This window comes from Meles meles, chromosome 16 (assembly GCF_922984935.1).
Source record: "Meles meles chromosome 16, mMelMel3.1 paternal haplotype, whole genome shotgun sequence".
Lineage (NCBI taxonomy): Eukaryota > Metazoa > Chordata > Mammalia > Carnivora > Mustelidae > Meles > Meles meles.
In genome coordinates, this window is record NC_060081.1 from 30,895,127 (window position 1) to 30,966,824 (window position 71,698).

General features: G+C 52.1%; 2 long non-coding RNA genes across 2 annotated transcripts; both read right to left on the reverse strand.

Moving 5' to 3' along the window:
• Nucleotides 1-3,775: 3,775 nt before the first annotated feature.
• Nucleotides 3,776-5,474, reverse strand: LOC123927192. The gene is made up of 3 exons (XR_006815380.1): nt 5,329-5,474; nt 4,111-4,217; nt 3,776-4,016 (listed from the first exon to the last, which is right to left on the reverse strand). It is a non-coding gene; the product is annotated as an uncharacterized LOC123927192 (long non-coding RNA).
• A 13,702-nt stretch (nt 5,475-19,176) lies between these two features.
• On the reverse strand, nt 19,177-48,380 carry LOC123927187. Its single transcript, XR_006815375.1, has 3 exons — nt 48,197-48,380; nt 47,097-47,208; nt 19,177-19,347 (listed from the first exon to the last, which is right to left on the reverse strand). It is a non-coding gene; the product is annotated as an uncharacterized LOC123927187 (long non-coding RNA).
• Between the last annotated feature and the right edge of the window lie 23,318 nt (nt 48,381-71,698).

Consider the following 71,698-nt stretch of genomic DNA (forward strand, 5'->3'; position numbering starts at 1 on the left):
CCTCATATCCGTGTGGTGATAAGCACTGAGGTCACAGGCTTGTCCCGGAGTAGCGGGTGTCTGAGACCACAGGGTGGGGCCCAGGAGGGCTGTGGCCACCGCAGGGAGAGAGAGGGACAGCCCCAGCCCATCTCTTGCCATGAGATGCTTGAGTGAAGAGCCCGGGGCTTCACAGAGGGAGGGGCCGCCTGCCAGAGTCCCCGCATTAGCACGGATGGAGCCCATGTGCAGGTTGAGCCCTGGGCCATCCCCACGGCAGAGGGAAGCCAGTCTGAGGGCACACAGCCCAGCAGATGACGCTGAGACCCACGACAGCTGCTGGCCCCTGGGACACATCAAGAACCACCTCACCCCCCCAAATTGCAGTCAGAGAGGAAGGAGAATGCGGAGGTACCCACCTCTTGGCTCAGAGGGTCCCATGGGATGGCTGCAATGGGGACTCTGACCCCACGCAGGTGGGCTCAGTGCTCTGCACCCCTCCCCCCATATCAGGATCCCCGCCTGGTGGGCTGGCATCACGGGAAGCCTTGGGTTCTCTACAGACACAGCCAGCCCCAGTGGCTCTGAGCCCACAGCCACGGGGCAGCTCAGTGCCTGGAAATGTGGGATTTTCCTCCGCTACTTGGCTGACTTGGCTCTGCACTCCGACCTCTCCCCAGGGAGGCCCTAAGACATGCCTACATTCCAGCAGGCTCTGAGGCACTCAGAACAGTAATGGCAGCACGTGGGAAGGTCTTGTCCCTGTTCAGCATGGATGGCATAGTTTCTGGGTGTGTCTGTGTTACCACCGAGGACCGGCCTCTGCCCATCAGGGAAGAGCTTCTTGGGGCCGACTAGTGCCCGGCCCCTGACCTGGCTCTGCAGATACATGGCAGGAAAGCAGACAGACACCAGCACGGTCCCATGTGGGGCCTACAGTCTCGGCTCTCTTGGAAGAGTTTATGCCTGCCCTGGAGAAATGCTGACCAAGGGCCCCTCTAGCCAGACACCGCTAAGGATGACAGCCAGGCCTCGAGGTCCAGGCGGGGAGAGAAATAGTGAAGCCAGATGGTTTCAGATGTAGATTAGTACTAGAAGATATGAAAACAGCAAAAGGGCTGACACCAGGCCTCACCCCGGGGGTGGGCATGGGCCGAGATATGGACGACAAAAGGACAAAAGGCAGCCGTGGCCAGAGTTGGGGAGAATATTCCAGCTCCTGGGGACAAGCTGGACAAGTGTGAGGAATAGACAGGACCAGGTGGGGGGCACGAAGAGACTGGGGAAACGTGCTGGGGCCAGGCCAGATGGTGAGGGTGTGCCTGGGTTTGCCAAGCGCAATGGAGCCAGGTCGGACAGGAACACCAGAAGATTCATGCTTTTTAAATGGTCCCTGGGACTGCTGTGGGCAATGGACTCGGGCAGCGGTGGGGGCGTGAGGTCGTCCCAGCGGAGGGGAAGACAGGAGGAGGAGGAGGAGGAGGAGAAGGAGGACTCTGGGGATGGTGTAGAAGCGGTCATGGCAGGGTGCACCCGGACCAAGCATGGGGGGACGGAGGCATAGAGCCCTCCCCACCGCCCAGCCGGCAGAGATCTCTCCTGCAGCGAGGGTCAGGAGCGGATGTTTTTGATGGCCACTGACAACGTCCACCAGGGTGGAAAATGCACACAGCCTTGGACCCAGCCATTCTGACTCTGGGAATGGATTCTGCGGATACACTCCTGGATGCCCCAGGTCATCCCCACTAGGAAACTCCCACTCCCTGTGCCCTCTCTGGCGGGAGCTGCTATAGCCAAGTACTGAGACCCACAGGGCAAGACACCAGCAGCCACTAAATGCAACAAGGCGTTACTCTATGAACGGCCGTGGAACTTCGATCAATAACTAATCTTAAGTGAAAAAAGCAAATTCACAAGGCATTGCACGTGGTGACCCTGATCATGGGGACGGGGGCGTCCTGCCAGGGCGTGCGTGTGCCGTACCCACACGGGTTTGTCCAGGCAGCACCATGGGGCCACAGCACAGCCGTGGCACCCCCGCCGGTGTGGCAAGTGACAATGCCCTGGGGCACTGGGGTGGGGCTGTGGGATGAGACTCTCTTCCTGTCACTGCAGCCAGAGCTTGGCTGCTCTGGTGACACACAGTCCAATGCGACCATCCAGGGTCGGCCGATGTGAGTGAGGATCTCCGGGAGGCAAACACACCCCCACCTCTGATGCCTTCACAGGGACTGGCACAGGGGAGAGACGGTGGACGTGGGAGAAGGGGGGCTCTAGTCTCATCGCACCTGAGAGCGAGGGGTGGACTGCCTCATGACCACCTCCGCTCATGGTCTTGCGGACACTGCAGCTGTGCATGCCCAGGGGGGCCGGGAAGCACATCGCCCGCCTGCCCACCCCTCAAGCTCTAGGCCACCCAGCATGTCGTGACCCACACGGGCGTGAATCAAAACGCATGAGGCACGTGACTATTTCCACTACTTACAGAGTATAACGGGACTTCAGGCCACCGCCGGCACCGCCTAGAAAAGCCTCACTTCCTCCTTCAGCAAACTGCTGTTTAAATTAGCAATTTCATTAAAAACCAATTCAGAGTCACGTAAACCGTCTAAGGTAGGAAGTAAACACCCCCTTCTCATCCGGCTCCCCACCCCTGCTCCACAGAGGCGTGTCAGCTTCTCTTATACCCTCTGAAAACGCTCCACGGACATATACAAGCACAGACACCAGCCAAGAGAGTCCCCAACAAATACACATCTTGCGAATTTGCTTTTTCACATGACATGAACAACTAGTCAAAATCCCACAGCGGCTCATAAGATCCCACCCCCTCAAACCATGAAGGCCACCTGGCTTCCTGCTCCGTACGAGCTGAGACTATTCTTTTTTTTTTTAAATATTTTATTTATTTATTTGACAGAAAGAGATCACAACAAGGCAGAGAGGCAGGCAGAGAGAGAGAGAGAGAAGGAAGAAGGCTCCCAGCGGAGCAGAGAGCCCAATGCGGGGCTTGATCCCAGGACTCTGGGACCATGACCTGAGCTGAAGGCAGAGGCTTAACCCACCGAGCCACCCAGGTGCCCCGAGCTGAGACTGTTCTTGGCAGATGAACACTGGTCTCGTCTTCAGTTCCAGTGATCAGAACCCGCTGGTGAAGACGGCTGCCTGGGAGCACCTGCGGGGTAAGTTTCTGGAGGTGCTGTGGGACCACGGGCTGTGTCCACAGCACCATAGCCGACGCTGTCAAATGACCTCTGGAATTTTGACCGTAAACCTCCACCAGCCACCTGCACAAGGGCCAACAGCCCCACACCTCCGCATCCCGCACCCCCTTTTCCTCCCTGCCAACCCAGTTAGAGAAAGGGTGCATCACGGTTTTCATCGGCGTCGTGGTGCACGTGAGCACCTTTGGAAGTCGGCTCAAGCAGCTAAAACCCTTCTCCGTGAACCGCGGGTGCCTGAAGCCATTGCTTCTTCAACTACCCCTCCCCGCCGTCTGCACCAATATGAGCCCCTGGTCTCCTCTCATTGATTCTAAAAAGAACTTTACTTATTAAAGCACTGTCCAATATAGTAAAGACATTTTCCCCAAGTGCCTATTTTTTTCTGGAAAACTTGAGCGGTACGCTTTCGACAGTCAGGAACATTAAGTGTCACACAGTCAAATGTCACGGTCTTTCCTCACGTGGCTTCTGGGCACATGGATCTCTCAGATAAACTAGACTTCCAGCGGACGGGGCCAGGCAGCACCCCCAGGGCCCGAAGGGCCACCCCCTCCCCCCCTGTTGCGGGACCCCTCAGGGAGAGAAGGAGCAGGATGGCCACTCTCATCTGGCCACGGCGAGTCCCAAGCCTTCCAGGCGGTGAAGCCGCAGTGGACAAACCAGTCATCTGGAAATGACACACAGGAAGGCGGCAGCAGGAACGGCCAGGTCGTTGCCGCCGGCCATCTCTCGGTCCTTCATATGCTGGCGGATTACTGCGATGACAAGTCATAAGAAGCAACATGCCTTGTGTCTGGTGACATCTTCTTGCCACTGAAAACCAAATAAATTTTTCTTGCAAGGAAGTGAAAAGCCACTCATTTTTTTGTGACTGATTCATGTGACCTAATATGTAAAATGCTCTCACCCCAGAACGCTCCGGGAAGAAGTCCGCTCACCCCGTACGCAGCAACGCCGAGCCCACAGCCTGCTCCCTGGGCAGCCACGGCACCTTCCAGGATTCCTAGAAGCCTTCTGGGCCAAGGAGACAAGTTTTATAGTCAGTGTAATTTTAATACTGATTACACTTCCTTATGCGGAATCGTAGGAAGATGGTCATTTACTCCATATATTGTGACATGCTCGGGCGCCCACCCACCCCCTCCAACTGGCCCAGACAACAAACAGGCTTGCATTTCCATGGCGCTCGGAAACCACATGGCACATTGGAGAGAGAATTGTGTATTTCATGAGAATAATCCTTTTTTTTTCTCATCTAGCTTTCTGTTATGCATGCAGTTTTACATGAGTGAGCCAATATAGTTCAAAACTTGTCACTCACTCATTTATGTTTCTGATACATATTCACGGAAACCTTCCACACGCTCAACTTTGGGCAAAGCCCTTCCTAAAACAAGTCACTCATGGGAGGGGTCTGGAAGGGACCCTCACGACCACCTACACAAAGATTTCACGAGAGGAATGGAAAGGGGTGACCTCGTCCCTTCACTGTATCTGTCCCCTCAAGTTGCTGTCTGGAAACAGAAGGGGATGGCATCGTTACAGCAAGTCCCCCCTGCTCGGTGTCCCTCTGGGGTCTGTCTGGATCTTCAGAAAAGCAGCCACTTGATGTCTGACGGGCTGGCAATGGCGCCATCACCATGGGGCAGTGGGCGTGTGGGGACACGGCGTTGTGTGGACCAGGCACCACAGTGGAAAAGTAGGTTCAAGCTGTCCGATGAAACAGCTGTGACAGCAGCAAAGGCCTTGTCGAGGTTTTCTGGTAATTTCCTGACCAAGACAGTTGACACTCACAGAGGCAGCCCTACAGAGCTCATGGCTGCGGCTGCTTCACGGAAAGAGCCGCGTGGAGCAGAGAAGACCAGCACCTGCATCTCTTCATACACCCAGGACGCGCCTGTGGACAGAGCACGGCACCCGCCTTCCTGTGCATGCCTCTCCCCAACCTGAGCCAGCGCTCCCGGGCCTTTGCACTTAGTGCGAGACACAAACTCTATCTCTCCACACCTGCTCCTTCGGTCCCAGACACACTGACACCATAGGCCGCTGCCAGTCCGAACTTCCTATCCCTCCTGAAACACACACGACCCCCCACCGATGCTGCACAGTCTTACTCCTCATTCACCTTTTGTCAGAAAAGAGAAATTCCGAGGCACTGCGGTCTGCAGGTAAGGGAACATTCACGGGATTTAAAAGAGCAGCTTCACACGTGATGGGAAGTGTGTCTGTGGGTTTTCCTCATGCGGATGTGATGTGGACCCTGGGAACGTCGGGGTCCCCTGATCAGCTTCAAGAGACTCCGTGTGAGGAACACGAAAGCCAAGGCTGCTCTTTTCAGTGACCCCCCTTATTTGTGACCCACACAGGACAGTGTGTGATCTACACAGGAGTGATCCACACAGGAGTGATGCCAGGAGGCCCCCGAACCCCCAAGCCCACTGTCCTCTTTTCTGCTGGCTGACTCTGCCTGGAAGCGGGCACAGCTCCTGTCCGCCTGTCTCCTTGAGGTTCCGCAGAGGCCCGGGGGGAGGGGCACAGAGCTCCTGCGGCTGATCTGAGGCCCCGGCAGACTCTGGCCCTGCCCGTGCCCCGTGAGCCCAGTGTCAGAAGCCAGGACTCACTGAGCTGCTTCCTCTACATTGAAGAGAAAAGCTCACCAGTGATCCCGTATCTCCCTATTTGATGGCCTTCTAGAGAGATCCATGGCCCAAAGCTCTCAGAGAACGAAAGGGTACACCTTCTCGGGGTGCCAGCCACTCTCCCTCTGCTCCCCTTCCACATGCAGGGAGGGGCAGGACGCTGTGTTAACAACATCTCCCCAGGTTCAGGTCCATCTGGAAGTTCAGGACGTCCGTCCTCTGCCAATACGGTCCTTATGGATGTGACCGAATGAAGAGGAGGCCGCACCAGGTTAGGGTGGGCCGCACCAGGTTAGGGTGGGCCGCGCCAGGTTAGGGTGGGCCGTGCCAGGTTAGGGTGGGCCCCAATCCAGTGAGCGGTGCCCCCGTGAGAAGAGGGAAATCTGGAGGCAGTGTCCTCTCAGCCATGGGGAGGAGGTCGCGTGCTGAGGGATGTGGGGGCCCAAGGGAAGGTCACCAGGCCAAGGGGTCGCCAGGGCCTCTGGCTGTCCCTGAAGCTGGAGAGGCAGGAAGGACCCTCCCCCGTGACTTCCAGAGGGAGCACAGCCCCGCCCACACCTTGACTTCCCAGAGTCGAAGAGCCTCCAGAGTCGCAGGACAGACCACATCTGTCATTGAAGCCGCCCAACACACAGTGATGTGTTAGAGCAGCCTGGAGATGCCCATGCACTCAGTCCCAATGTGGCATCCCAGCTCCTCCAGGAAGGTCTCCCGGGCCTACGGCACAGACAGAGCCTCCATCACGGATCCCCCAAGCCTCAGGGCACCATGATCCCTCCAAAACCATCCTCCAGGACTGGCACCTGCAGGCCCGGGGACATCTGGCTATCCTGAAGCCTGTCCAGCATCTCGCACATTGTCCCAGGGAAGCGGCAGTGGGCAAGGACAAACGGGTTTTCCCACAGAGGTAAGTGGAACACGTGCTGGGTCAGGTTCCAGCTATAAATGCCTCTGTGGTCTCCCTCCAGGTGCTGACAGCAGAGCGACCATCATCCCATGACCTCAGGAAAGCAGGCCCTGGCTAGGGGTGGGGCACACTGTGAGCTCCTCCCTCTCCCTCCATGTCTCGAGTTCGCTATTTCCCCAACAGAGAGGAATTAATTGCAATGAGCCTCTTTGAAATGCCCCAAAGATCTATGGCAGACGTAGTCTGCATATACCAAAGGTCACGAGGCTTGGGTACTCATGTGGCAGGTGTTAGGGTCCGTGATCAAAGGAACGAGACTGACACAAAGCGAAAATCAAGCAAAGTTTTATTTCGCGCCATGCATCAGAAACCAAACTGCATCAGAAACCAAACTGCATCAGAAACCAAACTGCATCAGAAACCAAACTGCATCAGAAACCAAACTGCATCAGAAACCAACCTGCATTAGAAACCAACCTGCATTAGAAACCAAACTGACCGGTAGGTGCCCGAGTCTTGCTGGGGACCACCGCCTCCCAGTCGCTGGGGTCCCTCCTGGAGGCTCCCTGCCTCACCCTCACCATACCACAGACCCACTCCCGGTGTGGCTGCACCGTTGGCTCCTGAGAGGCTGCTCCTGATGGCGGCGCTGCCCGAGGTGGCGTGGCTGCTTGCGGCGGCGCTGCTGCTGTTGCTGCTGCTGATGCTCTGGCTCAGGGCGGCGTCACTGGCAGCGGCGCCGGCCAGGGCGGCGCCGCTTGTGGTGGCGCCGCTGCTCTTGCTAAAAAAAAAAAAAAACCTTCCCACTCCAGCCTCACAGACCATCTTTTATAGTGGTGGTGGAGCCCGGCCCACACACAGGTGGCCAATCGGATTTCAACCTACCACAGTTAATATATGCACACCCCTCTGACTGAATAGGGCTATCTGGCCTGGCCCGCCCCTATATCCGGGGTTTTCAAGTAACTTCTTTTTGCTAACCAGGCCCCTACACAGGCAGGCCACTCGTCTGCCCCACAGCCTCGCTGGGGACCAGGACCCAGGACAGCCACAGTCCATGTGACGCATGGTCCCCATTCAGGAATCTAGAATGAGCTCAGATGGCCTGGTGGAGCTGGTGGCTCGACCCACGTGCACACCGGCTGGTTCAGCTAGTCGCCGCCTCTGGGCACAGGGGCTGTTGGGCCCGGGACACACAACAGCGTCAACGGGACCCAAACATCAGAATCAGCGTGTTGCTGTATTCTGTGTTCAACGCACTGCTGTTCCGGTGCTCAGACTCACCCCACTGCACAGGTCTCTCCCCACAAATCCGCAAATGTGGAGGGCGTGGGCACTTGAGGCCATCCCTGCACAAGGAGCCTCCAAACCTTCATCATGTCAGGCTGACACAGGAATGCTGGAGAGTTCCAGCAGAGGCCAAGACGAGGAGGGGGACTGACCCTGCCTTTTCCCCAGCACCCCAGAATCATGCCAGGGATCATTCTCAACGTGGACAGCAGGACACCTGGGCAATTCCAGTCCATTCCCAGACAGCTCAATGTCGCGGGGAACCCTGCCCACTCCTGGCACCCACCTGCCTCTACCAACCTTTATTAACATTCGGATGCTGGGAGGCGAGGGGCATGCTGGGCAGCAGGTGTGGGTGGACACGTGGGGCTCCCCAGGTGGACTTGAACCCACCTCTCGCCCTCATGGGTCAACCCCACACGCGCTGGGGCCCAGTGTCTGTATCTGAGGGATGCACCTAGGTGACCCGACCTCCCGACAGCCTGGCCAGCGCATCAAGGGGACGACACTGACTCATGTTGCGTCCTGCCCTGCACACGGAGCTCACCAGGTATGTGCTCAGGAAGAGCATGTTCCGTGGAGACAAGCCTCCACGTCTCGCCTCCCCAGCCTCCACGTCTCGCCTCCCCAGCCTTCACGTCTCACCTCCCCAGCCTCCCTCCAGCCTCCAGCCTCCTCCCTGCACTTGAAACACAGCTGGGCCGCCTCCTCCTCGTGCTTTCCTGTCTCGCTCTGTGGGTGAGTGCTCTGTCCGGAACCCTACCCTGAGGAGAGGCAGGGGGGAAGGCACCACACTGCATGGCTGGCACGCGCCCCCGTCCGGAAGGGGTGTGGGACTCTGGGAACAAAGCTACTCAGTGCACAGCTGCGTCTTGCCTCAGCCCATACCAGGGCCTCACCTACTGCAGGGACACACAGGACGGGGTCCCAAGTATGGAAGAGGGGGCCTATCATGAACCCCAGGACTCATCCTGAGGGGCACACCATGTCACCATGTGACATTTCACGTGGACCAGCCTTTGTCAAGGGACACCAGTGTGTGGCTGTACCATCCAGTCGTGGCAATAGCCAGACGCAACAGAGCCAGGAGCCCTGTGTTCTCCACACGGTCTGTGTGGAGGTGTCAGCGTGCAGCATGGTCAAGAGTCAGGAAGTCACACAGCGTCTCCCAGATCAACTCGCTCTGGGTAGAAATCCCCACGTTCGCACACATATATGCACATGCACACACACACACATGCATGCAAATGCGCACACACATTCACATGTATGCACACGTGTATGCACACGCAGTAACATACATGCACACAACCACACTTGCATACACACATGCAAACACACAACATGCACGCACACACATGCCCACATGCACCTACATGCGCATACATACACAAGTGCATGCAAATGTATGTACGTGCACTTGCACACATGTGCATACATTCGCATTTATGCAGACGTGTACATATGCACGTCTACGCATGTGCACGCATATGTGCATGTATGCAATTATCTGTGCAGATGCACACACAGGTATGCACACGTGTGTGTACACACAGCCACAGGCACACGTGCAACCACATGCACACCGACACACACACACTTGCCTGCACATGCACACACATATGCACATACATGCATGCACGCACACACACATGCACACGTACAACTGTTCATATTTCTAAATCTGCTAAGAGAATCTTAGCACCATCAGCATTTCAAAGTCCTACATTTTAGAAGACCTGGAAAAAGAGAAAAACAAAATGGCTGCGATGACTGTGGCGTTTTTGGTGAAAAAGTGATCACCTTCAGAATTCACGGGATCAGCTATGCTTCCGCTCTGTGCTCCCCAGGGAAGCTGCAGTTCCCTAGGTTGTCGAGCAGACTAGATTCGTTTCCCAGGACACTAACAGGTGTAATTTGCAGAGTTAAATAAATGTCAGAGATCTCCGACCTCAATCAACCCCGTTGAGACCACAGAGCCCTCACCCCACCCCGCCCCCACCCCACACCTCTCTCTCTGAGAATATGCAGTGAGGCTAGTTGTAGTTTTTAACCAGCCAGGTCACACTGCCTCATGGAGGACGCTGGTGTCTGGGACCTTGGAGGAACCAGTGAGTACGAAGCTGGGGGCAGACAAGGCAAGCGCACCGGCCAGACCAGAGGCCACTCCCCAAAGTCTCCCACCCACATGTCCCTTTCTCAAAGCACGGTGCCCACCCCTCCAGCCACATGGCCATTTTTCCAGTTCCTGTTCAGCCATGTTCCCCCCACCACAGGACCTTGGCATGGGAAACTTGCTTCCCTCTTCGTGTACTTGGTTCCTATTCATCTTTTGGAACTCAGCTAAAGCCGGGCTTTCTGAAGCTCTGCACGAGGAACACGTTGCGCGGATAATTCTGTATTGAGGCATCCTGGTACTGTAGGATGTTGGCCAGCATCCCTGGCCTCCACCCACAGGATGCACACAGGACCCCGCCCCCAGTCTGACTCGAGGAGTTACCAAGTGTCCCCGCCCCAGCCCCTGGAAGAGGCCAGAGCCTCCAGGTTGACCCTGTCTCCTGTCCATCCCAGCCCTGCGGTCTTCATGGTACCCTCGCCAAGCTCAAGTTCTCCCTTCACGGGCGGGGGCTCTTCTGGCCCCGGGCTTCGAGCTCCCAGGACAGGAAGCACCACGTTAGTCCCTGTGAGAGCGACGTCTAACGCGAAGAAGCTCGAAAATGCTGAATGACTGTCTGAGTGTCCATGGAGCCAACACCAGCACCAAACAAGGAGCCAGAAGGACACACACGCCCAGCCCCCGAGAGGCTCGGGAGCCCACTCAAGGCCCCTCCTGGGAACCCTCTGGTGTGGCCGAATCAGCCACGCAGAGCCCCAATCCATCCCGGCCTTCACCTCGGCCCACCCCGAGGCACTGCAAAAACAGCTTTTTATAACTGCAGAAAGAACGCGCAGCAGGAGACCTATTCTCCCACCAAGTTCCAGGTGCACAGCCGCGCCGACTGCAGCGCCTGGTGGCAGAGCCCTGGAACACAGTCGTCCTGCACCACCGCAGCTCCGCTCCCGCAGACGGCACCTCCCCGCTCCCCACTCCAGCCGCCGGCGGCCACCACTGACCACAGCATCCAGCAATCCCACTTCCGGTACTTCTCCAAAATAATGGAAATCGGGATCTCAAAGACATCCACACTCCCAGGTCCACCGCGGCGCTGTTCACTACAGCCAGGACCCAGAAAGAACCCAGAGTCCGCCGATGGATGAACGGCAGGTGCGATGTCAGTCGGCCGGGGTGACACACACTGATGGCGTGATCTGGCCCTACCTCCTGGCACAGCGGTGAAAGAAATCGGCAACAGCCCAACCATCCGACTTGGGAAGCATGAGAAATGTCCATGTGTCCTGCTGCCCCGAACACGTGCCTGCACCCGTCAGCAGGACCTGCAGTGAGACCAGTGACGGTAGCCAACGAGGGGGCTTCTGCTCATCCCCCAACCCCCACCCACGTCCAGGGGCAGGCACAGGACAAGCAGATGTGTGCTGCATGAGTACATGAGTGAGTACAGGAAACATTGCACACTGTAAACTCGACGTGATTCAGTGAACATCTGGGGCCTTCGTCCCTATCCCAAACGCACACTAGTAACTGATCACCTAAAGGAAAACAGGCTGGGCTCATTTCTGGGCCTTACGGAACTCACAATCTCCTCGCTGGGTGCTGGGCACCAAGCAGGTGCCCCAACTCAATCATCACAGACCCCCATCTTCCCGGGCTGGAGGCATGTCTCTGGCTCTGCCGGGTCCCATACACAGCACATTCCCACCCTGCCAACATGCACCCAGTGGCCCACTCGCCACCCAGGAATAAAGCTACTGGAGGGACAGGCTTCCTTGGGAGACATACAACATGAGTTCCAAGAGATAAGCCTAGGGACAAAGGCAAAGGGAATGCGAGTAATTTTCACACACTTAGTTTTTTTTTTTTTTTTTTAAAGATTTATTTATTTATTTGACAGAGAGAGATCACAAGTAGATAGAGAGGCAGGCAGAGAGAGAGAGAGAGGGAAGCAGGCTCCCTGCTGAGCAGAGAGCCCAATGCGGGACTCGATCCCAGGACCCTGAGATCATGACCTGAGCCGAAGTCAGTGGCTTAACCCACTGAGCCACCCAGGCGCCCCACACACTTAGGTTTTTAAATCATCCATAGCACATCTGGGTGGATCCCAACAAGGGACAAGACTGCTTCCCTTGTGGGGACCACGGTCATCTCCACGCTAAGTCCCGGAGCTTCACCCTGATGGAGAGAGACACACACGAAGGCAGACGATGGAACCAGGGCTAGTATTCTTACTGTCTTCAGGGTGTCCAGGGCTGGTTTTTGAAGACATTGCGCAGATGCAGAGAGCCAAGCATACACGCCTCGCCCCTCACGTGAGGTCCAGATAAAACCATCTGCAGCCCAGATGGTGGGACTCTTTCGGGGCAGCACCCTCGAGGGGCAGCACCCGTCCCCTCAGGCTCGCTGGGAACCAACCCGCCAGCAAAGTGCTCCCAATGCCTCCCCTTGCAGGCACAACTGGGACATTCTCTTTTTTCCCCCAAATGCCACGGGCATTCCACTTTTATGCGACTTTCGGACCTATCCCCTCATAGGAAGCCAGCAGACTGCCCCCTGCCTGGCAGGACAGACACCCACGAGGAGACTCAAACATGTTCCTCCCTGGTCGGCTGTCGCGAGGGGGTCCCCTAGAGCCATCGCCCGCCAGCTGACCCCCGGGCAACGGAGGCCCAGGAAACGGAGGCCCCTCACCCCTCCGCTGCCCCTGGGCGGCGGCGCTGCCCAGCCTCCCTCCCCACCCCCCATCTGGAGCTTCCCAAGGACTCAGCCTGAACAGGGCGTGTGGCCCTGAGACCACGTGGGCCGAACAGTGGCCAAGCTCAGTCCAGGCCTCTCTGCAAACTCAAGGTTCTGCAGGCAGGGCAGGCCCTCCTCGTCTCCCGGCCACCCACGCCGGGCCTCACAAGGCAGCACCCCCGCTTCTTTACCGGCATCTACCTACGCTTTCCTTGCTTTTTGTGGATGGGGCCAGTTTCCGGACCAACACCAGCCCTGTATCTAGAGCTGCAGTTCTTGGCCAAAGAAATACCTGCCCCCAGGTGACCCTGGGCCATGTCTGGAGGCGTGTTTGGTTGTCATAACTGGGGAAGGGGCTGCCACTGGCACGGAGTGAGCAGAGACCGAGGACGATGCTGGGCATCCTGCAGAGACACCCTAAACCAGAATTGTCCAGTGCTCGTAGGCTGAGAAAGCCAGTCTTGAGCCAAGACGGGGCCTGTGGCCGCGTGGGTCGGCCAGCAGAAGGCACAGCGGCTGCAGCCCCCTTCCCACGGGGGGGGGGTCCGGCCTCACTCACCCACACGCCAGGTGAGGCACGGTCTGACAGAATGTACAGCCCAGGTGCTCAGGGACCCTGCTGCCTGGGCACCCAGTTCTGGAAATAACGGAGCCTCCAGAGACGTCCAGCTGTTCTCTGCAGGAGGCTGGGAACGTGCAGGTGAGATGCCGTGCTCACCCAAGGGGGACGCTGAGGACCCGCATCTAGACCCCGGGGGGCTGCTGGGACCCACGTCCAGCAGGAGCTCACAGAACCCCGCCCCATGGAGCCAAGCGAGGGCATGTGGTGCCAGGTTCTTTCATGCCCTTGTCGGGTCAACGTGCACCCAGCATCAATTAGCCCGCCTGTCGGATCCCACCCCACTCCCGGCAGTCAGCAACACCGTGGCCTCCTACTCAGTTAATTGCACTGAGAAATGTCCACTTTTCCTTTAACAGATGATGCGATGCTGGCTCAGAAGACGCCGCATACGGTGCACGGGCGCGGGTGAGAGGCCGCGAGACCTGGTAAGGCCGCGGACGGCTCGTTCTCCCTTCCAGCCGAAGCTTTCCTCTGTGCCGCTGGGACAACACATTTGTTTTGCTCCTGAGTCTGGTTTAGGACTTTCTCAAACTCCGCTTAGCCTTCGGATTATCGACTTCACGACCGGCGGTCCCCATCTGCGAGGAGCAGGGTCTTTTCCACCCCTGATGTTCCAGAAAACCAGATTTTTCTTTTTGTAACCTCTCCCGATGGAACAGATTTTGAAAAAATGCAGATGCATCAGAAACCTTACCTGGAAACACCCTTCCGCTTGGAAGCTGAGCTTCCACTTCTCTTCTCATGGCTTCCCTGCCACGCACCCGTCCCCGCCCTCATAGACCGGCTGGTACCGGGAGGGAGGGGAGCAGCACGCTTGTCCTCCACCCGCAAGAACCCCTCGCCACCGAGGCCTCTGAAGGAGCATCTTTCCACGGAAACGCTCAGCCTTCCCTGGGGACTGACCACGACGTCCTAGATAACGGGTCCAGCCCGGGGCTCCTTCACCCGCCTCCCCCTGCCTGGCCCCGGGCAGGTGCTGGACTCCTTCACTGCTCATGCCCTGCACCTGTTTCTGCAGTACGAGATTGGAAACCGGAACCCAGCCTGCTTCCGCTGACTCGGTGTGCTTCTGAGAACCCAGACCTGGGCCAGCTTCTACCTGCTGTGACCCCTGTCCCTGGGACCTGCTTTCTCTCTCAGCTCTGAGCTCTGTGCTCCCTAAAGCATCACTTCCAGGGGCCAGACAGGAGGAGCTTCGGGCCCAGGCATCTGGAAGCTGAACCCCCTCACGGCCTGGTCCGATCACAGGCCCGCCCCCATGCCATGTCCATGTCCCAGAAAGACAGGTGCTGCTGGACCAGGCAGCGTCCCACATGGGCACCTGAGCTATGCGGACCCTCCACAGGGCACGTGGGCTGGGAGAGGCCACCCTCAGACACGCGTCAAAGCTCTGGGACCAAAGATTGGCAAATGGGCAAGGAATGAATGAACCCCCAGTTCCTAAGGAGCGGATCAAATTCCTCGGAGCACAAGGGGTACATCCACGGCCACCATGCCCTAGGCATCGACACCTCTTGGTTCCCTCCCTCTGTGGTCTTTCTTGTCAGCCAAAGAAAATCAGAGCCTGATATGTTTGCAAGGGAGTTCTCTGGGGCTCCCAGCGCAAAGGCCCTTCTCCCACACACAGGTAGTCAGCTGCCACTCATCACTTCCTATGTCTGGAAGAAAAAGGCTCATCGGTTTAAAAAAAGAAAACAGACAAAACCACTTCCCGGATAGCCCACAGGCCAGGCGGTAGATCGTCCTGGCTGTCTCACTTGGCCGCAAACAGCTCTCCCTTAAATTGCACATGAAATTAACAGCTCCCTCTGTCTGGACCTAAAAACATGATCACACAGGTTTATGCACCATGAGGAGTGACTGGGAGCTTCCCAACAGGGTCTGTCTACGCTGGAAACACTGTGCCAAGGGCAATCCAGGGGCAAGCGAACACATCAGAGGGAAGGATGCCTTGGATGAAGGCGATCACGCAGCTGCCCGGGCAGGGCTCCTGGCAGCCACCTGGGGCTCCCCCTTAAACCCACTCCCCAGCCCAGCCCCAAGGCTCCCGGCACTGTGGGCAGCAGGCGAGTTGCCGCCAAGCATCAGGCATGATGATCGCTTAGCAGGTCCCTTATCTGACACTCGGGCTGAGCCAGGCGCCGGCAGTACGGGGTTAAGAAGGATGAAATAAAGACTTTAAACACAGCTGGGCCTCGGTAAGTCAGTACATGAAAGTCACCCTGAGCAGGGCCAGCCTGTGAGATGGCTTTTCCTCCGCACCTGGTGAGTCATGTCCGTCGTGCACGGGCCCCACTTCAGTCCTGCACTCAGTGTGGGTGAAGTGGGGACGGGAGCACGGCGGGTGGGAAAGACCAGCAGGTGCAGGCCCAGCAGGGCTGGGGCACCAGAGAGGCCGGGCCCACGCCCTCCCCACTGCGCAACCAGTAAGACCCCGTCCACGTTCCCGTTTCTCCATTCACGGAGGGCTGGACCTGGAATTCCTGAGTGAAAGCACAGAATAGTTGCTCTGGTGCTTGACGGATTTCGTCAACTTCCTCTGTGTCTCCTTATAGCACGTCTCCAGACCACGTAAAAATGCCAGCTCGCCAGGTGCTGGGCCAGTGGTCGGTAAGGTCGCTTACAAGGGGAAGAAAACAGTTTGTTTCACTGGTTCGACAAAAGTGGAAAATTACCATTTTCAGGTCATTCCCCTGGTTACCCATAAAACTGCATGTTTTCCCCATTAGTTAATATCTGCTGTTTGTTAAGTTTTCTTTCTCGCTCTGGCCCCTCTTCTCACCCACCGACATCATCTCCTTGTATTTAAAGTTGAGAAATTCTCCATTGTGTTTATCACAGTTCTTTTTCCCAATCTGTTTACCTTTCAGTGGAAAAACATTTCTTTAATCAAAAGGTTTTTTAATCTTTACTTTTTCCCAATCCAAATGTCTTTTCCTTTCTGATTTCACTCCAGGCTTTTCTGTTCAGCAAACACTTCCTACCCCTACTCAGAATCCAGACAAACACACATCCCTCCTGTTTTCTGGGGTTTGTTTTATAATGGGCTACCTTTAAGTGTCTGGTGACCCATTTACAATTTAACTAAATATTAGTCTGACCCAGAACATCTGGCCTTGAACCACCATGGGGTCGCTCCGCTGGGAGTCCAATGGACACAGGAGGACGGACAGGAACAGGCCCAGGCCGGGCTGTGAGGTAGGGAGGCTCTGTCCCATCCCTGGTGGGTGGCCAGAGAAGCATTGTGGGCTTCTCAGATGCTGCCTTGTTCCCTGCCGTACTCAGGGCCTGGCACTTGGCACACGTTGGGGAAATATTTGTGGGATGCGTGAACAGAGGAATCCACAAATTAATCTTTCTGCTACTGCAGCTGCCAGATAGTGTCAGTAAGGTCATGGGTTCCCTTCCAGCTCGTAGTGTTTCTGAATGTTTTGTAAGGTCTACAAATCGTTGCCCTTCCTTTCCTGGCTGTTACATTTCTTTGTTTTACTTTGCCTCCAAAGTGTTGCCTTGTTCATGACAGCCTGCCCACCCCTCCCTAAAGCCCCTCCAACAAAGGTCCAGAGGAGAGCAAGGTGGGGCCCACCCCCAGGGCCGCTGGAGAGAGGAGAGGACAGCCCTGCCCTGTGTGACTAGTGCTGGGAGCCCCACAACCATTTCCCGCAGTTCAGGAGAAGCGTTGGCAGATGCCCATGCCTGAGCTCCCTGGCACCCCGTCCCCAGCCAGAAGATCCAAGGAGAGCCAAGGGTCTCCTGGGCCCTGGCCGGCCCTCACATGGCCGGGCTCAAGACTGTGCACTGAGCTCGGTTCAAGGCTCTGCCATCTTGAAACTCCTCATCATTTTATAACCAGGGACCCCAAATTTATCACCAGGCCCTCCAGTTTGCAGCCAATCCTGCTCCAGCCAAGAGCTGTCCGATGGGAGCAGTCCGGGCACTTGCCCAGCTGTCAGAACCCAGATCCAGCAGGGATCAACTCTCCTGCCAGCTGCGGGCCGCCAGCCTGCTCGCCTGGCCCAGCCTCTGATCAGTTCTGAGAGGATTCAGATGTGTGCGGGGGCTAATTTCGGGCACAGGGACGGGTTTCTGGCAGCAAAGCCTGACCTCCAGAAGCCAGAGCACCAGTCGCTCCTCCACCAGCCATCAGCAAATGCACTTTTAAGGCAAGACCTTGGGGAGCTGCCCGAACGGGTTCCCATTATGCAATGCAAGCCAGGCCCCAGGTAACAGGATGTGCTGCCCGTTTTATCTGGCTCGTGCCAAACAGTGAGCCCTGGCTCTCCCCACCGCCACCTAGCCCCCGGCTCAAGCGATTATTCCAATGAACAAAAGTGGCAGAAAATTCTCAAGACGCTGCCGGCGTGTCTGACTTTTGCCAGGATTTGCAGGTGGACAAAGATTAATTGCGCAGCTTTCCCACATAATGGGGCAGGAAGGAGGGTGTCTCAGAGGCCACCACTCTCCGCCTTCCCCTCCCCACGGAGGACAGTGGATCCCACTAATTCAGTCTCCGCCAAACCAGTCCCACTCCCGAACCTTGTGACTCAGGGTGGTTTCGTGACAGCTTTGGTTAAGTGTGTGTATGCATACAGTGTTTAATATTAAAGGCAGCCTCTGCAGAGCCCTTGGAAACCACACGCCCCTAGTGTGGTCCAGATGTGTGGGAAAATACGCCACGTACACTTAAAAGCAAGAGGCTGACGAGGCAGCAGGCAACAGAGGCAGAAGCTGCGTCCTCCCCGGCCCTGAAGCTCAACGCTGACACACCCCACGGTCACCGCTGCGACGTGCACTCTGCTTCCGGAGTCCTGGCCACTCTGTTGATGCAGGGAATGTGTTCCCAAGGGCCACTGCGGAGGCGTGGAACAAGGCTGGGCCATGGGCCCCACGTGCCATCACCTGCCATGGCACCGCCCATGGAGACGGGGCAGAAGGGCGTGGCGCCTCTGCAGGAAGGCAGGCTCCACAGGAGGAGGGGACCCAGAACACACAGAAGCCATCATCTGGGTGATCCCGAGGGACCAGAGAAGCCAGATGCAGGAGAGTCGAGGCCACGGGCATCCAGTGACCTGAAGTTCAAAATCAGGCCACACGCAGGTGGCGCAGACCCTCCAGGAGGGGAGACTGTGGAGAAGGGCCTGGAGGGTGGGTCCCACTCTGCCCCTTAATACGTCGGTGCCGGTTACACGGTGTGCTCAGGTGGTGAGGTTTTGTAGTCCAGACACTTGGGACGTGCCCCCCCCCTTTTGTCTTGCATATAGCAATACATCAGTCCAAAGTTTTAAAAACTCTGTGACATCATGGCCACATGGCCAATCAACCACTTCCTGTAACTGGAAGTTTCCAAGGAACCCAGGATGTTTTGCCAGCCATGTTCTAAGGCTACTTGTTGAGTCCAGATTCATGATCATTGCCCCTCCCAGCATGCTCTGAAAGGCTCTTAAATTCAATAGGCAGAATGAAACCCAAGCAATGAAAATACCACAAGCTCTCAAACTTCTGACGAGTGACAGCGAGGGACAGAGCAGACGCACAGCCTCCTCCTGTTTGGACCTGGAGGCATAGCAGCGTGGCCGGCCACATCCTTAAACCATGAACAGACCAGAGAATGGCAGGATGGTGCCATTAGAGGACCCATGGGGCTCAGGAGGAATGGCAGGCCCGTCTACTTACGACCCCGTGGGATCAGTCTGTGCCCGTGCCCACACTTGAAGCCAGATGCAGCCACACATGAGCTCGGAGTGCCCACACGTCTCCCTGCAGGTCCCTGCTGAAGTGTGTGCCGAGCCCTGGGGACGCGGACACATCCTTCATTCCGTCTTTGGCCTCTTCTTGACCTGTGGAAATGACGATGCCAAGTCTTGACGGCTTGTTCTCATCTTTATGTAACACCAGCCACGCTGTTGTTTCTGAGCGATCAGACCGCCCTCCAAAGAGGGTGCGGTACCTTCATTCAGACCAATGGGGAGAGAGAAACTGAAGGCCAGAGAATCAGAAGGAGTCGGGGGTGGTTACAGTCTCGTGGGAATTGACACAGGGACTTGGAATGATGCCAGGAGGTTCACAACTGCGGGTGGCACCTTCCAGATCCCTGCGGCCTAAAGGGGGCTCCCCACCCAGCAGCAGCGGCGGTATGGACCCTCAGGCCCTGGCCCAGAACCTCGGAGTCAGAATCAGCGTCTTAACTGGATTCTGATAGGATCTGTAGACATTTAACCTTAGAAATTAAGGTTGTGGCAACGGATCCAAAGGCCCGTGTTACACTCAGCCCTGCAACACTCACTCCAGATACAAAGTTTCTTTCTCCCCGAGATGGAGGGAAACATCACAGATGCAAAGACAAGATGTAAAGCACGGAATATGTACACAGGGATTGTCCGGCTCAACCTCAGATGTCGCCGGAAAATACAGACACAGAAACACACTCATAGAACACACACACACCTGCACACACACCTGCGTGCACACACCTGTGCACACACGCACCTGCACACACACCTGCGCGTGCACACACACACACATCTCCTGTCCTCCAGCAGCTCAAGGTTTCAGGAGAAGATGGGGAAGCATAAGGTGTAAATCTAAGATAATAGAACGTCACAGAAAACCAGTTTCAGAATGAATGAAAATGACAAATATTGAACAGGTCAGTTGTGACCTGGGCCAGACACCCAGCCCCAGATGTTCGCCACACATCAAGGCCCAAAGGGATGATGCTGGCCAATCTCACCCAGATTTCAAAGGGCCACCGACACTTCCCGCAGGCCGCTGTTTGGGGCTTTAGTCCCTGCACAGAATATGCTATGATGAAGCTCCCGCCAGGCGGGGTGCGGAGGAACCAAACCAAGGAGATGAGGGTGGAGTGCTGTGAGTGTCCAGGAGGCTCTGGGGGATGACATGCCTCTTGTGGGGCCACCAGGAAACCCAGAGATTCCGGACACAAGGCCCGCTGCCTGGACGGGGCAGCTGCTCCATCTCAGAGCGAGAGGGGACAGAGCACACCCCCCACCCCCCCGGGCAGACGGTCCCTTCTCACTGAGACGGGACGTCAGCAGCACACAGGAGGACCAACACCTTCGTGCTTGGCTTTCCAGTGCACCCATGACTGAAACACAGCCACGGACACGGCAGCTTAAAGCAGAACGTACCATTCCCAACTCTGGAGGCCGGAAGCCAGGTTGGGCCTATTCTCTCTGACACCTGTGGCAGGGTCCTGCCCACTCCTTCGAGGGAACCCCCTGCTCCCCTGTTTGCAGACGCCTCACTCCAGTCTTGGCGTCCACTGTGACCCGCCAGACCACTGGAGGTAACGTCCTTTCTCGTAGACGCCGCTCATGGGTGTAGAGACCGTCCTAATCCAGGAGTACCTCATGTTAACTTAAATAAATTTGCAAAGACCCTTCTCTCCCCAAATAAAGCTACACCCCAGGCGGGGAAGACGGCAGCACATCTGTCTAGGAGACTCCGTTCGGCCCGTTATACTCCGTGACGTTCTCACCGCAATCTCTGCCACCAGGGCTATGAGTCCACACTTGTCAGAACCCGCTCTGCCTGTCCTGAGCCTGTGTCAGCTGCAGACTCAGGAGCACTGTCCTGTTCAGGGCACACTCACACACACACCGGCACACTGTCCTGTTCAGCGCACACTCACACACACACCAGCACACTGTCCTGTGCAGTGCACACTCACACACACACATGCACATACTGGCACACTGTCCTGTTCAGTACACACTCACACACACCGGCACACTGTCCTGTTCAGCGTGCACTCACACACACACACCCCGGCACCCGCACCCCCTCGCCCGTTACCGCACACACAGGAGACTCACCAGCTCTGCCTATGACTCCTCTGAGCTTCTCTTGTTAATGATTTCCTTTAGTGCACGTACTCTTAAATGTATTTTTAATTAATTGGAGTTTTTTTTGTAAGAGAAAGGGGTGGCGATTACTGAAGGATCCGAGTGCCACAGGGTTGCCAAAGGCTCGTGGTGTCTGCCATAACTGGAAGTTATTCTTCAGCGGAGAAGCGGTAAATACCAGGGCCCAAATCTCGGACAGTCTGCGGCAACCGCGCACAGGGCGTGTCATCATGCCAGATTCCTGAGGGCCAGTGGATGAGAATGCTCCAGAAAGAAGTGCAGGCAGGAGGGGAGGGGGGAGGGCAGCAGGGAAGGGGTGAGAGAGCTGGGAGAGCCAGGCCTCGGGCTGGGCTGTGGCTCAGTAGTTCTGCCAGGGGAGCGCTGTCTAGGGCAACTGATCGATGAGGCTGTGGGCTTCGATCTCACCCTTGTGACTCACACGCAGTCCACTCCATCGATCTCCCTGACCATTCCGACCCTTCCGCAGGGATGCTTCTGTGAGGCACCCAGCCCTACCTGGTAGCTGGGCTCTGGGACAGACCACCCTGCTGCCACGCCTCCTTTTGCCACTTCTTCCGCCACCAGTGGAGGGTGCTCCAGGGAGGACCAGAGTCGCCTGGCAAGAGCCAAAGCCATGCTGGGACTCCTGTGCAGGCATCGCTGAGGGGGACCGACACTCCAAAACCCAGCAGGGTCTGGGCTCTCTGCCACCGGGAAGCTTCTCCACAGCCACAAGAAGCCCCTCCTGATTGTCATGCAAACCACAGCTCGGCAATACATTCGCCAGTCTCCCCGCAGACTTGGGGACGTTCAGCCCAGGGCGTGTACCTACTAGATGAAAGGAACACGCTAAGACAACGGGAAAGCCCGGGAAACGGTCTGATGCGCACTCATGTCTCCATCACTCACAAGAACGAACGGAAGATGCGTTCTTCTGCTCAGGGGCTTAGGGGTCCGCCTTGCACCAGGCCCTGGCCTTGGCACCAGCAATGCTGCTGACCAAGTCAGACCAACCTCTGCCCTCAGGGGTGGGCCTGTGGGGCGGATCACACGCATCCGCTCAATGCCCCAAACTGATCACCGAAAATGACCTTGGACGTGGCGCTTCACGGTGAGCAAGACCTTCCTCCATCCACGGTGCTACTTTGTACACAACACAGGACGTTCTGCACAACACAAGGCCAGTGTTTTTCCGGGTTTTTTAAAGAGAAAGACCTGCTTTAGAAGCCCCACAGCACACCCTGTGTGAAGAGATGGAAAGATGCCCCAGCTGAAGCTCAGGTGGGCTTTCTGGTCTGGCTCACTTAACCCAGTGCCTCACCCGTCGCACCCAGCAGCTCCAGAGAAATCGCCAAGTAACAACCAGGATGAAGAAACTCAAATTAATCCATCCTGCCCTCCTTTGCTCTACGCATCCCTCTAGCTCCTCATCCATCCTTTCTCCATCTCTCCATCCACCCACCCACACATCCATCATCCATCCATCCCCCTACCCCCATCCATCCATCCATCCCTTCATCCGTCCGTCCGTCCATCCATCCATCCACCCATCCATCCATCCATCTGTCCATCTGTCTACCTGCCATCCACTCATTTCATCACTCATCCTTCCACCTGATCATGGGCAGCTTCTACAGCCTCTCCAGACCACCTTGCCCACTTGCAGAAGGGCCGCAGGATGCAGCTAGCGGGAGTAAAGGCAGTGATTCTCTATGGAGCACGTAGAAAGATGAGCCAAGCAGAACATGGGGTCCTGCTGGCTCCAAGTGCATGCCAGCGTCACTTCCTGCTTCCTAGGACGTCACCCAGCTGGCCTCAGCGAGCTGTTGAAGGAAAGGCAGGGAGCACACGGGTTCCTCTCCAGGCACCCTCAGCCCCTGGTGCCCCCCAGCGCCGTTAGCTCTGGTGACACTCCTTTCCCTGGTGCTGTGGGAGTGCAAGGGCAGAAAAGCAGACCAAGAGGCTTGGAACCAGCCTGTCCCAGAGGGAACAGAGCGCTCAGCCAGAGTCACCCCCAGAGCCGAGTCCCCAGCCCCAGCACCTGAGCTGTGCGGAGACAAGGAGAAGGAGGCCCTTGGCACACTCATGGCTCAGTTGTCGGCCACCACGAGGACCGGCTGCTGCTAGGACTGGGCCGGGCTGGCCAAGTCGCCCACCAGAACTCCTCCTCCCCGCCCCCATCCCCCCAACGCCCTGCGCTGGAGCATCTGTGACTTCTCCATCTGGCCCAGGAGCAAATACGCCGCCACCCTTTCCAAAGGAGCATGTTCCACAAACCACCTTCCCATTGCGACCGCGGGAGAGAGAGCACGAGTTCCTGGCTTTTTGAGTGGTTTTTGTCCTCTCCTAATAGGATCTGGATAAGCCATTTTCCTTTTAAGCCCAGTTTACTTGCAAGGAGCCCATGTCTGACTCTTGCCACAGAACACAATGATTTTATTACCACCTGAAGACGATGAATACTCTTGAACCCCCGGCACAGATAAGCGCTGAAGCTGCTCTCACCGGTGCTGCTGGGTGGCCGTGCTTCCACGCCGGCAGCCTGGGACCGTCGGCACCAACGGGCGTGATCGAGGCCCCAGCACCTTCATCTGCCACCATGCCACTGCCTCAGAGGCGTGCTTCCAATGACCCGTGTCACCTCTCCCTGCTGCCCAGGCCCATGACAACCACAGCTCAGCCTGCCAGCCTGGCCGTGGACGGCAGGGGCCGGCTGGACAAGCATGATCGTTAATTAGCAGCCACTCTGTGCCCGCCCCGTTGGCCGGGGCTCACCGCCGCCACCACCGCTCTGGGTCCAGGATGTGATTAGGGAGCCAGCCCCTACCAGCCGACCTCTTCCAGCCCCAGGCCGTGGCAAGCCCTGCCTAACTGCCCGCTGGTCAGCCAGTGACCCCATAGTACACGGCCACAGCCTCAGACGCTGGGGGGCAAGAAAATTAGGCTGTCAGTCAAGAGGGACAAATGTGATTTCTTCCACTAAAACACATTACACAGTTCAACTTTGGGGGCCTGAACCAAAGATCAGAAAATCCCATTTTTATGGATCAGCCAGGCACTCCGGCCATTCTGTGCAAGGGGGTTTTTCCAGGAGCATGTCGCCAGAGGACTCCATGGAGGAATGTGTTCTATTTGGGAAAAACAAAATCATGAGAATGAAAATACGCCCGAGGCTTCTTTTAACAAGTGGGTTTGGATAAATAGATTCCTAAAGGTGGATCATTGTCCTCCCAAATCCTATTGGCCATGGTTTTCTTTCATCCTGTGAAACTCAATTCCACCAAAAACCTGCAGTGCCTGAGTAATGTTTCACCGTGGCCGGAGGAGCAGAGCTGCATGCATTTCCTGACAGACCTAGCTCACCGCCAGGTCACCTGTCCACCCGGGCAGCGGGGCCTCGGTGTCTCCGTTTCTGGACCTTCCATGTAAGCAGCCCCAGAAACCAGAACATGCTTCATGGTCAAGCTTCCCTCGTGGGCAGCTATGGCAGGGTTCACCCAACAAACCTCGCCCGCTGGGGAGCCGGCCCCTGGCCACAAGGACACAGACCTGCAGCCTGGAGGCACGCCAGGCACCCAATGCAAGATTCTAGCAGCCGCCGCGTGAGCACAGGGAGGACATGCAGGCAGCACTTCTCCAGCAGCCTAGGAACCAAGCCCGCGGTGTCCACTGGACTCCCAGCTCGGACATGCGCCAGATGTCCAGAAAGGGAGCATGAGTGCCCTGGGTGTCCCTGTGACGTCACGCTGCAGTGGAAAGGGACAGGGCAGGGCTCACAGCCCCGTCAGTGTCCATCATGGTCTTCATTTTCAAGACGAGCTCTTGCAGGCTGAGTGAGGACCGCCTGTCCCTGGGTGTGTGGCAAGGTCACGGGCATGCACCCACTCGCACACACTCGCACACATGTGCACACATATTCTCATGCACACACACATGCCTTTGACTTCTGGACACCGAGAGCACTGCGACCCCTGAGAAGGCCGACTCATGGAGGGAACTCGGTGCCAGGGCCATGAGTGGGGAGCAGGGACCCCACGTCTGCATCCCACCTGAAACGACTGTTTTACACCAAGCCTGATGTTTCAAGAAGCACAGTTAAGGAGTGTGACGTCAGCCGTGTGTAAAATGACGTGGGCCGGCCGTTCTGGTGTCAGCACTGCCATCCTTCCACCTGGACCCCTGACCATGACTCCTGGGCTGATATCAGTCCCACTGCACCCCAGGAAGCGGGCCCAGAGGATGGCTGCGTGTTCCCGGAGAAGTAACAGATGCAGCTCTGAAATCTGCCCAGCGAAAACGAACCCGTCAGCGATTCGGGGGTTCTTCGCTGCAAGCTGGCACACACATCCCTCCTCATTGTTTTATTTTCGGTTCTCAGTGTCTTGTGAACCAGACCAACATGCAGGGGTGTTGAGAAGCGTTTTTGCAGCCATATGTTTGTTTTCACGATGTTGCCGAGCAGAAGTGTTTGCTCATAATTTCTCTCCTTGAGTAAAAGCATTAGCTACCAAACACTCTTGGCTTCTGAACTGCCACCAGCAGCTCCCCGCCCTCCGTCTCAAGTCATGCGAGAAGAACACGCCAGCTTCAGCCACTTGATCTGGAAGGTTCTATCCAGTCCTGTGCAGAATGGCTAAAAAACCTGGACTCCTAAAGTCCTGTTGTGGGACGAGTGTGGTGCTGGAAGGGGGGGGTGCAGTGCTCCTCCCGCACACCCTTGCAGCACAGCTGGGGGCCTGGCTTTGGAGGAGGGTGCCCACCCCAGCTGCCTATGGAACAGAGCCCAGGCGGCTTCCCCCCCTCAGCTCTCTGCGCAAGGGTGTGGGGAAGGAGAGGACCCAGCTGCATGCAATTTAGTCAACACGCCATCAACCCAAACGCTTGTCCCCTCATCTCTCAGTGCCCTGCCAGGAAAGCGGGAATGGGCAGTGCCAACACCCACCGCCACAGGTCTGGGGTGCCCCCCACCCCACCGCCCCGCCAGCCCACGCCACCCTGCTGGCCGGGAGGGAAGGGATGCTTGGGCGTGGGAAGGAGGAGTGGCAGGAAGGGTCTAGGGCCCTGGAGAGGAGCTGGCTTCCAGCACCGGGGGACAACCTCCCTGTGAAGGCTCCCATGCCCCCACGAGCAGCCCCCACTCCGAGCAGGTGAGCTGCGCGACATCACCCCCATGGTGCAGGCTTTCAGGGGAGTCGCGCCCGCGTCTCTAATGAGGCAGAACATTGACATTTGGATCACACGACTGTGGAGTAATCCTTTCATTTCCTTATCTGTGATGAACAGAGCAAAAAGGATGTGAGAAATTGGTTCATTCTTAACCCTGGATTTGCAGTTGCAGATCATTAAATTGGAAACTGAATACACTATCCATCAGTGGTTAATAATGTTCCATTTCCTTTCTCTCACTGTTCCAGCGCCGTTAGGGGTCTGCCCGGCACGAAGCACCTTGGCAGGGCTGGAGGGGCCTGGCCGGGCTCGGGGTGGCTCCGTGTCTGCGTGTCCTCATGTCCTCCAAGGCCCCTCCAGCCGGCTCAGGCCTTGGGGGACACACACTATGGCCTCTGGCCCCAAGACCAGACCCCACTCTGAGCCACACTTTCCACGGGCAGCCATGGTTCCTCATGACCTTGGCCACGTCCTCCCAGCTTGCTGGTCTCAGCTTCCTCATCTGTCAAATGGGACTGAAAACACTGAGCTTCAGGTGGTGGCTAGGAAGACCGAAGAATGAGGCCTTTGGGGCACGAGGTCCTGGCCAGGGGCCCTTCTCTCCACGTGTCCAGGAGAAAGGAAAGTGAAAACAGGAGGGTCTGGCAGAAAAGCAGGAAGAGGGGACTCTGTGTCATGTCGGGTCCAGTCCCTGGCCTGGAGATGTGGATAACGTCTCCCTGGAACAGAGCCACCTTTCCTTACCACCTGTCCACGGTGTTTTGTGCCACAAGAGCAGTCGTGTGGGTCCTCCAACATCCGGACAGCAGAGCCTGAAAGAATGACCATCAGGCCCTCTCCAGAACACTTGGGCCACCGGGTCCCGCGGCTGGTTAAACTCTCAGCTCCGGGCCTTAGGGAGCGACACTGCCTTTCACAGAACCTGTGGAGGGGCTCCAGCCGGTCCGGATGGGTTTTGCTTACTTATTAATACAAACAAATGGTCTGGATGAGAGAGATCCATCAACCACCCGCTTCAGCACCTCTGAGCCGAGTGCACACGAAGCCCACGTCGGCACACACTAAGCAACCAGGGCAGACGAAGAATGCACTGAGACTAGCCGAGTAAGAGACCGCAGGACCCCCCTGAGGAATGCCAGTGGCAAGGGGCTCCCAGAAATGCAAGCGTGTTTGCAGGCTAAAGACAGAGGTCGGGTTTCCCCAAAGGAATCCCTACATCCGTGTCAGCCACGCCCATCACCCCACAGTCACCTGCAGCGGGAATAGGAACAAATGCGGACGTGCCATTTTGAAAAAGAAAGAGGAGGGAAAAACAGACTTTCTGAATGGCCAGCCTCTCCACTGACTAAGCAAATGCAGGGCAGTTGATGCCACCCCTGTCACTCTGGTCACACCGGTCACATCGGTCACACCGGGACACAGTTTTAAAAGAGTGGTCCCACTAGCGCAGGGATACACACGTCCCCAGCGTCCTCCCCCGGAACACAGATCAGCACCAAGTCTCGTCTTTTAACCAAGTGCGTCCCGGACGGTGTCACAAACACAGGCTCTAACCAGAAACTCTGAATTCTCTTCCTAATGACCCGTTGCGAAGAAACGAGAGCCGTGCCGTAAAAGGAGTTTGCAAAGATCTTCGCTGCAGCGTCAAGTCCGGCCGCAAAGACCTGGGAACGTCCTGTCCCACCACATGCAGGCCGTACGTGCGTGTGGCAAGCCATGCGTGTGCACACTCAACCACACCACGTGTACACATGTTTGTGAGCACCACACACAGCACCCACATCTTTGCACACACGCTAACACGTTCGAGCCCACGAATACACCACAGAGGCACTCCCATGCACAAAACACATGCGTGTGTGTCTGTGCACACACACGTGGAAACAGGAACATGCCGGTCACATGAAAACTTGCACACACAGCACACATGCACCTACGACACATCCCAACTGTGCAAGTCTGTGCACACACACGCGCACACATACACACGCATGCACACATACGACACGCCAAATGAGAAAGTGCTTTCTTCAGGCGTGGGAGATAAAGTTACGCTGAATTTTCTTTGTATTTTTCTCTTTTTCAAGTTTCCAAAAAATTTTTTTGGCATTTTAAAAATACAAAGTGTTGGGGCGCCTGGGTGGCTCAGTGGGTTAAGCCGCTGCCTTCGGCTCGGGTCATGATCTCAGAGTCCTGGGATCGAGTCCCATATCGGGATCTCTGCTCAGCAGGGAGCCTGCTTCCCTCTCTCTCTCCCTCTGCCTACTTGTGATCTCTCTCTTGCTGTCAAATAAATAAATAAAATCTTAAAAAAAAAAAAAATACAAAGTGTTATGTTAATATAAAAGGGAGAGATGAAAGGCACTTTTTAAACGAAACTGTCTTCTCCGAAGTGTGTTATGTTCATTCTTGCCTTACTTCATCCTCCGTCCCACTCCTGCCGGGCCGCCTGCTCCATGCCCCTCCCCCATCCCGGAGCAGTGGGGGTTTTCAAAGAAAGGTTCAAATAGGTGGGAAGTGTGGACAGAACCTGCGGGGTCTGCAGAGGCCGAGCGTTCTCCCGTGTTTATCATGTGGGCGGTCGGGCTGGGAGAGTCGACGGGGGGCCCGTGATGAACGCACAGGTCTGGGGTCTCTCCCCTGATATGGTTACAAGCACGTGTCCCCTCCGGCTTTGGGGTCGGCTGTGTGGACAACCCTGCCATGGTTCGTGGTGCTGTCATGGAGGGGGTGACACGTGCACATGGGGCCACACGCCACTGCCTGGATCCCGGCATGCAAGGGGGAGCCCTGCCCACCACAAACTTTGGGTCAGAGCAGGTGGACTGCTCAGAGCCACGTGTCCAGGCGGAGAGAGCATCATGTGCCCTGGATTCCAGCCGAGGGACAGACCCTCGGAACCATCATCCCTCCTATTCTCTTTAGCACTCGTGACTTGCATGGGGAACACCTCATCCCCATGGGAAATCAGCCACGGGGGCTCACCACCAAGAGCATGGAGATGGAACAGAGCTGGGAGGCTGCCGCCTGCTCACCCGTGCAAGGTCAGACCCCTGGGGAGGTCATCCAGGGCCCCAGCCCCACCAGGGTGGCAAGCACGCACGTCATACATGGATGCCACGCCCTGCGGTCCCCCCACGTCCCCTCTCAAGTTGGACCCTGCTTCTGTTCTCAGGGACCGCTCAGTGTACAGAAGTACGTGTGTTCAACAGGGAGATTTATATCAATGCCTGATCTGCTCTTACACAAGCCCGGTAAAAGCAAAAAACACCATTAAATCTGTGCTGCACACCTGGCCCCACTCTCTCCATGAGAAATCAGGTTTGCAGGAATCAGGACGTGCAGACGCTGTCCTCAACGCTGGGAGAGAAGATGGGGGTCTCCGTCACTGGAGGACCCCGTCCCTGGCACTGCGGGCGTTGTGGGCACTATGACAGTCCCCCAGCTGTGCCACAGGCCCCACACGCAGACCTGATGCTTGGGGGCCTTCAGGCGCCAACAGCCTGGGTTTGAACTACACTTGTTCAAAGTGTAGTTCAAACTCACTTTTCCTCCTTCATGGTAATTTAACACCAAAATAAGGTTCCTACTCTTGCTACCTACCTGCACCCATGCCCCTGCTTTCTCTGCACCAGGCTTCTCCCCTCACCTCCTTCTCACGTGCAGCCCCAGGGAACAGCCACCTCAGCCCAGCCATCCCCAGCAGCGAAGGCTCACGGCTAGTGGTGGGGGGTGTCCCCAGAACATGTCACAGGTCCAGGGCACAGTGGGGGGCTACGATCAGTGTGGATGTCTATTCAATGACCCCAGGCCTGGACTCTACCCACTGGAGGAGGGTTTCTGCCTTGCAACCATGGCCCTAAGATATCCCCTTCTCTCCAGTTACCTGTCTTCAAGACCAGAGTCAGAGCCTCCCATTGGTGCTGGCCTCCACACAGCCACTGTGTTACTGGAAACAGAGCTGGACCCACAATCATATGTGGAGGCCTGCAACTTGGCCAGTGACCTGCTGGGGGCTTGACTCCCAGAACATCACAGGCTAGAGATGTTCACATCAGGGTTCGCTCTGCTCACAATCCCTGGGCATTGGGAGCTCAGGCTACATCTGTGTTCCCCCACAGGGCCTGGCGAGGGCACTACCTCGGAGGGGATGCTCCCGTTCCCAGACCTCCCCCTCTGTCTCCCTCCAGCCGTGGGTGACCAGCCCCACAGGGGCTCGATGGTGGGGGGTGGGAAAAGGGAGAGCGGGCCCCTGACCTCCCCAGGCTGTGCCCCAAGGAGGCCCCACACAGCAGAGGAGCCCTCTCCACAGGTGTGGGGAGGGGGTCCTGGCCACCGGCGGGGGCCGGGGCTCTGGAGCAGACTTGACACCAGAGACTAGGCGAGGTGGGAACTCCCCAGGGAAGAGCAGAGAAAAGGAATGAAGGGCCGAGAGAGCGTGCAGGGGTCAGGGAAGCAGGGATGTGCACACAAACCCCGCTGGGGAGCACAGGCCCCATCACCCGCTCAGCCATCAGCCCTGACTGGCTGTCCCCGTGGGCTCAGCCTGCTTCAGGCTGGGGTGCAGCCAGAAGTGGGTGTGTGTCTCTGGGAGACCATGTCACGGTGCAGGGAGGGTGACAGGTGACGGGCTCTGAACAGCAACCCTGCCGCATGGGTGTGGGGGCCGAGGGGGCGGAGCACAGCTCTGAGCAGAGGCACAGGGTGCCTGGCTGGGATGTGGTCCCAGCAGAGGCCCCCACACAATATGAAGCAGGAACCAGGAAAGCACCGGGAGCTCGGTGTCGCAGAGAGCCTGACGGAGCAGGGAGAGGGTGCGTGGGGCCTGCGGCAGCACGCCACAAGTGCCCCTGGAACCCACTCCAGCTCGGCCTCCGAAGCCTCTTCTGGCTGCACCTGACAGTGAGAGCCAACAGGCGGCAAGATGCTGTGAGGACACCATGAGCTAGCAGGACGTGTCTGACTATGCCAGCCCCGGCCCACCTTCTAGAATGTTCCTGGCTGCACTCTCTGCTTTGGAGGGATGGCTCTTGGGAATGGCAGTCATGGCCACGTGGCTTCTCAACCTGGAAGTAAAGGAATGCAGGGCGGCCCCGGGAGGGAGGAGGGGGCCAGCACAGAGACCTCCACCCCAGGCCTCAGCCCTCGACCCTTGCAAGTCTCAGTATTTCTGCTGCAACAGAGGCTCTGACCATCTGTCTCAAAACGTCCACCAGTAAGGAATGATCCCTCCGCTGGGACATGAAGCCAGCCCCCACTTGGGAAGTGAGTGCATCAATTCAGCATTGATCAGTGACTGTGAGTGCCTGGGGCGCTGTCCTTTTTCGGAGGCCTCTCAGACTCCACAGGCCATCATCAGAGACCCAGCAGAGCCTGGACTCCATCCTTCTACAGCAGAGAGAACATGCTTCCTGGCACTCCCACTCCCCTCCACATTGCCTGTCTCTCGTGCCTTCTGAACTTGTCTCCTGGGAAAAGCAAGTGAGCCCTGGGCAGACGTGCTCCTGTGGGCTGAGCACCAGGATGGGACGCTGCCCCAGCCCAGCGGCCACCATGCAAGGCAACTGTAGACAGTACACAAACACATCCTTGATGCAGAAGGAGCACGCTTCAGTATCTAGAATGAGTGTGTGCATAGCGCTGAAACACCACATCACTGCCTCATCTCAGTAGGCCTCCGGCTCGACAAGCCCAGGAGAGGGGACGGATTGATGAAATGGGGTCAGTCAAGCAGCTTGACTCCTGTACATGCAGACACACAGGTGTCTCCAGATCTCCACTCCCTGAGACCAACATCGCTTGGCAGAACTACCGCATCCTCCAGAGAAGTGCTACCCGCAGACAGGGCCATGGTGGCAGGCAGGATGAAGAGTCAGGTAACTAAAAACCTAAGGCAGAGATCAACAGGTGGGCCTCCTTGGCACCCTGACCCTCAGATGTGGAACTTTCTGCTTTGCCGACATCCAGACCAGCCAAGTAACCCAGCAGGAAAAGTTTACCAAATGGCAGCCCGTGTGCTTTATAGCTGGGTCACAGCACAGGCCCCGAGTTGGAGAAAGGCACTGGGGCCTGAAATGTGAAGACTCTGTCAGGCTTCTGGCCGGCACCTACCCTGGGGTTCTAAGTCGGAACCGGAGCTGGAAAAGTCAGCCTCGTGTACTGCGTTGTGTGGATAAAGGGTGGGGCGGTCTGGCCCAAAGACCACGTAATAACCACCGCTGTTATCCAGTTATGACACAGCCCACAGAGGGGCAAGTTCATTAGACAAAGACCCACTTGTCTTACTTGGCTTTGATAATGGCTTAATAAATACACTGAATGAGCCCTAACACAGAGGTGCAAAATGAAAAACACTTTTGACTTTTCCACTCGATGCCCACCCTTCTCTAATGATCATGCTCTCACATTTTCTTGCTTATCAATTCCAGCCTCTGCCCCTCCAAGAGGTGCGAGAAAGCTCGTCTCCTTTTCCTGCAAAGAATCCTTCCTGGGAGGGAGGCTTCGTAGGTGATCTGGGGAACTGGCACCGCTCTCCAGCTCCCTAGCACACCTCCTCCCACACATCTGTAGCTCTAATGCCACACACATACATGTGCACACACACTCACATTCATAGCATGACCACAATTCTGTCAGACGTGGAGGAGAACCCAAGAAACTCCACATCATCACATACTTTAATAAAGCTATGAAACAACGGAGGTGAAAATAATTAATCTCACTTAGCTCAGGCAGAGGGACAGGAGAAGGCAGCAGAATGGGGCTCCATGGAGAAATCGGATTGGAGGCAGCAGCCCTGGAAGGTTCCCACAGATCAAAGGGCAGCTAGGGCAGCCAAAACAAAGGAGCAGAGCAGCAAAGGAAGGGATGTCAAGTTCCAGCTGCTCCAGCAGGTGGCTCCATGCTGGCCCCAGAGGGGGTGGGCGTGGTGTGGAGAAAAAGGGAAAGGGGCCCTGGGACCATGGCCTGGAGAGCCTAAGACCCCCTGGGACCCCTAACTAATGGGCCAAAGAGTGATGCAGCCGCTCTGGTATCTGTGGATCTGGTATCCAAAGATCCACATGCATTTCTGAAGCTAGATGTCACCACCAACAGCAAAATAAACAATGTGGAATATTAATAAGGTGTGGCATCTTGGGACGCCCACGCCTTTCTCTGTCCAACAGCCCTTGACCCCATGGCCTTCTAGAATAACAGGCCCAGTCTCCATTATCAAGCATCGTTTAACCACCACCTGGGGCCTCCACGGATATCCATCCCACAAAACACCAGACGTGGCCACAAGGGAAACAGCAGTGTGGGTGAGCCTGTGTGAACACCGGCCCCGTCATTGCCCTGTGAGGAAGAAGGGGACGGCGGGAATATGGGATCACACTGATCCACGGAACAAATGTGGCCTCTAATCCTCTCTCCCCCAATCCCCAGGTAAGACACCAAGATTCACACCTGGATCAGGAAAATCCTCCACAGATCAAGCTACTTCGCAGAGTCTAACCAGATTACAGTACATCTAATCTCAGCCCTGGAGATCATTTACAAGCAAAGGCATCAGCTCATGATTGGTGTAGAGTCCTGGAAACATGTTTAGGTCGGCACTGCAGACATGCACTTCTGGCCCCACGTTCTAGCTGAAGAGTTAAAGTAGGAATGAGGCTTTAATTTATGCTCAGGAAAATAAAAATAGATTAAGAGGATCCAAGTCAAGCCGCTAGAAGAGGTTTTTCTGTGCCAAAAGACAGGCACTGTGAGTTTCCCTAAACAAGTTATCATTTTAACATTGTAAAGCACTAGACTTATTTTTTAAATAGCAAAACTACAATTCTCTCTGCACACCCGTATTGCCGCTCCGCTGTGCTCCCGTGTAACGAACCGACTCAGCGATACGGGCAGGACAAGCATGTCTGTGCCACACTAGACGGCCGGCCTTATCAAAATCCAGCGGCATTAATCCCTCCCTTACATCAAAAATCAAATACCTTTCTGGAGAGAGGCTCCTGTCTCATGAAGAGCAGTTCCCCTGGGAGACAGTGAGTGGAGATGAACGGCACAATACGTTTGGAAATAAATAGATAAGGGTTTGCCTCCACAGCTCCTGCCTGGCTCTTGGAACTCGGGACTCTTTGCAGGAAGACACAGACGAGCGGCCAGAGTCCCAGGCGCCCTCCCCATCAATCTGCCCTCCTCGAGAGTGACCGGGGTCTCTGGCAATAAACAAGGCCATCATCTGGAGTGTCATTTACAACAACAGAAATTTGAACCTGTGTGGCATTTAAGTAAGACGGAAACAATATTATTTCAGAACCAATAAGGGAGAAATGCAGTGAGGCAATTTCTAGATAACCGCCAGGAGGGGGTGGCTTCCTGATGAAATAACCACCTTCCAGAGGGAGGAAACAATGCAATTTTCTGCCTGTGTGGAGAGCGGACAGACAGAGGGTGGGCTGCTGCCTCCTGGTCTTGGGAGCGGCCCCGGCTCCCCCGTAGTTGCTGGACATGATTAATTAGTGCCTCCTTGAAGCGGCAACCTAAGGAAGCCACCGGGGGACTTTTGTGGGCACATCCCAGAATGATATCCTTCCAGAATCCTCCTTTTAGAGGCCAACAATGGGGCATGTCTCCAGCAGTCCCAAGCCCCACGCCAGCGCTCCCGAGAGCGTGGAGGCCTGGCTTAGAAAGAACTCTCTTCTCGCTGCCTCTTTTTTAAAGGGAGGAAACACCACTCAGGACAGAATCCAAGAGAAAGGAGGCAACCGAGTCCTATTCCCAAGTACCCCTGCTCTCGGGCCGCCATCCTTCGGCCCCCTTCCCCCACCCCCTGCCCCCAGTCAGCCCACGTAAACCCAAGTGGGTCGGTCCCAAGAGCCCCAACCTATCCGGACCCAAACCTTGGTGTGTTGGTGAGGCCCCAGCTGCCCTCTGTTTTAATGTTTCCCCTGGGAAAAGGCAAAAGTAAGATTCTCTTATGTTGGGATGGGCCCATCCAGGGAGTGACACCTCCTCTCCCATCCCTGGGGGAGGTACAATCTCTCCAGGCTCACCCTGCTGGAAAATCAAGTTCCTTTCCTAGATTCTCAAGGCCTCATGCACCATGCGACGAGGACAGGTGAGAGGCACCAGCGCCATGTCAGGGAGGCCGAGAGACCTTCAGACACGGGAGCCTCTCTGCTGCGGCGTCACAACAAGCTGGAATTCAGCCCACGGCCCTGTGCCCACCCAAGGGGAATGTAAGGAATCAGGAAGGTGGCCCGCAAGACCCTCCGCTGCACTGAGTCAGCCAGGCTGGAAGCGAGGGCTGTCGTCCATCGCTCCAGGAGAAGCGGCTCCCTTGTCGAGAGCCTTGATTAAATCCAGCAGAAGACGCAGGACCTGCAGGACCCCGGGGAAAGTAACACCTGACGAGCACTTCTTCTCCCCGCTGGTTTTCTCTAGGTGCCCAGGCATCTGCTCTGCCCACTCAAACTTGCATCCAAGGAAAGCAAACAGGACAGGGGATGTGTAGAGGCTAAGATGAGGAGACCCTGAGTCTCCAGTCTCCCAGGTTCTCCCCGGGAGACTCCAGGAAGTTCCAGAATCTCTGTGTGCTGGAATCCCTACCCAAAGAGCGGAGACAAGCCCATTCTAATTTTAGGGGCTGTCACAAAAGGCTGTCGCCGTCATCATGTTTAAAAAACCAGAGGTTTTTCTTGGAACACTGAAAAAATATAATAAAGCTTAAAAAAAATAAAAAAGAAATCAGAGGTTTTTAGGGACTACCGGGCTTACAGCGTTTCGAACGCAAATCCCCGACGCAGGGCCATCTCAAAGACCCACCAGCACAGGACACCTGTGCGGCGGTGGACAGGGCTGCCCAAGCAAAGACTCCAGGCCTAGGAATGCAGAGCGCCTGTTCCTTTTCGACCAAAAATTCCCAGAGAAAGACCCCGCCCCTTCGGAGACGCTGCGCCTTCCCGCAAAGGTGCCATCACTCCACCAGGAAGGAAAAGACCTGAAGCTCTCACCCTCCCCCCCAGTCATTTTCAAAGGATCCAAGACTTCAAATGGATTTCAAAGGCCTCTGTAATTTTGGCAGCATGATGTTTTCTGTCTCATAACGTATTTTTATTAGCCAGGATTGTAGAAAATTGACGTTTACCAGCCATTAACCTTTTAAGCGTGTATTTTTTTCCCCACATGGAAGCGTATCTCACACTTCTCTGCAGATCAATCCTTAAGCTGTCCAGCTCCTTTAATGGAAAAAACCAGTCATCCTGGAGCCTCCCTGTTCTCCAGAAAACATAGGTTCTATCGTTTTACAGACGTTTGATCACAGTCTTCTCTTCTGCAGCCCTTCCTGGTAATCTGTTGTTATCTTAGGATGTTAGGACGAGATGAGGTAAGTGGCATGATCCCTTCTCCGCACAAGGGAAGGTCAGAAAGCACAAGGTGGTTTAAGAAACAAGCGCCCAGCTTTACAGAGGGCGACCCTGTGCGCCAACACCTAGCTCGGTCAGCTTCCCACCCCCCTGGTCCTTCCCCACCCCAGCACCAAAAACACCCTGAAGATCTAATCACACCAGAACCCTGTTAACAAGTAACCACAGTGAACAACTCAGGCTCCCGTGGCCCTCCCTGAGCCGACAGAGCTTTCAAGAAGCCGTAATTTGTTTATTCAATTTTTAAAAACATGCCTTTTGCCGAAAGGTCTCTGGCTGCACATAAAACACGAAAGGCCAAGAAGGAAAATGTTCCCCAACACATCCATAAAGACCTATCGAACAGAGCTGCGTCTAACAGAAAACTGACGGCATCAAAGGCTGGGTCCCCGCATCTCAGGGCTCGACCCTCAAGACGAGCATCTGAGCTCATCCACCTACAACTGGGGCTGCACCGAAAAGAGAGGCGCCCACGGCCACGGAGGTCCGGGCCCCGCATCAGGAATGCGGTGTTGTCTCAGAGGGTCTACTCCTGGCTAGGGCCTGCATGTGGGCTCCCCAGGGCCTCCAGGAAGCAGAGCTTCTGCCGACCAGGCTCTACTTGGCTGAGCGGCGGCAGCAGCAGCGGTGTGGCCCGGTGTTCATGCTCCCCAGGCCGGGCACCGCCCACCTGCATTACCCCACCGGCCCTCCAGACCTGCACCTGCCATCGGAACCACATGTCTTCTTACAGTGGGCGCTCTGGAAGGTTCCCCGGGACGTACACCTGCGGCCACACAGTGGATGGGAGTCCAGGCCCTTGGAAGCCGCTCAGACATGGACCACAGGGTGCCCCGTGTCCACGGGGAACATCCGAGGCTGCGGTGCCCACGGCAGGGGTGGCCTCAGGCGACAGTCTGCCCACCTCCACCCGGGCTCCTCGGCACCAGCGCAGGACCGTGAACGAGGGGCCCCAAAGCGGAACACATCGGCGTCCCCAAGCAGGGGAAGGGGGCCTGCCTCACAGGGTGGTTGTGTGGATGGGTCTGGCAGGCCCCAGGGAGGCACCAGCGCGGTCCCCAGCACAGAGGAGCCTCAACCTGTGGGACGGGTGGCAGTCCTACGACACCGGGACAAGGGCCGGACACCAGGACCAGCATGGGGCTTCCCGTGCTCGCCAAAGGCAGCCACACATGAGGCTCATCCTACGCACGGTGTTCAAACGCCCGTAGGTGTCCCGTCCGACCAGCCAGCCGAGGCTTCCCTCTGCCAGCATCTCACTGAAGAAAAATAAGAAAGGGAAATAGGGCGTCTTTCTCCTTGAAATCCCTCCAGACTGCGAACTGGCCTGAGCCTGGGACGGAGCAAGAAAGCAGCCCCTGGCAGTCCCAGCGAGGGCCCTTTCCCCTCGGCCCCTGCGACCAGAGGCACTCGTGGAGAACAGAAGACGTGACCCTGGGGCCCAGTGCGAGCAGAGCTTGGGGACCCAAGACATCGTGAGTCCAGCTGCCACAGTTCTTCTCAGGGAGGGATGGGCCAGTCCCACCCCAGACCCCACAAGAGTCAGGACAGCCAGGCTGCAGGACACAGCAGCCGCTGACTCTCCGAGGGGCCCTGAGCTCCCCCGGCACCCACACACCTGCGGACAGGGAAGCGACGGTCCCCAAGGATACACAAGGCCATCCCCATGCAGCAGTAGGAAAGGGAGGTGGCAGGGACTGGCCCAGAACAAGCGTGCGAACCTCTGCTTTTGGAGAAACCGAGCAGCCAGGCAGCAAAAATGTGGCTGCAGGAAGCGCAGGGAACTCAACTCGCGGAGCCAGAAATAAGGCCTTTTTGCATTTGCTGGGCAAAGCAGTTTTAGGGAGAGAAGAGGCACGTTCTGTAAACGCCCGCGCCTTCCCGCCGGCCTTGGCGTCTGGACAGCAGCAGAAGCGAGCCCTCCTCCCCTGGAGCCCGGGGTTCCGCTGACCATGCCCACAGACAGACCAACAAAGCATTGATGACGTCACCACGCGATCTGCTCCCAGCTCTGACCCTCGTGATGATGGCATCTGACCAGGGATGCTAATGGGATGAGAGCAACTGTTCCATGGACATTTCAGTCCTGATGGCGTTGTTCCAGGTCACACTTTTGAAGACAGGACAGGGGTCTCTGCCACAAAGGGCCTTGTGCACCATCCCTGTGGGGTGGACGCTCCCAGCATTTTGCCTGCCGCCCGCCCGAGCTGTGCGCTCAGACGCCACCTACCACCCGGCAGACGCCCTTGGGAATAACGTGGTTTCTGCTGACCCTGGGATTCTGAGGCTAAAATCCCTCTTGACCTGAGGTCTTCGGCTTGAAGCAGCACCAACTTCCCTGGGGGACAGATCAATCCTGCAGCTCCCCAGGGCCCAGCCCTAGATTTCTGATGCACCGGGTGTCTGAGCATCCCGGGGCTCCTGTAGCAAATGACCACAAGCTCAGGGGGTTAAAATAACAGGAACTTATTCTCTTGATGTTCCAGAAGCTGGCGTCTGAGGTTCAAGCTGTGGGAAGGGTGATGCTGCCCCCGGGAGGCTCCAGGGCAGGGTCCCTCCTGCCTCTTCGAGCTCCCGGCCTCTCCAGCCATCCTGAGGTCGTGGCGGCATCTCTCTCCCTCTGCCTCCCTTCCTGTGGCTCCTCCTGTGTCTGTGTCTCTGCTCTTCTGTGTCTTATGAGGACACCTGTCCTTGGATTGGGCCCCCAGACCATCCGGGACAATCTCATCTCAGGAACCTTACTTAATTATGTCTGCCAAGACCTCTTCTCCAAACAAAGTGCCGATAGATGACTCTCGGGGTGTCCACCATTAGACCCACTATGGTAGGTCTGGGAGGGGATGCAGGGGCCTGCGGGTGTCACCAGTGTCCCCAGGCACGCAGCTCCCCAACCACGCTTGGACGTGCTAGGCCTCTGCTCTTCAGATAAGGAAGCTGAGGCCCACAGAGAGGAGGGCAGCCAGCCAGGCCCCTGTCCCAAGGATGCCCGTGACTTCCCCCCCTTCTCCCTCAGCCTTGCAGGCAGCAGAAGCCTGGGACCGCGTGCTTAGCAAACACGGACACTGAGGCCCCCCTCAGCTTTCCAGCAGATCAGCGTCAACAGTGTTCAAAGTTACATTTGGCAGCAAAATCAACGCGAGACAAAGATCCAACATTTCTCCATGTCGGGTGAACAAACAGGTGCACAGCCCCGAAGGAGGACTCGGGGGTGGGGGGCACCGCCCTCCTCCGTCCTGCTCAGAGAGAAAAGGATCCTTCATGGACAGACACGGGTTTGCAGCCCCCACCCAGGGGCTGGAACATAACGAATCTGGATTCCAAATGGAAAATGCACCCATGGCAGGCCAGGAAGTCCTCCCTCCGCCCCTGCGGCTTCTCCTGGGGCCTCGGCCTGGGCAGGGAAGCTCCCGTCCTCCACCACAAGGACTGTCCTCCCCTCCTCCCATCCGAGGCAGGGGGAGGGACTCTTGTGCTAGTGGATATTTATCTGTGGATATTTATCTGTCAGCTGAAGGCTTACCTTAATCCTTCCTAAATCCCCACATGCTGCCGGCAGGAAATCAGTGAAGCCAAACAAGGAGCCTTTGGAAGCCTTGAGCTGCTGTGGGCTCTGCAGCCTGCTCCCCCCATGGCTCCCAGCGGCACTAGGGACACGGGGCATGGTGGGGAGTGGGGTGGGAGCCCCAGGAACGAGGCGGGACTGGATGAGCGGCACGGGGTGTCCGAGCACTGGCATGTCCTGACCACAGACTCTGCCCCGGGACCGCCAGGAAGAATGAGCTCAGCCCACGCCTTCACGGCCGCCTGGAGATTGGCCCTGCTGGACTTCCGGTTTCCAGAACAGCAAGCAGCTAAATTTGTGTCTATCAAGCCACTAACTATGCGGGCTAACTACGGAACAGCCGGATCCGCGACCCAAGAGAACTCCTGCCTGCGAAGGCGGGCGGGGGATTGCACAGTCACAGGGTGCTCTGCGCAGACCCAGCAGGGCTAGGGCAGGACCTGCAAATGCCCCAAGGCCCCAGGTGTCTCGGAGGCGTCAAGGGAGCAGGTGTGTCAGTGCCCGGGAAGACCTCACATGCACCAGCTTGCCCCGATGGAAGTCAGGAAGGGGAATGGGAGAAAGAACACACCCACCAAAGATAACTACCTAGCTTTGTTGTTTTGTTCTCTTTTGTTGAAGCGCGGAAGTCAGGGAGCCAGCCTGAAACACCAGGAGAGGGCAGCCTAAAGCCAGGGCAAAAAGTCACCCAAATTCTGAACCTTGTGACAAAAGCAGGCCAGCGGGCAACTTTCCACGTCCCCCTCTGGGAACTAAAAGCAGGGAGCCTGTCCCATGAGGCTTCATAACACGTGAGGTGGGGAGCTCTACCGCCCTTGGTGCACAGGAACCCGCACGCAGTATGGTGTTTTGTCGTGATGGAATTCACTCGAAGTCAAACTTGCTCCTTCAAATAGAATAACCAGCACATTCTTTGGAAGGACGAACCCTTGCTTGTTCCCTTGTTCTCAGCTGGTGATTAGTTCTGGCATCTGCTTAAGCATGTTTCAAAGATGCAGAGATGGAGGGATTGCAGGGAGCGAGGGGGTAGACCTGGAGACCTATCATGGGGGGCCCTGGAGACACCCGGGCAGCCAGACCTGAGAGCCCAAGCGACCGCGAAATGGCAAGGCTGGCCCCAAAGACAGCCAGAGGGGCATCACCGTCTCCAGCGAGCGCTCCACAGAAGGTTCTGGGGGCTCCTTCTCGGGGACCCCGGAGACGGCTGCCAACAGAAGCCAAGCAGGTCTCAGTGCAGGTCTCCAAAAGGAGGGTTCCTCCGGCTTCCAGAGCAAGAGATGTGCTGGTGTGAGGCCAGTGGAGCCGCCGGTCAGGAAGCAGTCCTGCGTGGCCGCCCTCACCTCCACCCCTCGTGCAGCCGAGATCCCCCGGAGCTAGTCAGCACTGCAGTAGAGACCCCAGGCCTGCTCCCCTTGCTTCCTGGAGGAGGGCGGCTAAGAGAGCCAGTGGAGACTGCACATTCCCCGATGGGCGGAGCAGACAGGCAGCCTGGCTTCCTACATTGAATGATTCATCCACATCCTGGCCCGGACACGAACGTGGTTGACTGTTCATTTCATCCGCTCGGCAAACATGTACCGAGCACCACGGTGTATGCTCTGCGATCCGGGGTGCTGGACATGGATTCGAGACCACAAGGAGCAGAGCCGCTACAGAAAGAGTAAGACCGAGGCCCAAGGAACAAAGGATGGGTAGCGGGTCCCCCCAAAGCTGGGCTCAAGTCAGAGGATGAAACGTGTCCCAGGCTTCCAGAGGGAAGGACAGCTACTTGCTGCCGGGCACCGCACTCGCTTCCCTCACCCAGGATCGCCTTCACTAAAAAGGACAAAAAACCCAACTGAGGTATTTCAGCCTTGGTTTTCTCACCTCTCAGGGGGACAACGAGCCCAGAGGTTATCTGGATGTGGTTCAAGCACGCCACCTAGGATCTAGTTCCCGCTCCACCATCCTCACAGTCACAAGATGGCTGCTGTGTCTCACACATCATGTCTGTCTTCCAGGCAGGAGGAAGAGGTAAGGGAAAAAGGCAGAGGGCAAGGCCAGATGAATAGGTTTCTCTCTACCAGGAGGAAAGAAGGAAAAAGGAAAAATCCTTTCCCAGAAGCCTCGTCGAACAGAGTAACCTAACCAGATGGTCCTAGCCGTAGCAGGCCATATTGCCACCGCGGTGTAACAGAGTCCACCTGTCGTGTGAGCATCGTGGACAGGACTGTGCGTACGCTGAACACAGAGTAGGAGTCTGAGGAAGACGGGGAGAGTGGACGCGGGACAGCAGCCTGTGCAGGTGGTTTCTTATTAGTACTACCAGCTGAGTGTCCAAGCAGCTCCCCCTCCCTGGCAGGTGAACCAAGGGGGTCCAGATGTGTTACAGTGTCCACGTTCTTGGGCTCATTCACGACTTCATTTGAGACTTTCACTGCACAGCCACCACCGCACGGGTCAGGCCCAAAGCCAGGTGTGGCTCGGCAGCAGACCAGCTGAGCCTCTTGTCCTGTGTCTCCTGACGCCTTCTTCCCCAGTAAGAGCGACCCGTCTCACAGGGGTCAAGCCCACCTGCCTGGAGAAGAGGCTAGTGTCGCTATACTTGTCAAGATAAGATAGTGGTACCTCTGGCCCTGCCCATAACACTGTGCACAATTCTTAGGTGCTGATGCCAAACATCTGCATGTGGGCTCTTCCCCCATCCCTCCCTCTCCCATCCCTCCCTGTTCCATCTCTCCCTCTCCCATACCTCCCTCCCTCTCCCATCCCTCCCTCTCTGGGCCTTAGTATGCAAATGAGTCATTCATTCCAGAGTACATTTAGGGACTGTGCTGGAAGCCACAGCCTTAAAGGGCAGACACCCATGCTTATCTCCTCCATATCCATTCCTCCCTCCTTCCTTCCTAAAACAGAATCTTACTTGCTCCAAGGAGATGGATCTACCAGGTGGTGGATCAAAATAGCTCTAACCCAAATACGACGACACAATTCTCTGCTTCCCAGCAATTCTCTGCATCCCAGCCTCCCCATCCCTCTCAGCTGGGAGTGGCATGTGACCTAGTTGTAGCCAAGGAGAACAGCAAGCATCTCAAGAAAGTGCTTGATCTCCTCCCGCAGGAAAGGGATGCAAATGGTGCCCCTCCTCCCTCCTTTATCCTGCTCCAAACTCAAATGCAATGGCCAGAGCCACAGCAGCCAGTTTACAACTTACAACTAGGAGGTAGTAAACCGGGCTGACAAGCCACAGACAGGAGAATAAAGATCAGGTAGTGATAATGGCGGTCACAAGCTGCTCCAGCCCCTGACCATCTCTCTTCACCATCACATGAGAAAAATTAAGCCCCTTCATTTAAGGTTCTGGTAATGGGGTTTAATCCTGTTGGCTGAGCACACTCTGAGATGATCTAAAACAGCACAGCAGAGTGCCGGAGCTGCTGCCTTCGTGAACCCTCCTGTTTCAGCAAGAGAGATGCTGACCCAGAGAGCAGAAGTTCTCCGAGGAGGAAGCAGAGTGTGGCTGGGCTGCCCAGGACTGCCCTGAGCTAAGGCAGAGTGGGAGCACAAAGGCTTCCCGAGGCAGTCTTCAGAAACAGCACTCCCCTCTTCTCTGTATTGTGAGGTTACCATCCAGACTCCACGCCCTCCTGCCCCCAGCAGACATGGCTACTCACACACCAACTCCTGTCCAGGACCCAGGGTTAATAGGACCCACGCGTCCTGGGCTCCCACTATACAGCCTATCACTCTCCCATCTTTGGGGGGTTTGCCACGAAGCTGGTCTGGGTTTTCCAGGACTCTGCTCACCTTGAGAGAGCAATGCAGTTCACTGCCTCAGCTGTGGGCAGGCTGTCAATTAGTAACAAAGCCGAGAAAAAGACAGCAGCTCAGCAAATGCCCCACACTGAACTAGGGCGCACGGAACGTCCCATTTTGGCCTAAGGAAAACGGCTTAACCATCCTCCTTTAGATATTACCACGCACCAGTGATCATGGCCGTAAGTGAACGATCCTGAAAACAACACTACTGCTAATGGTACGGGGCTACGCTTGCGAGCTGGCCAGAGAAAGCAGGCACAGGAAACCCAGCTCGGAAGGGATCCAAGAACACTACAAATCAGCCCAGCGGATGCCCCACACGGCTGGACTTAGAGGCTCTGCTGCTGACAAGGTTCACAATACCGTAGCGCCCGCTACCCTATTGGGGAAAACTATTTTAAGCCTAATTAGCATGAAATTTTTAGAATGCAAATGCTTTTCATTTAGACATAAAACAAAATGCCACGACATTTCTTCCATCCATTTATCATAAATAAGTTAATTACTGTGTAACAAATCGCTCCTTCTGGAATCTGGATGTTCGGGGCTGCTGGTAAGCTGACCTCAGGCAAAGAGAAGAAGCCACCAAGCAGCCGTTAATGGCTTTCAGGACACTTACAATAAAACCCTGACTATGGGAAGCTTCGCCTGTCAAATTAAGGTTAAGCTCTCTCTGTTGGAATAACTCAATTATAAGCAATCTATTTAACTTGATTCCTACCAGAATAACAGAAATATCGTGGCTTTATTTTATTTTGGATGTACACATCTTCCCTGTGGTCTTGTGGTTTGCAGAGAGCGTACATAAAAAGAGAAATTTTTATCTGCCCTGATTTGAGTGTGTGTCTGCGTCAGCTTTTGCCTCCATATAAAAAATTATTTCTAAGATATAAAACATCTTGGTCCCTGAGAACAGTGGGGGGAAGAGGATACACACAGGTGCAGGAGAAGCAACGGGGCTCTAGCCTGTCCCACAGGAGGGGGAGAGAAGGTCCCGATGCCTGGGAGACACCTGCACCTCCCCCCTCCACCTGGGTGGGGCTGGGCCTCGTCTAAGGGATAAGTACATGCCCCCACATGAGTGGTGCATCCTCAAGGGATGAAGGCTGGTCCAGGTTCACCTTCTCCGTTCCACACTGGGTGAAGCCTGTCCAGTTTAGGGGGCTGGCCAAGGTCCAGCCAGTAGCCAAGATTTCCCCTGACACCCGCCAAGAGCAGAAGTCAGTTCAGCCTGGAAGCACAAAGCAGCCAGGACGGAGACCATATGCCTGTTAGAAATCCCACATTTCATCATAAAAGGTATGAGAATCTGCCATTCGCTTCCACAGTAGGTAGCATTTGGCTTTACTAAGAGGTACTTTTCCTTAGGTTCCTGAATAAAACTGATACCCACGATCTTATCAAGAGCGGCTCCATCCCCAGAGAGGCCCAGGATGCCAGCTTCTGGACAAGGAAACGGGGGTACCATGTGTCCCTTGCCACGTGTGACACTACAACACTGAGTGTGAGAGCATCTTCTGGGCCTTCCCCGAGCGCACACACTGGGACACTCAGTAGGCTAATACACCCTGAAAGGTGGCCCACCCTCCTAAAATTCACAGAGCAGCACCTAAAACTCTTACCAATATAAGCCTCCTTGTGCAACACACCCATTCTGCTTCTGGTCAATGGCTGGGAATTTCATTTTCATTTTTATTTTGGGGGGGGGAATAAACGAAAGAGTCAACAGCATCATACCCTTAGCAGCCAACGCAGACGACACCGAGCACATAAGAAGAGCTGCACTTGGAACCGCTCACAATCCTGATTCATACAACCAGGTGCAAACGAGGGAAGCCCATGAAGCCCCACCTCCGAGGAAGAGGACCTGGAAATTCGCCTCCTGCTGTGTGCGTGTTCTCACCCTCTCCCCACCCAGAGGAGCCTGTCAGCTCTTAAGGGAAAATCCCAGATTTCCTAAAACACAAAACTGGGGAGAAAGTCAGCCGCGTGAGGATTATTTAGTCATGAGCGCCGAAATTTAGCTCTCAAGCCTTATCCAAAGTTTGCTCCCTCCATCCCTCTGAAATCAGCTAAAAGCTGCTACTTCTGGGAAGGCGCACAGCTGCAGTGTTCGTGGTAGGATTTGGAATCCTCAGAAGGAAGAACGGATTTATTTCCCCTCCCATGCAAATGGAAAGTTTAATTAGTTTGTCTGGAAAGGGAAACAGATCAACATGCAGAATGATCTACTGTCACTTGACTTCTGAAGCTGCCTCTGATGTTCCCATCACAAATGTGGATTTAATCCTACAATTACGAGAAAGCTAATTGGTAGTTCCCTCCTGCATGTGTGTTTTCATGTTGTCAGTGGGGCAGTAATGAAAATGAATGCCACATTTGTGAACAGAACGTCTGTGGGCTTATTTATCGCATCTCCAACAACGTCTGCTTTATCATGCATTTTAAAGCAGGGATAATTTAAGAATCCAGAATTTCATACATAAAAATACTTAGCAAGAAAGTCTCTCCCTGCACATTATTTGGGTGACGTTACATCCGAATTCCAGTTTGTTGCCCAGGAAATGATTCACCTCACTCAAAAATGACAGGCATGCTGAATGCAAAATACCTGCGATGCAAAATGCTTTTGAGGTCCCGACTCCCCATCTCACTGACCTCGGAGCCATCATCTTGCAAAAAGCCCAGCTCAAAGGCAGCCCCACCTTGCCTGTTCCTGGAAAGGTCTCCCCCATCCAGAGCACGACGCGCAATTTCTTCTCACCCATCCCCAAGCCCCCTACCTTTGAGTAGACTCTCTCCTTCCAGAATGTTCTCCAAGATTAATGCGGTGTAGTCTTCTTCAGAGAATCCAGCCTTGCAGGTCTCCCTGGCTGTAAGATCCCCATTATGGGCCTGAGAACAGAAAGAAAAAAGGTTGGAACAAATATGAAGCGGACAGAAATTTAATCCAAAGCCTATGTTTACCAGGGGTTGCTACTGGCTGGGCCTTGCCTCTGACTAGGACAGAAACGCACAAGCCACAGTCTCTGCGGAAACCCAGCGCTCATCTGCTTCCCTGCTCTCACGCCTCACCTGGTTCAGCAGCCACCCCAGGCCCCATGGACCCGGGAAGTCAAGGGCAGAGCCACAGCCTGCAGGCAAGGTGAGCTCCCCTCCGCATGCAGGAGCTAGGCCGCGGTCAGGTGTCAGTGATGAACACGGCACAGCCAGGGATTGTCAGGAACCACGGAAGCCACAGGACAGCTGTCACCCTGTGCGGTGACCAAAGTTGTGCGAATGTGGTCTCTGGCTCTGGAAACCCCTTCTTGTCCTGTGCTCACACCCAGGTGTGGGCAGGAGGAACTGACCTGAGCGATGGGGCTGCGACCAGCAGGAGGCAGCACCTGACTTAGACCCCTCTGACCCTGCGTCGCGGAGAGGGGTCTCTGCTCCCGCAAGGGGCAGGCGGGAGCCCAGCTTGCATAAGGGGGCCCTGCAGGCTTGGCCTGGGGTCAGGGTGCTGGGTGAGGAGGAGGGCCAGCTGACGGGAGGAGGGCTGCCTGGGAGGACCTCTCCCGCTCCACAGAGGGCAGCATGTGAGGAGCACAGGAAGCCTCAGAGAGCAGGGAGCAGCGGCCAGCGGCAGCCTGAGGACCACGCTGGGCTCTGGGTGCCGAGGGCCTGTAGGCTCACGTGTTCTCCGTGGGTCACCAGGACAGGAGGCGGCGGCAGAGCAAGAAAGGAGGACCTCCCAGGGGCGCTCAGCTCTGAGCAAGGAGGGAGGCTTCCCAAAGACCGGGCTCCACCCTCCAGGCCTCCCGCCTCTGCTCCGCTGAACACTGGTCCGCCCTCGGAGCACCCATCTCTAGCGCAACCAGGCGAGACAGCGCCTCGAACTGACCCGAAAGGGTGGGTGTCCGCCTGTCCTGGAGCACCCAAGGACCCTGCCCCGCGGAAGGCGCCGGAGGCAGCAAGGCGCCCCGGCCGGGCTGTGGGGAGTGGCGGCTCCAGGCCGGCCAGGCCGGGTGGGGAGCCATCGAAGAGACCGCGCGGCGCGGCAGGGACGCTGGGCCGAGACGACGGGAGCGCCGCAGTCCCCTTCCCCAGCCAGCGCACAGGGGCACCAGGGGCGCTGCTCGCAGTTCTGCCTCTGCGGGGCCTCCGCCCTCAAGGCCTCAACTCCACACTCCGCCGCCGGCCGGGGCGCCCCCCAAAAGCGCCATGGGGAGGGCGAGGGGTGCGGGTTCCTTCCTAGGGAAAGCTCCAAACCGCGGCTCGACTCCTCGGGAACGGAGCTGCACGGAGGGCCGGATCCCCGGAGGCGAGCTCGCCGGGGAAAGTTTCGTCCCGCCCGGGCGAGTGGCGAGGCGCAGCCTCGGAGCGGGCCCGGAGGCGCCGCACTTGTTCCTCTCGAGGTTACAGCTTGTGCCGCCTGAAGAGCAGCGAGGCTGATCTGCCACGAGAGGGGGTTCCTGCAACTCCCGCCGCCCCGCCGCCTCTCCGGGGGCGCCACCCGGCACAGCCCAGCATGCCGCCCCCGGGGGCCGGCACCCGCCGCGCACAGTGGGTCTGGGGGCCAGGCTCTCCCGCTCTGCGGGAAGGGGGCAGACGCCTGGACCAAGCTCCCAGGCTCCCTCAGCAGGGAGCCTGCTTCCTCCTCTCTCTCTCTGCCTCTCTGCCTACTTGTGATCTCTGTCTGTCAAATAAATAAAAAATCTTTAAAAGAAAAAAAAAAAATTGAAAAGAAAATCTGTTCCAATCCTTCTCAATTGCTCCAAAAATTAAAGAGATTGGAATACTTCCAAAATCATTTTATGAGGTCAGCGTTACCCTGACATCAAAACCAGAAAGAGACACAAGAAAGTTGTTTTCACCAGGTAATATCCCTGGCAAATATGGATTAGCAACCTGAATACAACAGCACATTGAAAAGATGGGACAGGACACCAAGTGGGTTTTGTCCCGATGCAAGGATGGTTTAGCCTACAAACATCAAGTAATGTGACCCACCACATTAACAGAACGGGGGGGGGGGGGGGAATCATATGGCCATCTCAATAAATTTGGAAAAAGCATTTGACAAAATTCAAGTCCCTTCATCAGAGAAAACTCTCAGCAGACTAGAAATAGAAAGAAATGTCCCTCAACACAACCAGGGCCCCATATGTCAAACCCACAGCTCACACCACACTCAGGGGTGGCAAACTGAGAGCTTTTCCCTTCAGATCCGAACAAGTCAAGGATGCTTGCTCCTACTGTTGCTACTCAACATAGCACTGGGAGTCCAAGCCAGAGCAATCTGGCAAAAGAAAGAGATGAAGTCATCCAAACTTCAAAGTTATCTGTTTGCATATGACACGATCTTATATGGAGAAAACTTTAGAGACCACCCCACCCCCATGCACAAAGTAAAAGTTATAAGATAAAAAAATTCACATGCAGAAATCAGCTGAGATAGCCTTAAGCAAACTGTGTGCAAGCCAGGCTCCGTCTCAGGCTCTGCTTTCAGTAAATCCACCAGAGGCCAGAGGACCTAGTGGGTTTTCAGACGGGACCTCCTCCCAGAAGCACCCCTGCGTCGGGAAAGACTAGTCCCGGGTCTTGCACAAGTATACCAACAGACTCAGGAAAACCCTGTGCGCTGTCTTCCCTGAAGGTCATGGGAAGCACACATTTGGGCAGAAGGCAGGCAGAGGGTTTTAACTACATCGGCATAAAATCATAACGAAGCCCTCATTTCCAACCCTGCAGCTGACATTGGGCTTTTTCCCTTCCAGCATCATCAGAGTCAGGGAAAGCTCCCACAGAAATGGGAGACACAGGGTCTCCAACCCAGACCGTGTTTTCTGTTGTAATCAGAAACCCAAGCATTGTCTGAGCTTTGGCTGTTTCCCTGGGGTCTAGAAGGAAGTCAGGATCGGGCCTCCCATGCTACAGGATTCAGTGGCAGCCCGGCCACATCCGGGGGCACGTGTCGGCACAGCTTTCTACATAATTGTGTGTGTTCATTTACATAGATTTTCCTGTTGTGTGCAAAACACCATTGACTCCACCTATGTAAAGTAAAGTAAAATTAATAGTTCAACCTAAGCCAAGTGTATTCACACATATTATTCATGGCCGCTGGGAGAGGGGAGCCAGTGGCACGCAGCTGGGCAAAGGGCTCAGCCATCTGCCCGAGCTCTGAATCTGAGGGTGGGCGTCGACTCAGCTGGGAAGAAAGGCTGCTGGATGCTGGGGGAATATCTACTTGCCTCTAAATCAGTAACACAGTGGGGGGGGGGGGGGGGAGCTGAAAATGCTGGAAGAGGTGACATACAGTTTCAAAGAAAAGACCTTAGAGAAAACCCGCTTTCCGTTTTCATTTTAAAATGATACATTTCCTCCATATAATCAGAACACTTCGCACTCTGACAACCTGAGAGATTGCTTTTTACAAAGCAGAGCACTTGAAGGAATTCAAAGACTACCATTAACTCCGAAGCAGACTCTGTGGCTATAGGAGAGCCAAACCATTGCAGGAAGGGGTGGGGAGACTATGGCCCTCAGTATCCAGGGTCTCAGTTGTATTATCAAGATATCACCCTCCAGTTAGAAGAGAGTAAATTCCACCTCGTACTGGCTTATGCTAAAAAAAATAGAATATCATCTATTGACTCAGGTAACTCAAAAGCCCAGACATTCTTTGTCTTCAGGCATGGCTGGATCCAGGGGCTAAATAGGTTTCTTTTGACCTCTGGCCTTTGTTTGGTTCTATACTGCACATATTAGCTTCATTTTGAATTACCGTTCTCCTTCTATTAGCAAGATGGCCACTGGCAGCCCTTTTGTACCCTCGTCAATAGCCCAAGCAACAGAAGACCTGACCTGACCAGTCATCTGAATACGAGTCCTGAAAGGACCAACCTGGTCTTTGTAGCCCTCCGAACTAGACACTGTGTGGGACGAGTCAGTGCTGATTGGCTGTGTCTGTGTCTCATGACCACACAGAAGGTGGGGTCGCTCCACCTGCCCCTTGCTGATGAGGAGTGGAATCCCCAGGTGCACACAGAGGGTCTGTTACCAGCAGAAGGGGTGGGGGTGGGTGCTGGGAAGGCAGAAACCACAGAGCTCCCCGAAAAGAGGGCAGCTGAGCCCAGCTCTCCAACCTGGGCCTGGGCTCCTGCCTTCAGAGCCCAGGACCTGTCTTCCCTTGAATGTGTGTCATCTGTGCATGCGTATGCCCGTGGCCCTGGAGGATACATTTTGGGAAATGAGGCTGTTGTCAAAAGGTCCATATATCTGTAATGTTCTTATATTCCATCTCACTTTCCTTAGATGCAGCATTAAAGAGAAGCAGGTTTGCTGTCTGCAAGCAGCTTGCCTCTTTAATGATTCACACAACCTGCTCTGGGGGCCCCGTCAGTGACTCCAGACAACCTTGGGGGGCAGCGTGTGAAGGGATTCTGCCCTTTCCTGGGGCAGCACTGCCTCTGTGTACTCACCTTGTGCGGGGAGATGTGGGTCCTTCTCCTGTCACCGAGCGGGACCTCGCAGGAGCCTGGGGGCTGGCGGGCAGCTCCTCTAAATCACGAGGTTGGTGACACAGCGACACGTCACCTTCACAGGGTGCGGCGCCCACAGAGCTGGCTTTGAGCAGTGAAATTGAAACTAAATGGAATTTCAGGGGTGACGGTGGCAGGGGCTCGGGGTGGTGAGGCTGTCTTTGTGGTGTAAATTCAGATGTATTATAAAAAAATACTGCCCGCCTCTAAAGAACTTGGCACGGGTCCAGGAGACAGGCAGACACCAGATTCCTGTTTACCCAGCATGTTTCAGCAATCTTTCGATCTATTTCCAGGTATGCATGACAAACTGCCTTGAATGCATGAGTTATTGGTTCTGCTATAAATGAAATTAATAATATGAGGTGGGAGGGTGGAGGGACAACACGTCACCCAAGCCAGCTGAGCTCGGAGACCGGAGACCAGCCTTCAAGTGAGGCAGTGGGCACACAGGAAGATCAGTAGTGGAAGCTATGTTGTTGTCCTCAAGCCAAGAAGGGTAGAAGGAACCTCATGGGATCTTCTTTCAACCAGATTCTTAAAGATTTCAACACCCAAGATGTAAAAGTATAATAAAGAAGGCAAGCAGAGGAGAACAGGGATTTGGAAAACTGGTTGGTTGCATTCTCTGGGTTTGGGAAAGATTCCTTCCTGTTAGCTGTATGATCTGCAGAGGGAAAGATCAGGCAGAGGAGAACATGTCAGATGCGCTTCCACTGGAAGTCAGCCCCAGGCCCTGCTGTGTGTGTCTGTGTGTGTGCACTGCACGTGCGTGTGCGTGAGTGTGTGTGTGTGTGTGTGTGTGTGTGTGTGTGTGTATGATGCCCGCCTCCTGCCAGAGAATGGAGGATTTTAAGGCTGTTGAGGAGTGAAATAGCTAGCATTACACATGTGACTTGCTCTGTGCCAAGCACATTTTTTAGTTAGCTTTAAAATTATCTACAGCTACCACCAATGACCAACCCCCTGGTGGGACAGATACACAAAGAAATAAACAGGCTTACTGAAAAGCCCACAGCGGTCACGTGAAAGAGTAGCACTGACACCCAGCACTCCTGCTGCCATCTCAGTAGCTGCCTCACCATTTGGCCTGAATCTTCATTTTTTTTTTTTAAAGATTTTATTTATTTATTTGACAGAGAGAAATCACAACTAGGCAGAGAGGCAGGCAGAGAGAGAGAGGAGGAAGCAGGCTCCCCGCTTGAGCAGAGAGCCCGACGTGGGGCTCGATCCCAGGACCCTGGGATCATGACCTGAGCCGAAGGCAGAGGCTTTAACCCACTGAGCCACCCAGGCGCCCCTGAATCTTCATTTTTAATGGAAAATGCAAAACTGTCCATGAAGATTATGACTGTGGCGCAGTGTCCCAAAGACTGCCACTGACACTTCATCCCCTGTGTATAAGGGATACTGTGCTGCTCCGTGGAGAGGGGGGCCTGTCCCCCACCCCTTGAATACAGGCTGGGGGATTGCTTTGATGCCTGGCCACAGGGGGCATCCCTGACTGACAGAACCAGATCTAGACTCTGCAGCCCCAGCTGAAGCTCCAGCTTTCTTTGAACTCAGGTGTGGTGCTGTAAGGGAGCTGAAGTAGCCTTCTAGAGGAAGAGCCTCATGAGAACAACGAGAAAAGTACATAGAATTGACTCAACTTTAAAATAGAGAAGTACAGGGGCACCTGGGTTGTACAGTTCGTTAAGCATCAAACTCTTGGTTTCAGCTCAGGTTGTGATCTCTGGGTCTGGAGAATGAGCTCTGTATTGGACTTCCAGCTCAATTTGGAGTCTTCTTAGGACTCTTCTTCTCCCTCTGCCCCTTGCCCCCTCAAATAAACAAAGAAACCTTTAAAAAATAAAGACATACCTAGTTCTTATTTTCTTCAGGTTGGGTAAAGAGGAGTGATTATATGGACATAAAACATTTCAGAATTCAGGTGGTACAGAATTGCACTTCCAGCAGCCAGCCCATTACCCAAGAGATGACCTGGGAACCTGCCTCCTGAGGGTCATAGCCCTGGGGTCCCTGAGGCCAAAGCCATCCTTTCTGCCTCCTGGAAACATATCTTCCATGACTAGAACCAAGTGGAGCCACTGTCCACCTGCCCCAGCCATATTCCCCAGGCTGCTTCCCTGCTGCCCCAGTGGTGCTGTGAGAGCAGCCAACCATCCAGGCAGAGCTGGTTACATGTTCTCCCAACAGGCCCCTGGGCAAAGTCCTCAGCACTGAAATCTGTTCATTGGCTTGTGCAGAAGTAGGGAGGCCTGGGAGGTTTCCCATGGGAAGCTGGGGCTTGCTTTACATTGTAGGCCTGATGTTCATGTTGGAGGCTATAATCCACCAACGCCGCCTTTGACTCTTGCCTCCTTATATCCAACCACCTACATTACTCAGAGCACGTGGGTGCTCCTAGAAACAGCTTTGTTGGTAATGGACCTGGGAGAACTGCCTGCCCCCTATCAGCAAGACCTAGCCCTGAGTCACAAAATCTGTAAATCAGGTGCTTCCACAAAAGCCTTCAAAGCACTCTGCTTACCCACTCTACACTTGTCTTCAATGACATGCAGAGGTGATCTGTGGAGCCCCTCCTGTGTGCACAGCCCAGGGCTAAGGGCTGACAGCTTGACAAGGATGACCCCAACACAGCCCCTGAGCTCAAGCTTACCATGGGGGGAACAGGGAGAGGCAGAGAGACAGACAGTCACTCAAAGGAGTGAAATGCAAAATAAAACCCAAACAAAAATTCCATAATAGGAGGCTTGAACCAGATCTGAAGGAGGAGAACACTCGGTGGGCGGGGAGTCTAGAAGAGCTTTCAGAAGGGTGTCAGGGAAAGCTTCCCCCCAGGCTCCCACTTTGCAGTGTTGCCATGATGACATCTGGGGAGGTTTGTATCCATCCCCTTTGGCAGTGGGGGCTCAAGGATTCTCATACAGATGCAGCACAACTTTTGTCTCCCATCCTGTAACACTGCACACCACATCCCTGTGGATGAGCTGCCTGACCCCATGCCCTGTGGATTTAACCTGATGATACACAGCAACTACAGGGTGGGAGCACTTCCTACCAAAGAGCAGCACAGGAGGTGAAAACCAGGAAGAACTCCAGGGCTCCAAAGGAGACATACCATCTGCCACAGCTCACACCTGACTGATGCAGTCAGTAGCACGGTCTGCAGCTTTCTTTAAAGCTGGCCCACCTAGAATTGGCTTTGTCCTGTACAGAAGTGCCATCAGGGATGGACGGTCTGATGGGTTTCTGGTCCAGCAGCTTCTGAGAATGGCAGCCAGTTCTGCCTGGGAAGGTTTGTATTTCAACTTGGATGAAACAAAAAAATTAAGGGGGGTGGACAACTAGGGAAGGCTCTGAGCTCACTCTTGGGGTTCCCATTGAGCTCAACTGGTGACTCAGTGGGGAGGTAACAGGAGGATCAGGAGGCTTATACTCCAGAGGGCAAAGTGGATGAGACAGCCAAGTGCAACACTGTTCAGAGAAGCCACCTCCCAAACTAGGACAGCCATCCTGAACAGTGTGTGGATTTCCTGCATGTGCCGGAAAGGCCCAGGGACCACTTGTCCTCATGGTTCATCCCGTGGGTTTATCCTCTGGCACAGGCTTGCAGAGTCTACTCACTCCTCTTCAAAGACCCTGATGCCCACTAGGAGCCCACCCTGTCCCCTTCATGGTCTCAGTGCAGTGTGTATCCTTACTCAGATACTAGTCTGGCAGTGATCATTCTGGATGCTTGGGTTCTCCATCACAAGAGTCTCTGGGGGAGGAAGGGCATCCAGGGAGCAGTCTTTGAGCAGGTCTGTGCTATCGGGCCCATTTTCTTGCCCCAAGAAGGCAAAAGGCAGCTGAAACCACTCTTGCTATCTCTGCCTGTGGCAACAGGAATGCTTCCATGGGCTCCCCAGCCTCTCACCTCAATCAACCCAAATATGAGGTTTTACATACAGCACAACTTTGAGACAAACACCCTGAAAACAGAGGGCTCAGCCAGCAAACAGGTGCTGGCCACCTGGGGAGGACACTGCTTTCTCTGGGGGAAGACACTGCTTTCTCTGGGTGCTGGTTCCAAAGACAGATTAAACAGGACCCCAACCCTGAAAGCACCAGCTGATAATACAGGAGGATGTATACTCATTGACTTGTTCAGAAAACCAGTGGTAGAAAATATAAATCTGGTAGCACCAGACATCTGATGCATGGTGTTTGGAGAAATTTAAAGCCGACCTACACTGCCACCTGGCGATGAATTCTTCATTTAACTTTTTTCATTATTAAGTCTAGTCTTTAATCCCAGTCCCCCTTTTTACCCATTCTCCCCACACACCTCCTTCCCCTCTGGTAATCGTCCTTTTGTTCTCTATAATTAAGAGTATGTTTCTTGGTTTTGCTCCCCCCCTTCTTTGCTCATTTGTTTTGTTTCTTTAATTCCACACATTAAAAAAAAAAAAAAGTCCACATATAATTATAAGGTATTTGTCTTTTTCTCGTTGATGTAATTCACTTAGCATAATACTCTCTAGATCCATCTATGTTGTTGCAAATGACAAGATATTCTTTTTTATGGGAAGTCTACATTTAATGTTAACGTTACTTCCTATCCTGTCTGGGAAACCCAATATTTGTACTACAAGACAGGTCAACCAGATGACCACAATACATTCTTTGAAATCATGTCATCATCAAAGGAAATTCAAGAGGGTCTTCTGAATAATGAGACCCCTTGAAATAGTTTTTGTCTCTTTAGTGAGTTCCTGAGCAAAGATTGATTGTGTCCAAGGCAGTGTGGCAGTCTTGAACTCAAAGGACACACCCTCTGGCTAAGGACATGAAACATCTGTCATATATGGTAGGGAGAAAGAGAGAGAGAGAGAGATCATGGTGATGGACTGGGTATATGAAATAATCAAAATAATTTATTTTTAAATTCTGATAAAATGGGAAAAATAAGCTTCATGTCTCAGTCCATTTGGGCTGCTATAACAAGTATGACCAACTGGATGACTTCAACACAGAAGTTAATTTCTCAGTGTTCTGGAGTCCCAAGATGAGGCATTGGCAGATTCAGTGCCAGAACCCTCTTCCTGACTCATAAACAGCCATCATTTCACTGTGCCCTCACATGGTGGGAGGGACAAGCAATCACTCTAGGGTCTCATTTACAAGGGCACTAAATCCAACCTGGGGGCTCCACCCTCATGACCTCAGCATCTCCCAAAGGCTTCACCTCCTAATGTCAGCACGCTGGGGTTAGGATCTCAACACACGAGTTTTGGAGGCACACAAACATTTGATCCATAACACCATGGTTGAAGAAAAATCCCGAGGAGGAACCCCTGCCAGATGGAAGGCAAATGGTGGAATTTGGAGAAGAAACTATAGCCCAAACACACATAGAGTATGCTTTTAGAAATCAGAAATAATTCTAGAAAACTAGAAATAGAGAATGTAACTACAAACCATTGGTGAAGGAAATGGAACAAAAGTTGGCCAATCAAAATACAAAAACAAACAAACAAATAAACAAAAAACAAGCTGGATTGAGTAACATGGGAAAGGACAAAGCAAGAAAGGTAAGTTAGAAAATATAAAACAAGATCAGGGATGTATGTCCAAACATCTTACTTGTAATATCTATAACTAATCAAATTTTATCCATTAAATATGTTGCATAGAGTCAAAAGGATAGAAAATTTGAAAAAGAGGATGCAAGACATGCAGTGTGGCACGCGCACGTGCACACACACACACACACACACACTTGAAGTTCCAGAGGAGAGAATAAGAAGAGGCAATATTCATTGATTTAAAAGCTGCACATTTTCCAGAATTAGCGAAAGACATACTCAGTCTCTAAAGTGCACAAGTCAAAGCAGGTTAAGTAAAATGAAATCAACACCTACACACATCATAGTAAAATTGTCAGAAAACAAAGACAAGACAAGCAGCAGGTCATAAAAACAGAAAGAAAAGATGGATTGCCTACACAGGAATGGTGATTAAATTGACATCTGGCACTGGTGGGATATCTTTAAATTATTATGGGAAAATAATTGCCAACTGTGAATAGTGTAGTTAGTGAAATCATTTTTCAAGAACAAGTGCAAAGTACAAAACAAAAACTAATAGAGTGCTCCACTCGACTCCCTCACTAATGAATTCCTTCAGGAGAAAGAGAAATTAGCCCCAAATGAAGACCGAGAATTCAAGAGGGCCATAAGAAGGAAGTTGTTGCTCTTGTGGGTAAATCAAAAACAATCATTAGCTATATAACTGGAACAGCAATGTCTACGTGGTGGAGTGAATCAGAGAGGGAAACAAAATCCTGAACAACAAGACTGTAGAAGTGGATGGGAGTAGCATCCTATAATCCTTCCAGTGGTTGGGAGAGCTTTAAATTTAAGTAAATATGACTGTTACAATTTCTAGATTAACCACAAATAGAAACACAACTTTTAATATAGTAGCAGGGAAAGTAAAATAAGAGAATCTGAGCAATCTGAGCTATAGAAAGAAAGGAGAAACACATTTAAAAGAAACAAAAGAAAGAAAAGGTGAGAAGTTTGTCCACACACATAAAAAAGAATTAGTGAAAACAAATTCAAAACAGTCAATAATTATATTCCAAGTAAATGGAGTAAATTCTTTTGTTGAAGACAAAGATTGTTGACATGGATAAAAAAATCCCAACTAGATGCTTTTTCAAGAGATATACCTCAACCTAAAAGTGTAATTATGAGGAACTATTGATACTGAAAGCATAGAAAATATTTACCAAATAAATATGAATTAAATACCAGAGAAAATGGGCTATAGTTCAAAATAGGATGAGAGATCAAGAATAAAATTACATATGGTAAATACTCATGAGGAAAATTCAGGAATTCTTAACCTGTGTACACCTAAAAACACAACCCCAAAAGAATAAAGTAAAAATTGACAGAAATACAAGGAGAAACTAACAAATTGACTTTCATAATGTTCAGACCATGTATACACAATCCCAAAAACCAGCACATAAAATTTGGGACAGTAACTGGATATCGTTTTGACTGACAAAAATGGCTGTTTGATTGGATTCAAGCTTTGTTTACAAAACTGAATTCAGTAAATCCAGTCTGTGGGCAGATGGAATTACATTTATTTTATTTTTTATTATGTGATGTTAGTCACCATACAGTACATCAATAGTTTTTGATGTAATGTTCCAAGATTCATTGCTTATGTACAACACCATGAAATACATGCCCTCCTTAATACCCATCACCAAGCCAACACATCCCCCACCTCCCTCAACTCTAAAACCCTCAGTGTGTTTCTCAGAGTCCACAGTCTCTCATGGTTTGTCTCCCCCTCTTATGACCTCCCCTTCATTTTTCCCTTTCTTCTCCTAATGTCTCCCATGCTATTCCTCAAGTTCCACAAGTAAGTGAAACTATATGATAATCAACTTTCTCTGCTTGACTTATTTCACTCAGCATAATATATCCTCCAGTCCCATCCATGTTGATGCAAAAGTTAGGTATTCATCATTTCTTATGGCTGAGTAATATTCCATTCTGTATATGGATCACACCTTCTTTATCCTTTTGTCTGTTGAAGGGCATCTAGGCTCTTTCCTCAGCTTGGCTATTGTAGACATGGCTGCTATGAACATTGGAGTTCACATGGCCCTTCTTTTCACTACATCTGTACCTTTGGGATAAATACCCAGTAATGCAATTGCTGGGTCATAGGGTAGCTCTCTTTCCAACTTTTTGAAGAAACACTACACTGTTTTCCAAAGTGGTGCACCAAGTTGCATTCCCACCAACAGTGTAAGAGGGTTCCCTTTTCTCCATATCCTCTCCCACATTTGTTGTTTCTTGCCTTGTTAATTTTGAATTTTGCTAATTTTTAAATTTTAATTTAAATCTAATTTAATTTTTATTCTGGCTGGTGTAAGGATGTATCTCAATGTGGTTTTGATTTGAATTTCCCTGATGGCTAATGATGATGAACAATTTTTCATGTGTCTGTTAGCCATTGGTATGTCTTCTTTAGGGGAGTGTCTACTCATGTCTTCTGCCCATTTATTGACTTGATTATTTGTTTTTTGGGTGTTGAATTTGAGAAGTTCTTTATAAATCTTGGGTATCAGCCCTTTGTCTGTGGTGTCATTTGCAAGTATCTTCTCCAATTCTCTGTGTTGCCTCTTCATTTAGTTGACTGGTTCCTTTGCTGTGCAGAAGCTTTTGATCTTGACGAAGTCCCAAAAGTTCATTTTCACTTTTGTTTCCTTTGCTTTTACTCTATGGTCAAATAATCTTTGACAAAGCAGGAAAAAATAGCCAATGGAAAAAAAAAAAACAAAACTGTCTCTTCAATGAATGGTGCTGGGAGAATTGGACAGCTATATACAGAAGAATGAAACGCGACCATTCTCTTATAGCATACAAAAAGATAAACTCAAAATGGATGAAAGACCTCAATATGAGACAGGAACCCATCAAAATCCTAGAGGAGAACATAGGCAGTAATCTCTCCGACATTGGCAGAGCAACTTCTTTCAAGACATGTCTCCAAAGGCAAAGGAATTTTAGATCATAAGAGTTCTTTGTGGGAAGCCACGGTAAGGCTCGAGACGAGAACCAAACCGGGCTCTGACTTATGCCTCCTCCAATGTCTCACTGCCTGATTCAAGGCAGAGGATAATGGAGTTGAGTTGCATTTGAGAAAGAGCCTGTGCCATGCGCTGCTTGCTCGCCTACGTGACTTCTCACATGCCCTCTAGATATTTGACCTTCAAAACAACCCAGATGCACTCGTTAATCTTCTAATGGTTCTTGCTGTCCTGTTAGAAGCTATGAGATAATCTTTCAAGTGTGTTTCTAGTGGATGATGTTTACCATCCACCACCTGGCGCTGGTATGTCTGTAGTGAAAAATATTATGAAGCTGGTGTGTGAACCTTTAATCCTGCAGCAACACTTAGATAAGTCACCCTTTCACTGTAAGACTTCTATATACTCTCTTGTTTTTACTAATAAAGTGGAATTTGGTGGAAATCATCCCCTGTGCTCCTCCTGCCCCCATTTCTTTGTCTCTTTGATTTCTTTTCACCATCCTCTTACCCTCGTGTTTCCTGGTCGATTTGTCATGTGGGCCATGACAGTTCTTTTATTTTTTTTTTTAAGATTTTGTTTACTTACTTGACAGAGAGAGGGAGAGCGATCACAAGTAGGCAGAGAGGCAGGCAGGGAGAGAGGGGGAAGCAGGGTCCCTGCTGAGCAGAGAGCCTGATGCGGGTCCAATCCCAAAACTCTGAGTTCATGACCAGAGCCGAAGGCAGAGGCTCAAGCCACTGAGCCACCCAGGTGCTCCTTAAGAGTTAGTTTAGATTCCACTATAATTCTGTCATGGCTAAGATGTGGACCCATCCCACCTCACCTGAGACTCTTGAGGGCTTGTGAGCACATGGCTTGACTTGGGAGGACACCTAGGGAAAGGAGAAGAGAGATGGCAGAGGACCACGAGACAGGAAAAAGAAGGAAATTCCACAGCAAGGGTCCATTCTCCAACTGGCCACCCCTGTGGGCCACTGGGGCCAGGGTCCCACCAAGACCTTCAGGTTTCTTTATGGGATGCACATTAGAGTTGCCGTCATAGAGGTGGAAAGGGGAACATTCATTCTCAAGGATTCAACCCCCACCTCTCAAACCACTGGTCATGAGTTGTGACTCTTGGCACTTCCAAGTCTCACAGGTGAGAGTACCAGGTGAGCTCCCAGAAGGACCCATACCTCAGTGTCTGAGAAGCCCAGATGGAAAGCAAGAGACTGAGACTCTCCATGCAGCAGCCAGACTTGCAAAGCCAGTTGATGCAGCCAGAGTAAGAAATGTTGAAGAAGATGTGATGTGTGTCTCAGGAGTATCTCAATCAGGAATTTCTTGAAGGACTCTTCATTGCATTACTTGGCAAAAGAAATGGATTTCTCTCCCCCACCCCCCCCACACACGTGAAAACACACTTCCTTGCAATATTCATTTTTATGGAATTCCAGCCCCTTCACATGCTCTCTGCCCATGATATGTAAAGAGATCCCAGAATCTCCCCACCTCCCACACTCAGCTGCATCCCTAGTGCCTTTGCTCAGGATTTAGTGCAACTTTAGTCATTGCACAAAACTGACGTTGTGTTGAAGAGGGAATGAGAAAAGAGGTAATGCAGGCGGCCTTGGGTGGAAGGGAGTGAAAGAGGAAGTCTTAAAATGGTAAGTGAGGCTGAACCACAGGCCAGAAAAATGGCTAACAGGAAAATGATGTGAACAGAGATATTTCAAAGATCAGCAGTTAATGAGAAGACTGCCACAGCTGCTGATTTAGAGGGCAAGTTGGAAAAATGAAGGTAGAACAACAATAATTCCTTCACATAAAAATGTCCAAGCTGTGAATTTAGATGGATACTAAGCTAAAAACAAGGCAAAAGCATATCAATGTAATTGCCAACAGGGGCACCAGTGTGCAAACTTCTGATGCTTATGTGTTGTTTACGCCTTTCTGTCTTTCTCTTTCTTTCTTTCTTTCTTTCTTTCTTTCTTTCTTTCTTTCTTTCTTCTTTTTCTTTCTTTCTTCTTTCACCTTTTATTGTATTATGTTAGCCATAAAACACATCATCAGTTTTTGATGCAGTGCTTCAAGATTCATTGTTGATGTACAACAACACCCTGTGCCCCATAAAATACATGAGATTCTCCACCCCCCATGGTTAAAGCTATGTTTTTTTAAAATTCCTTTTCAGCATAACAGAATTCGTTGTTTATGCACCACACCCAGTGCTCCATGCAATACATGTCCTCCATAATACCCACCACCTGGCTCCCCCAACCTCCCATCCCTCACCCCCAAAACACCCTCAGATTGTTTTTCAGAGCCCATAGTCTCTCATGGTTCATCTCCCCTTCCAATTTCCCTCAACTCCCTTCTCTTCTCCATCTCCCCATGTCCTCCATGTTATTTGTTATGCTCCACAAATAAGTGAAACCTTATGACACTTGACTCTCTCTGCTTGATTTATTTCACTCAGCATAATCTCTTCCAGTCCCATCCACGTTGCTACAAAAGTTGGGTATTCATCCTTTCTGATGGAGGCATAATACTCCATAGTGTATATGGACCACATCTTCCTTATCCATTCATCCGTTGAAGGGCATCTTGGTTCTTTCCCCACAGTTTGGTGACTGTGGCCATTGCTACTATAAACATTGGGGGTACTGATGGCCCTTCTTTTCACTACATCTGTATCTTTGGGGTAAATTCCCAGCAGTGCAATTGCAGGGTCATAGGGAAGCTCTATGCTTAATTTCTTAGGGAATCTCCACAGTGTTCTCCAAAGTGGCTGTACCAACTTGCATTCCCACCAACAGTGTAAGAGAGTTCCCCTTCTCTCCAACCCACATTATTTCCTGTCTTGCTAATTTTGGCCATTCTAACTGGTGTAAGGTGGTATCTCTATGTGCTTTTAATTTGAATCTCCCTGATGGCTAGTGATGATGAACATGTTTTCATGTGTCTGATAGCCATTTGTATGTCTTCATTGGAGAATTGTCTGTTTATGTCTTCTGGCCATTTTTTGACATGATTATCTGTTTTGTGTGTGTTGAGTTTGAGAAGTTCTTTATAGATCCCGGATATCAGCCTTTTGTCTGTACTGTCATTTGCAAATATCTTCTCCCATTGTGTGGGTGGCCTCCTTGTTTTGTTGACTGTTTCCTTTGCTGTGCAGAAGCTTTTGATCTTGATGAAGTCCCAAAATTCATTTTCACTTTTGTTTCCTTTGCCTTTGGAGACATATCTTGAAAGAAGTTGCTGTGGCTGATATCGAAGAGGTTACTGCCTATGTTCTCCTCTAGGATTCTGATGGATTCCTGTCTCACGTTGAGGTCTTTTATGCATTTCAAGTTTATCTTTGTGTATGGTGTAAGAGATGGCTGAGTTTCATTCTTCTACATATAGCTGTCCAATTTTCCCAGCACCATTTATTGAAGAGACTGTCTTTTTCCCACTGCATATTTTTTCCTGCTTTGTCGAAGATTATTTGACCATAGAGTTGAGGGTCCATATCTTGGCTCTCTACTCTGTTCCACTGGCCTAAGTGTCTGTTTTTATGCCAGGACCATGCTGTCTTGGTGATCACAGCTTTTTCGTAAAGCTTGAAATCAGGTAACATGATGCCCCCAATTTTGTTTTTCTTTTAAAACAGTTCCTTAGCAATTTGGGGTCTCTTCTGATTCCATACAAATTTTAGGATTATTTGCTCCAGCTCTTTGAAAAATACCAGTGGAATTTTGATTGGAATGGCATTAAAAGTATAGATTGTTCTAGGCAGTATAGACATTTTTTTTTTAAAGATTTTATTTATTTATTTGACAGAGAGAGATCACAAGTAGACAGAGAGGCGGGCAGAGAGAGAGAGAGAGAGGGAAGCAGGCTCCCCGCCAAGCGGAGAGCCCGATGCGGGACTCGATCCCAGGACCCTGAGATCATGACCTGAGCCGAAGGCAGCGGCTTAACCCACTGAGCCACCCAGGCGCCCCCAGTATAGACATTTTAACAATGTTTATTCTTCCAATCCAAATCATGGAAAGGTCTTCCATCTTTTTGTGTCTTCTTTGATTTCTTTCATGAGTGTTCTGTAGGTCCTCGAGTACAGATCCTTTACCTCTTTGGTTAGGTTTATTCCCAGGTATCTCATGTTTCTTGGTGCTACAATAAATGGAATAGCTTCTCTAAATTCCCTTTCTTTATTTTCATTGTTTCATAAGTTTTGGACCGAAGTGTCTTCATTCTCATTGGTTACCATGAATTGTTTAAGTTCTTCTTTGATCTCCTGGTTTATCCAAGCATTCTTTTTTTTTTTTTTTTAGATTTTTATTTATTTATTTGACAGAGAGAGATCACAAGTAGGCAGAAAGGCAGGCAGAGAGAGAGAAAGAGAGGAGAAAGCAGGCTCCCTGCCAAGCAGACACCCCAATGAGGGACTCGATCCCAGGACCCTGAGATCATGACCTGAGCCAAAGGCAGAGGCTTAACCCACTGAGCCACCCAGGTGCCCTGATCCAAGCATTCTTAAGCAAGGTGGTCTTTAGCTTCCAGGTGTTTGAGTTCCTTCCAAACTTTTCCTTGTGATTGAGCTCCAGTTTCAAAGCATTGTGATCTGAGAATAGGCAGAGAATAATCTCAGTCTTTTGGTATCAGTTGAGTCCTGATTTGTGACCCAGTACGTGGTCTATTCCATAAAAGGTTCCATGTACACTTGAGAAGAATGAGTATTCTGTTGTTTTAGGGTGGAATGTTCTGTATATGTCTATGAGATCCATCTGGTCCAATGTCTCATTCAATACTCTTTTTTCTTTATTGATTTTCTGCTTGGACGATCTGTCTATTACTGAGAGAGGCGTGTTAAGATCTCCTACTATTAATGTCTTCATATCAATATGACTCTTTATCTTTATTAATAGTTTTCTTATGTGATGGGCTGTTCCCATATTGGGGGCATAAATATTTACAATTGTTAGATCTTCTTGGTGGATAGTCCCTTTAAGAATTATGTCATGTCCTTCTTTATCTCTGACTACAGTTTTGGTTTAAAATCTAATTTATCTGATATGACAATTGCTACCACGGCCTTCTTTTGAGTCCCATTGGCATGAAAAATGCTTTTCCATCCCTTCACTTTCAGTCTGGGTGTATCCTTAGGTTCGAAGTATGTCTCTTATAGACAACATATGGATGGGTTCTGTTGTTTTATACAGTCTGCAACCCTGTGTCATTTTATGGGCGCCTCTAAGCCATTCACATTGAGAGTGATTATTGATAGATATGTTTTTATTGACATCATGTTACCTTTGAAGTCTTTCTTTCTGTATTGTCTCCATATATTTCTGTTCAATGCTATTTTTAGGATTTTCCTCTTTTATAGAACCCCCCCTTAATATTTCCTGCAGTGTCGGCTTGGTGGTCAAATACTCTTTTAAGCCTTGCCGGTCTTGGAAACTCTTTATCTCTCCATCCATTTTGAATGTCAGCCTTGCTAGATAAAGTATTCTTGGCTGCATGTTCTTCTCATTTAGTGTCCTTAATACGTTTTCCAGCCCTTTCTGGGTTGCCAGATTTCTGTGGTCAGCTCTGATGTTATTCTGATGGGCTTTCCTCTGTATGTAAGGAGCTTCTTTGTCCTAGCTTCTTTCAAAAGATCCTGTCTACAATTATGATTCCTCATTCTTACTATCAGGTGCCTTGAGGTCTTTCTACATTCTATAATCTTCGGGGTGACTGTTCTACCTCTAGTACATGAATGCTGTTTCTACTCGTGAGGTTGGGAAATTTTTCATGGAGACTATTTTCCACTGTATCTTCTAGTCTTCTTTCTTTCTCATCCCCCTCAGGGATTCCAATAATTCTGATGTTGGAACATTTCATGGCATCATGTATTTCTCTAATTCTGTTTTCGTGGCATCTAAGCTGTTCGTTCCAGGCTTCCTCCTGATCCTTTCTCTCTATCTGTTTGTCCTCTAGATCACTAATTCTATCTTCTGTCTCAGTTACCCTAGCTTTTACAGAATTTAGATTATATTGGAACTCATTGAGAACATTGTGAACATCATCCCTAGTGGCTTTCCATTCTGCCCTAATCAATTCCATTTTGTTGTCTATGGCTTTCTCCAACCTAGCTATTACCTGGGTAATTGTTAGCCTGAATTCCTTTTCCGACATATTGTCTATGTCGATAGCCATTAGCTCTGTTGCAGAAGACCCAGCCTCTGAATTTTCTTCTGTTGGGCATTCCTCCTCCTAGTCATTTTGGTGAGAGATGGCTGAATGGCTACAGCTGGATGTATCCACCATGGTGCAGTCAAGGTGCACCCTGGAACACTTCTGAGCAATCAAGAGTCCCCACCCAAATGAAAGAAAGAAAGAGAGAAAAAAGAAAAAAAAAGAGAGAGAGAGACAGGCAGGAAAGAAAAGAAAGATAAAATAAAAGAGAAGGCCCAGCCCAAAAGGGCCCAAGGTAAGATTTATGAAGTATACAAACAAAAACAGACAAACAAAAAGACTGATAAAAGTACATGACAAGAGAATATACATGTAAAAGAAAAACAAAAATGAGCCTCGTCAAAAAGAACCCCAAGTATAAGATTTATACACTACCAGGACAAACACAAATACACAGAAACACTGGCAGAAAGAAAAGATGGGAGAGTGGTTATAAATTCTCAGTGTGGGCAAGGAAGGTTATTTTGATTCTTCCTGGGTGTATCTTGATATCTTTGTTAAAGGACTCAACTTTCCTAAGATAAAGGGGGATTAAAAAATGGTTTACCTATAGGGGTAGCATTGATTGGGGAAAAGGGATTACACTTCAGGATTACCCTGAAGCTTAACTCTATATGAATATTAAAAAATAAAAACAAAAAAAGAATAAACTAAACTAAAGTAAAATTTAAAAAAAATTTAAAAATAGAAAAGCAAAAAAAAAAAAACAACAACAAAAACACAGGTACATTTATCAAAAAGTTCAGGTTAAAAGGTTATGATGGAATTTGATGTATAAGACATCTTACTGTGATAGTAAATAGGTTAAAATATTATCTATAAAAAAAAAGAACCAGAATAAAAAAATTTAAAAATAGAAAAGCAAAAAAAAAAAAAAAAAAAACAACAACAAAAATACAGGTACATTTATCAAAAAGTTCAGGTTAAAAGGTTATGATGGAATTTGATGTATAAGACATCTTACTGTGATAGTAAATAGGTTAAAATATTATCTATAAAAAAAGAACCAGAATAGTGAGAACGAATCAAAAATAAAAATTGTATCTACAAAGTACTGGTGGTTGTTCTCTTGTCTTTTTTTTTTTTTTTTTTTTTGGTTGGCTTTCTTGGGGAGGGGCCTGCCACGTGGGTTTTTTGGGCAGTGTTCCCTGAGTTAAGTCCTCCTGCCCCCATCCAGGGGGTGGGCTCTCAGGAAACCGGTTTTTCAGGCTTTTGTTCTCTGGAGGTTTGTTGGTTTGTTTGTTTTCTCTCGCCTTGACAGCTTTTGATGGTTTTGGGAGGTTTACAGGAAAGCAAACTGCACCCAGACCTCCATCTCAGAGAGAAGCCTCAGTCTGTTCCCCTCTGGGTACTCCAGAGCACATAAATTCCCCCTTGGCCACTGGCAGAGCATGTTCCGAGTTGCGGTCCCTAGGGAAACAGGAACTTCTTCTTGTACCCAACACCATGACAGAGGCGGCTGTCTGGGCAGCTCCAGACCACCAGAGAGGTCCCAAGCAGTGTTAGCACATTGAGATTTTCCTGCTGGCCCAGGCTGGGAGTGCTCAGACTTCCCGGGTCCAAGAGCGCCAGGCTGCTGCCTGTGCACACCTCTCTCCGGGGAGGGCGTGGGGTCACATGGCCTGTATGCATGGAGAGTGCAAAAGGCTGTGGTTCTGCCAGCTGGAGACTACAGGCACCTCTCTCAGGGGGAGGTGTGGGATGTGACTCAGACTCTGATAGCACAGTGCAGCTTGTGCCTGGAGAGTGCAAAAGGCTGTGGTTCTGCTGGCTGGCAAAGCTCCCAGCCCCTCAGGAGAGCTGCCACCCACGTGCTCTCTGGCATGCTCAGGGCTCAGGGACCAGTTCCCCTCTGTGTGGTCTCTCCATATGGCTAGATTAGGTATCTCTCAGGGGGACAGTCTCCAAATAGTCAAACTTCTTCCACAGTGACTGTCTTCTTCCAGTGTGCAAAAAAGAAAGCTGCCAGGCCCTTCTAAGGCTTAGCATGGAAACTGGTACCCTGTCACTTCCTCTATGGTTAATGGGTTAAAGAAGATCACAGAATCAGCTTAGATTCAAAAGGAAAGGAAAAATGCAAGGGTATATGAACACTGGGAGTATGGTTCATTGGGAACAACCATCATCAAAGATAATTCCAGGCTCCTTCAAGTTTTTACTAAAAGTTAAACTTCCACTGACCTTTCTAGCCAGCAAATAATGTGGTGAAGTTGAGCATTGGCCTAGGAGTCAAGACACTGGAACTTCTTACCTAGCTGGTCTATTCATTAACTTTAGAGATTTGGAGAAGTGACCAGATTCTAAAGTTTGTCTGGATGAACTTTCAAGTAGCCTCTGGTTTGAGTCTAAAGTCTTGGTAGGTTTCAGTTCCCAGGCAAGTCTTTACATTCTCCTTCTTGAGTCTATCCCACTTTTTTTGAGCTGGTCTATCTTGATCTCCAGCTGCCAAGAGGCCAACCAAGTTATTTATTTAATTCCTGAGCTCTGCTGATCTAAGTCCCTCTGATTTGTCCTTTTGACCTGCTTTTTGCGAGCTGGATAGCCTAGGGCAGCCACACAACTTCTCTTAGTCTAGGTGAAATGGGGATAAGAACCCCAGATTGATGGGCTGTGGTGAGGACTAAATGGAAGAAGATGCACAAAATTGCTTTGCAAAACGGTACTGGGATGAGATGGCATTGTCCAGTCACCCTAATGCCTCCAGCACTAGCATGTCAGATTCAGGTTGGTCTTTCCATCTCCAGTGCTGTTGACAACCACTTACTAACTGACGTTGATTCTTATTTTTCCATTTTATTCTGAGGGAATACATCTGTCAGTCCCATTTTACTCTCAAGACATTCTAAGACTCCAGAATTTCCTTGCTGGTAACCTTTGACAATCCAGTGGAATTATTTAGCCTGCACCTACAGTAGGCAATCTCACAACCAGGGCTGAGGTGGAGTGGGGCAGAATTATACAAACGCAAAGGAAAGGAGGGGCTTTTCTTAATGCTTTCTGAAAGTTAAAAATAAAAACAGCTTCAACATTATTTTGTAAGGTGTCATCTTCAGATAGTTTACCCAACCAGACAGCAAATCAGGAACAAGGATTTTGTCTTTTTTTTAAATTTCTACCTATTCAGTGACTAGAATAAGTGCCCAGCAAGAGAAACTCAGTTAATGCTTTTTGAATCAATGAATGAGTGAGAAGAACCTTGAATTGTGAAGAGGCTCAGTAAAAAGGCTTATTATTTGATTTAAAAATGAACATGTAAGTGCTGGAGAAAAACCTCAATTGGCATCTTTTGGATAGGTTATTTAAAGCAAACCTTTTACACTGTGGGGTGTTACTTTGTTGTTTTATGATTGTTATAGCAGAATTATTAATTTGATTTATTGTAACCTGATTTATAATAATCTGAATTGTGACTTTAACTTTTGAAAAGGACCCATAAACAACTCTTCATGGGTTTGGTCTCACAGAAATCAGAGGAAGCAAAATATGCCCAAAACAAACTGCTGAGTCACATGTTATGTCTTTTCCCTTAGCTAACATTCCTAATCCAGTATCACTGACAATTCAGAAAGGAGCAATATCTAACCTGGTGTGATGGCAGCATCCGTGAATATGCCCCCTGTTACTGAAGAGTACATGTCACCAATGTGTGAAATAAATGGTTCTTGGATATTGCTTTGACCTATTCTGATGGCGTTCAAATTCAATTAGGTAAAACCATGAGAAACTCAGCTGTGTCAATCCCTCCTAGGTGACACATGGAGAAATCAAGTGTGTACAATCTTAGCAAGAAGAAATTGCCATGTTTGTATTTTCTGGAAGTGGAGGAGTAGAGAAAAAGAAAATAGTAGTCAATGAACAACATTTTTGTACCAAGCATTGTGTTCAATCCTTTCTCTACTCATTTACTCCTTAGAATGAATAGCCTAATGTGAGTTTCTCTCCATTTGATAGATAAAGAAAACTGAGGCTTGGAGAATTGAGTCACCCACTTAAGATTACACAGCTAGTAAGGGGGAAGGACTGGGATTCAGACCCTCTGCTTTTGCCCTCATCCAGAGTCTCTTCCAGCTTTGGCATCATCACATTTTACTATCACTTGGCCCTCTGTTTGTATAAGGTTACAAGAACATACACATATTTCTGCAACCTCTACATTACACTAAGTATAACCACAACCACAAATCTGAGAGGAAACCACACAAAACCAGACTGCTTCTGGTGACTTTTACACAGTCCATTGCATTTTCTTCCTTGCCCTGCCTGTGGTGTGTTGAGATCTTTTCCCCAGTTCAGATGCCACCTCCTCCAGTGAGCCTTCTCTGATCCTCCCCTCATCTATACTGCCCAGTCCTTCCTGGTATCTCCCATAATGTCCTGCCTGTATCACTATTGTTAATTATTATTATCTACTTAGGTATCCATCCCCTGCATTAGACTGTGAGCTCTCTGAGCTCAGGCCTATGTCTGACTTCTCAGCTAGACGGTGACTTTTCTGAGGATCAAGACTGTGTCCTCATTCTATTTGTAACTTCAGTTCTGGGCGTAAACTAGCATAGAGTAGGGACTCAGTGAAGTCTACTGATTGGATCAAAACCATTACTCAGAAGAACTTTGAGACGTGATGAAAGTGTGTCTCATGGAGGGGACATCAATTTAGAGAAAAGAAGGAACATGAAGACATAGAAAGAAGGATAATATAAAGGGAAGTACCTAGTAATGTTCTCTGTGGTATTTGAATTATTCAATTTTGGTTAAACAGAAAAAATAGGATTCAATTCTTTCCAGTTATTCACTAAGATGATTTTAATAATTGCCTAATTGATACATATCCTATGTTTAAGTAATATCAGGAGTTTCCCAGTTAACATCTGGAAAAAAAATCTATCAGCTCTAAGTCTTCCTTAAAGATTAACTGAAAGCAGTAAATGATGTCTTCAAATCATCTTAATAAAATGCAAGATCTTAATTACAGATCAACCCAATGGGTGGTTCATTTTCATATTCAGGGCATATGTTAATTTATGTCAAGTGATTCCTAAAT